This window comes from Alnus glutinosa, chromosome 4, assembly GCF_958979055.1.
Source record: "Alnus glutinosa chromosome 4, dhAlnGlut1.1, whole genome shotgun sequence".
Taxonomy (NCBI): Eukaryota; Viridiplantae; Streptophyta; class Magnoliopsida; order Fagales; family Betulaceae; genus Alnus; species Alnus glutinosa.
In genome coordinates this window covers 18,685,992-18,746,939 of record NC_084889.1, presented here as the reverse complement: position 1 = coordinate 18,746,939, position 60,948 = coordinate 18,685,992, and the positions used below count along the sequence as shown (strand labels likewise).

Sequence of the window (60,948 nt, the reverse complement as noted above, 5' to 3'; positions counted from 1 at the left end):
GATCTTCACTGCCCGAAAAAACAGGGATATCAGGTACCTTGAATCTTACAGGTAGATCGAAGTTGGATACTTCTTCGGTGAATATCGACTCCTTGTGCTGAAAGAGGTTGTCTACGAGAGACTCCTTCCCACCACGCTTCTGATCAATCGTCTTTGAGCACGTCATATTTGGCGCCCAGGTCCTAAACCATCTTCTGCAACCTCCTTTCTGCTTCCGTCGGTGGAACCAGGTTGATGGGCTCTCCATGATCTTCGTTCCGCGGTCCTGCTTTCTCTCCTGACCCTTCGGGATTTCCCTCAGGGTTTGTCCCATCGACTACATCATGATTGTATGGCGGCAGAGTTTGAGCGGCCAGGAGCACAGCATTCTGAGCCAGCAAGTCCTCCACATTCTTTTGCGCTTGGGCCAACTGTTGACTCAGTTGGGTTATCCGGGCCTCTAGTCCAGCAGACTCTGCTTCTCCACGAACATCGTCTCGACTGGTAGGCGGTGCATCGTTTTGAATCGACTTGGAACGTCTCTTAGTCACCATCGCGGATTTGTTTTTCGTAAGAACAATTTATCGTTCCCACAGACGGCGCCAAACTGTTGGTACAGTTTCCGGTATGGTGACGTGTTGCCTGGTGATTCGCTACTGGATCCTGATCAACCACTCCAATCCTGCAAAAATAACAAACAACTCGTCGAGGGTGCCGACTACGCCCACTCCGAGGCCTAAGTCAGTTCAAATCAATTTTCTGAAGAATATCTCAATCTCAAGAACTCAGAGAATGCGTAATCTCATACCTGGTGCAGTGGTCTTTATTTATAGGCCGGGCTTGTGGTCTTACCAGACTTGCTACCTTACTAGAATTCTTGGCGCCTAGTCGGATTAGGAGTTTGAATCCTAGCTTAGTTGAATCTTATCTTCAGAGAATTTGAATGAGATTGTAGAATCCGCAGTTTGATTGCGCTTGTATCTCTTTAAATTTGATTCCAGATAAATAACTACCTTATCCCATTAATCATGGAATTGCGGTTTTTTCCCTGATCTTATGGAATTCTATCCTTATCGTATTCTGAGACATCTGCGGCAAACTTTCAACCAATCTCCGAGGTGATGATATCCGAGATATGTTCGCTCCGCCTTGGAGATCTCGGGATATCGCCGCACCATAACAGGGTTGTGAAAGGCCGAGACGTTATTATTCCGAGACGTTACTATACCGACTTGATGTCACCTCCGAGGCGTTATTACTCCGAGACCCAAATACCCGAGATATATTCGCTCCATTCAGACTAGGAGATCTCGGGATGTTTTATATACCGTAACCTGGAATGTTAAGATCGAGACGTCGTTATACCTCCGAGATGTATTTATACCTAGACAATCTTTTCTTTGCTGGTCAGAATGAATGTCCGAGGCATAACTCCGAGATGTTTCTGAATCCACGTGTCTCTAGGGTTAATTTTATCCCCAACAATCAAAAACTATAAAACAATCAAATGGTCGACTACAATAAAAACTTGTTAAAGACTATTGGGAATAATCCTACTCGGCCCGGCCTATTCTGAAGCTTACGAGCCCCTGAGTCCACATTGGCTCATTGGCGATTGCTGGCTCATAATCTGCTAGGTACAAACCCGCGGGTATGAATTTTGATATCCTTGCCCAGGAATCGACATAGCTAACCAAGGGCGGCGATATGTGATCCCAGATTTCTAGTTCCTAAAAATCTGAGACCAAAATTAATCTCGGATTTGCCGCCTGGAATCTTGCTTTGAGATAAGGAAAGAGTCCCAGTTTGAGAAGGTAGATTATTTCGAGTCCAGGCCAGACTCTAACGACTCTCCTAGGTCAAGAGAGGAGCACATAACTGTAATGCAGTTTGGCCTCCACCATTCAGCCTATAAATAAGTCCTTACACCAGGTATAAACTTAAAGACTAAATTATCATGTTTGAGCATTATTTTCCCTCATAAACTTACTTAGGGATCAAAGTGAGACCCGCCAGCACCTCCGGTGCATTCTCTAGATGGTGTTGGTTCTTTTTGCAGTAAAACGAAAATTCTGGGGATGTGAAGAATATCAGTGATCGCAAGCTCATGCCATACTGAAAACTGTACCAAAAAATACTAACCGTCAAAATGGTAAAAATCAATTAAACTGAATTGATTTTTCCTCATAAAACTCACGAACAAGCTTTAATGTACAAGGGTAAAAAAACGTTTGAAGAATAGTAAACCAACGGGTTAAAAAATAAGAGCATGTTCGTAACATTACAACTGACTTCACATCAAACTTGTTGGTTTTTACACATGACCATGAAGTTGGGTTTATAATAAATAGAAAAATGCTAGAGAGAGATTACACAGTTTAGACTAGCACAAGTATTGACATGACCAGTTTGCTGACCATACACTAGTTAAATCTGATTTGACCCAGGAGCAGATAGTCACTCTTATGGCTTTGCTATATTCAGATTTAAGATTTTGATGAATAAAATCCACCGGCAGTGAAAACATAATTTGTTTCAACGCTGACTCTCTTGGAGAGGTTATCGGTTAATTCTTAGAAATCCAAGGCTTCCTTCCTTGGTTTCAATCGAGAGAAAACCCTGACATGACTAGTCATCAGGTTCTTCTATCAGAGGAAACTTGATAGGTCCTCATCTCCACTTACAAAAACAGATGTCACAATACTCTTGTCCCCCTTTCTCGATGAGCAAGGCTTCAGTATAAATAATGCTACAAGGAGGACTCTTGTCCACCCCTCAAAAAAAAAAATGTAATGACTTTTAAAACAACTATTAGATCAAAATCCAATAATAATTATCTCAAATTCAATGAACATGACATTTGGTAAGACACACCAAAAAACATAGAACACGAACACAACTAACAGTTACTAACTTCCACTTCCACAAGCAGTAATACATCTTTCATAACAAGCCACGTTGTGCCGATCAGGCCAGGCATCAAGACGTGCTTCCACAATATCTGAATTTTCACAATCTGTCGCACTCAAATAGGGAAAATAAGCATCTACTAATCTATCATGGCAGCAACTTCATTAAAACATTTAACTCTGCACCAAATTAAGTAAGTGGCAAAAAGAATATATGAAACTTCGTTTAGATTTCCACTTTTAGACATTATTTAGGAATCTTTTCACCCGGAATATCATTCAGAGTAGATCTGTTGATTTTGAACCACCAAAAATGAAAATAAAGTGCAGTACGTAAGCTCTCATTGAATATCACTCATTCACTATAATCTATTTTACTACAATTTGTGGGATAAAAAGAGTTCTCATAACCTAGGATTTTGGTCAAGTTGAGCAAACTGCTGCCGCAAAACCCTTCTTATAACTTTATTTGTTGCTGTCCGTGGAAGAGATGCAAGAGGGACAACCTGAGAAACCTGCGCAATTGAGTATACAAGTTAGCATGTCTGTGCAAAAAGTGGCCTATGTTTTAACAGAAAGGGTATTTGTGCGTAAAGCAAACATCAATACCCTGAATAAAGGATTTAGTTTTTTTTGCACAGCTGAATTGAAAGATATCTTCAATTGATTTATGTCGCCCTTCATGTTATCTGAGTCCTTGAATACAACAGCAACTACCAACTGCTCAGGTCCTCCTCCAGGAGGTGGCACCCCAATAGCAGCTGTCTCAAGGACAATGTTATCGACTCCATTACAGATGCGTTCAATTTCAACAGAACTCACCTGCCCAAACAGGAGAGGATCGGTTAGAGCAAACTACATGTATGATTGCATTAATGAAGATTTAAGTCTGAAATGCATCCAACTAGTGTATTTCTCCATGTATAAGGCAAGGGTTCGAAAGAAACATGAAGTACAACAGTAACAAAAAAAAAAAAAAAAACAGGATCATCGCACTATTATTGCACTCCATCTCAACTTTTCCCCACCCTTCCCAACAAACAAAAGGTGAACACATTACAAGTCAATAAGGGAGCGTGTGTACAATAAGGGGGAATTGATTTGGTCTGAGAATTTTGCAACTCAGTGGGAATTTGCTATGTGTTTTAAGTTATTCAGAAAGATGAGCTGCTAAAGGAAGAAAGGCACTCCCTCCTCTTTAAAAGATGAAACAAATGTAATTCTAATTGTAACTTTTTCATCATTCAACCAGCTGAATGTCATGACGGTGAATGTTGAGGCCCAACCTTTGTTTGACAGGTTGAAAGCATGAGATCCGTTTTGGGCTGACAAAGGAGAGAAAAACGAAAGATGTTTTCTGGTCCCCCCTAAACCGGGGAGGGGGGGTGGTTGTGCCACGAAGAAACAAGGGAATGAAAGGCCGCTTTGCACTGGAAGCTCTTTACCCTCCCCACAATGATGGCTATGTTGTCTTGGGGAGGTTGAAGTTTGCTTCTTCTTCTTCCATTATTCCAGTCCTTACGACATAAAGGAAAGATAGATCTAAAAGTAAGACGTCTCAGGCAATCCAATCTCTCTTAAAGTACATCTTACAACCACTTTAATAGTTAAGGCCTGCATATCCTCGAGTCTAAGGAAAGATAGATCTAAAAGTAAGACGTCTCAGGCAATCCAATCTCTCTTAAAGTACATCTTACAACCACTTTAATAGTTAAGGCCTGCATATCCTCGAGTCTATGGTATATAGCTAGGGGCGAAACTAAGATTTTAGATGTAGGGGAAAAAATTAAAAAATAGAAAAACGAAGGGAGTAAAAATTAATTTTATTTTAAAATAATTATTTTCTTAAAAAAAATTAGGAAATATTTTCGGGCTTAGAAGAATCTTATGAGTTCTGCACCTGAATATAGCATTACTCAAAAGCACAAAGATAACTGGGGAGAGGACAAGGATGCCAAAGATAATAAGAACATATTCTTATCGAGGCAAATCGGATAACAGGGTATTCGAGAATCAAATCATTTGAACACCATAATAAGAATGGATTTTCAATGAACACGTTAATAAGATTGGATTTTCTTTTCTAAATAATGAACAAGCTCAAAGCAAGTCTTCATATTAGATTATCCAAAACTACTTGGATCATATGGAAGTGAGTCTTTGTAGGTACTGAACAAGCAACATGTGCCAAAAATATAGCTCTGCCGACAAACATAATGTAAAGGTTCAGCTGCAACTCACTCCCTTGCTATATATTACATCAACATTAACATAAATGACAGATCCACCTGGGACAAGGTATCACATATGACAAGGTACCAGTATATCAAACTTTTCTCTACACTTGTAGAGAAAATGTAGAAGAATCTCGAGAACAAAACAGTGAAGAAAGCAGTTAACTTTTAGAAGTTTCTCTAACATAGGCATGGTGCAGTTGTCCCGCACACTTCCTGTGTTAATCAATGTGTATTCGTTTTCCCAAATACGTGTCGAATTAGATTTGACAATGGAATTGCATGCGTAAGTAGATCATATTCCACTAGGCACAACGCATACCTTGATACCTCCAAGATTCATTGTATCATCTGCACGACCATGTGCATGATAATATCCTCTAGAATTACGCTCAAAAACATCCCCATGCCTCCGCAGAACCTGCATTAGGAAACTGAACAGTAAAATTCAAGAGGCCTAAAAACCAAACGATTATAAAGATGGATAAGAATTCACTTACCCTTCCTTCCCAAAAGGGCATTCCCTTAAAGTAGACATCATGGTGGTCAGCATTCAGCAGTGTACTAGAAGCCCCAAACATGAGGGGATAAAGTGCCAATTCACCAATACCCGGTACATTCTGTGGCTATAACAGAAGAAGATGAAAAGATCATTATAAGTACCTTGCATAAAAATATGTTAAAAAAGAGGGTCCAATTACCATAAAAATTAGTCATGTTAATTTTGAAATGTTGATTGGCGAATTTCAATGAGAAGCCACTTCAAGAGTTGAAAGTCAATGCAAAGTAACATTAGCTTGCATATGCATAACTTATTATAGAAATTCATCAAGACAACTATAGCCAGATTAACCTTTCTTTCCCTCAAAAGTAAAGTTATTTGGTTCTTACAATGGGGTAACCAGCGTTGCCAAGGATAAACAAACGGCAACCCATGGCTGGTGTACTAAAAGCAGCCAATGATTGAGCCTGCAACAAGGAGCCAGTAATAAAACCACCGCCAATCTCTGTGCCACCACAATATTCGATGATAGGCTTGTAGTGAGCTCTCCCCATCAGCCATAGGTATTCATCAACATTAGATGCCTCACCAGTGGATCCAAAGCAACTAACAGATTTCAAAATAACAAATACCGATTGAAACAGCCAAAATTGGTGAAAAGTCCATTTTTGACATACATCCTGCTTTCAATCAGATGAAAGAACACACACACAAACACATATTACTTTAACAGGATCAAAGATAAGAATTGTGACTTGCACCTACCGGACGGCAGACCAATCATACCCAGCTGTAAAATTTGTACTTCTCCATGCGCGGACGATACTTGGGATCACACCAAGCATAGTAACTTTAGCATCCTGGACATAATAAGAGTATTTCCAATGAAAAACATTGGAAAAAATAAAATCCTGAATACTCTAGTAATAAAACATGTCACAAAAATGTTAGGAATCTCCAAACATGTTACAATAAATGCTGCTTCAACATCCTGCACGTAACTCAAATTTCTTTTCAAATTTCTCATGCAATTAGTTTTTTTTTTTTTTGGGATAACTTCACAAAAGGGTATCGAATTATACCGCGTTTTGACAGAAGGGTAATGAATTATCATTTCTCTCGAACCCGGGGTTTTAACTATCAAAATGAGTCCCAAAAGGACATTCTGTCTAGTTTCGGTGTTAAATCCTCATGGAAGTGGAGTCACGTGACTTTTTTAATGCCATTTGTCCATTTTGCCCCTCACTTTAATGCATGTAAACACAACTCTTCAAGCTGGACCCACTACTCACACATGCAGATTGTAGTCGTCATCATCAACCCGGAGAGAAACTCTGAACGGTCCTTTGAGGAGTGGAAGAACCGACATGCATGACAACGTTAGAGAGACGAATCGGCCAGGAGGAGACCGGCAGACGAAATTGGTTTAGTGAACGGAAAATGCTGCGTGGTGCTGATGACAAGCTGCACCCTCCTCTGGAGGGAGCTCTCGGACCACTTCTTGTCCTTGGAGCAAAACATCCTTAAGAAATCCGAGGCCCTCAGGAACAAAATCCAGACCCTAGACCACCAGACCAAGGCCTCCCTCAACAACCTCGACAAGCGCGAGGTCACCATCCAAGGTAGCGTCGAGATCGTACTGGAGAAAGTGGAGGCCAAAACAGAGGCTGCACTCACGACTCTCTGTAGGGCATCCCAAGAGGATGAGAACAGAGAGGTCAACAACGACGAGGGCTTACTGCTGAGTCTGAAGTCGTTTTGCTTGAAAATGGACGCTCTTGGGTTTTGGAGGTTCATCACTGGGAAGAAGAAAGAGTTAGACGTGTTGACAGCTTAGATGCCTCTGGCTCTGGCCGAGTGCGTGGATCCACTGAGGTTTGTGCTGGAATCGATATTGGACGTGTTTCCGGTGGACAAGAGGATAGAGAAGAGCGATAGAGTGAATGATTTAGGCTGGGCCTGCGTTCTGGTGCTGAAGTTGCTGATACCGGTGGTGGTGGATCCGATGATCGGGAAGTCAAGGCTGTTGGCCGGTGACGCCGAGTGTGAAGGAGCGAGCCAAGGAAATAGGCGAGACGTGGAAGGCGAGCCTGGAGGAGCGCCATGGGATCGAGAACATGAAGACAGGCCTTCAAGCTTGCTAAGACGGGCCTTCAAGCTTGTTAGAGGTCTCCTAGTCAATCTCACAGTCAAATCCAAAATACCTCTTGCAAGAAACATCGTAAATCTTCTTCTTCCCTGAATGCGAAGCCCATGCCTTTGATTAAGTGGCTTTTTCATGAGCCGAATCCCATTGGCTTAAACACTCTGTTTTGTGAAGCTAAAACAGAGGAAATTGTTTCATGAGTCACGTGACTTCCACTTTGCATATGACCCACTCAAACAAAAAAGAGAGAGAAATGAGAGAACAAGCACACCAAGTTGTCCCCGCTTTGTTTCTCCTACTCTTTCTTAATGTTGGGTTCTCAAACGGGTCTTTGGTGCCACTTGTAGATCACGTAGGGAGTATGTTGGTTGATTTCTGGGCAGACCCGTTCCGAGTGTTGGAAAATATCCCATTTTCACTCCACAGGGGTGACAAGTTCGACTGGAAGGAGACACCAAAAGGTCACGTTATCATGCTGGACGTGTCGGGGTTGAAGGTGGAGGAGCTAAAGATCGAAGTGGAGAACCGAGTGCCGAGAGTAAGCGGAGAGAGGAAGAGGAAGAGGAGAAGAAAGGGGATCATTGGCATCGGGTGGAGATATTGCATGGCAAGTTTACATGCATGAAAGCGAGGGGCAAAACAGACAAATGGTATTAAAAAAGTCACGTGGAAGTCATGTGACTCCACTTCCGTGAGGATTTAACACCGAAATCAGACGGAATGCCCTTCTGGGACTCATTTTGATAGTTAAAACCCCGGGTTCGAGAGAAATGATAATTCAGTACCCTTCTGTCAAAACGCGGTATAGTTCGATACCCTTTTGTAAAGTTATCCCTTTTTTTTTTCTGGTATAAGAACTACTACACCAGGAGATTTACTCACACATTTCATGGCAATGAGAAGCAGAATTTAACATAAAAGAATTAGTAAAGGCGCACACAAAAGGAAAAAGTTCTCCAAACAAACTGACCTACAACAAAAGAACAAGTAGTAGAAGATTAACAATAAAGCTCCAATGATTCATTAAATGGAGATTTATTTGTTTGATCTAGTAAGGGGGGAGTAGGCTACATTCAGACTTTTTCTTCTACCTATAAGTTAATGTAATTATATATTTCAAAGTTATGATCAGAGGCATTCATTTCTAGACAGTTGTTTTATTATGAGTTGATCGACGTATTATAACAGTTGATATACATAATGTTTTTGGTAACGCGGTCAGAACTAAAACAAGAACGAAAAAAGGACATGAAATAGCCTATTAACTACAAATAATTCAAAATGTTCACCTGAACAAACTTGGCAAATCCAGAACCAAGAGGAGATCCATTATACAAAGCAATTGAAGCCCCATTCAACAATGAAGCATATACTAGCCAAGGACCCATCATCCACCCAAGATTAGTGGGCCAAGCGACAATATCACCTTTATGGATGTCCATATGGCACCATGCATCTGCAGCCGCTTTGAAAGGAGTTGCATTGGTCCATGGAATTGCCTTTGGCTCCCCTACACCAGGAAAGAAGTTCAGTTAAGCATTTCAGCCAACATTATCTGACCGGTTGCCAATTCTGAAGCAGATAAAATATAGTATGGTTTGGAACTGAATCAACCCTTTTCCCAAATTGTGCTTGACTGGTACCATTTCGCTCCCTCTTGCCATAAGGAAGAGGGTTGGGGGGGGGGGGGGGGGGCGGGGGGTGTTACTGAACTTTACATCCATTCTAGATTTATTACTAGGCAAATAGGATATTCAAAGGGCAGGTGCAATTGAAATTTCAATTGTAAAAGATTCATTAGCAATAGTTCTTTGGACTAGAAGCATATTCACTTGCATGCTAATTTTCCCAATTGGAATTATCGATGGCAAACATGAGTTCTTCAGGCCATAATGTTCTGTGTTGGATGCTTGCATCCATTCCATAATGAAGGTGTAAAGTAATAAGCAGAAAAAAAATAAATGGTAGGTTAATTTATATGTACTTACTGAGACTTTTTTTTTTAATAAGTAATCATGTATTAAAAAACATTAGGCGCCCCTAAATACACAGGCAGTATACAAAAGAGGCTACAAATGAGCAGAAAGCACAAGCCTTCAAACCCAAAACCCACAAACAGCAAAGCCCAAAACCCCGAGGCACTCAATGTAAAGGGCGTGGGACTTGCCTTTCCCCCGCCTAGATGAAGCACCCTTAGCATTGTAGTTGATGGAGCAGGCTAAATTTAGAAGCTCCCTTCTACCCTAAACCTTCAGGGGTGTAGCCTCTAAAATGACATCGATCTCCTCATAAGGCTCCCCTATCTCCTCATAAGACTTCTTATTCATTAGATAGAGCAAAAACACAGTGACCTGATTACACCAAACATATTCAACAGAAGATAGACTTGGAATCCAAAAAGATGACCTCGTTTGGTGCACTTAAGTGGAGGGAATCCAGATACCCAAAGGAATGTGGATTTCCTCCCAAGTGTCTTTTGCTGGATATGTAGATTCCCTTCTAGAGGTGAGAATCCACATTCCCTTGCCATTTTTTTGATAGGTAAGAAAAGAAATATCATTAAAAAAGTGTAAAGGCGCCCCTAAGCATACGGGGAGTATACAAGGACACCAAAACAAAAGAAAAACAAAAAACAAAGGAAAAACACTCGAAAAAACCCAAAAGATAGAAGAAACCCCCAACCCAACCATGAAAAGTGCTGAATATTACACATTCAAGCCCCTTAATTCACATATGTTAATCTCTTACTTTTGTTATAGTTTGATGTTTTGTGTTTTCTTGCATTTTACAGTTTTTGGAAGAAAATCACTCAAAATCCATCAAATTTCAAGCTTAGAACAAGTCTGCAAGAATATTAAAGTTGGCAAACTCAATTTTGGAAAGATCCAACTCCAAATCAATTTTGAATTTGTTTGCTGCAGAAAAGAGAAATCGGCAAAAATCTGTTATTTTTGGAAAGATTTCAGAATGAGCACGTCCCTGTATTTTAACCATAACTTTCGGCTCAAGTATTGGATTGCTGTGAAATTAGCGACATTGGACAGCTAATAAAAAAAAAAACAAATATGTCTGAAATAGGTTTTTTCTAATTCAGACGTTTACTATGCCAAAATCGCACTGCAATATAGGACCAAAAATCTGGATGAAGTTTGAATCTTTTTCCTTCTTGGATTGGATTTTCAATCTCCTACTAGGACTAGGAGACTGACTTCCGATTTTTCTGCGACTTCTATGGCTTCTAGGATTCTCGTGATCCCTATAAATAGGCTTCTAAACATTGAAGACAAACACACAAGCTTTGGGAAGGATCAAAGGCTACTTCAAGAAGGGTTTTCTCTAGTTTTCTTTAGTTCTTCTCTTTTTCTTTGTTATTTTCTTATGAGGATGATTTTCATCCAAATTATATGCAGTTAATACTTTACTTAGGGCTCGATTGAAGTCATAATCATGTCTCTTTAAGTTTTCAATTTGCCTTGCTACAATTCATATATTGATGTTTAACCTGATTACTTCCGGTTTTATTGAATTCCTCGCATGTATGTGCTTGATCATCATATGCATGTGATATGAATTTGTCATTTATGTCAATTTAGATAGCCGAGTCCTGGGCATAATAGAGTAATGAAAAAACCCCACCATAGGTTCTTGGATTAATCAACATGGAGAACCGGATGTTGATGTCATATTCTAGGCTTCATGTGTTTGTCGATCTCTATACTTTTATGCTTTCTTAAATAACAACTGGGTGGTAGATAATGTCTATGGTAAATGGAGTTGCACATTGGAGTGTTGTTTTTACGCGCCTTGCACAAGATTGGGAAGTGGAGATTGTCATTTCCTTATATGAGCAGTTGTATTCTCATCGGATTCAGCATGGAGCGGTTGACAGGTTAGTGTGGAGTCTATCTAAGAGGGGAAATTTTGAAGTGAAGTTTTTCTATAAAGCCTTAGCTAGTCAAGAGGTTGTCTCTTTTCGTTTGAAGAGTATTTGGCGTGTTAAGGCCCCGTCGTAGGTGTCGTTTTTTGTGTGGACAGCAGCATTAGGAAAGATCTTGACGCATGACAATTTGCGTAGGCGTCATATAGTGGTGGTTGAGTGGTGCTGTATGTGCAAGAAGAGTGGGAAATCTATTGAACACCTATTACTTCACTGTGATGTTGCAAGGGATATTTGGAGTTTTTTCTATAATTTGTTTGGAGTGGAGTGGGTCATGCTGCGACGGGTGCTGGATTGGTTGAGTAGTTGGGGAAATTCACTGGGTTGTGGTCAAGTTCAGAAAATTTGGAAGCAAGTTCATTTATGTGTCATGTGGGGTCTTTGGCGTGAGTGGAATGCTCGGCATTTTGAAGATGTAGAAATGCCGGTATTGGAGTTGTGTCGAAATGTGCTTAATACGTTATTTGTTTGGGTTTCGGCTCATCATAGCCCGAGTCATGTTATGTTTACAAGAGTTTTTAAGTTCCTGCTCTTTTATTTCCTCTTTTTAGGGGCACTTTTGTATACTTCTTGTGTACTAGGATTTCGCTTCTCTGTGCTTTTTAATGATATGACATTATTTATCAAAAAAAAGAACTTAATAGATGCCATGCTAAATCCTTTGAGAAAGAAAAGAATTAGAGTAGATGCCATGCCTAATTCGTTGCTTAGGGAGATCAATAGCCTAAGGAGTAGATGCCATTCCCTTAAGTTGGCAAACATTAAATATCATGTTATGATTGTAGTATTGTGCATGTTGTGATTCTTAATTGAGTATGATTAGCGGTAGATATCGAAGCCCTACCCTTTCTTCTTATTATTTCAAATCAATATTTTATCTTATCTCAATCAAGATATTTATTTAGGAAATTCTCCTTAAGCATAATTTATATCAATCCTCGTGGGAATGATCTCATACTTGCTTTCAATACTATTGTTTTAATCTTGTACACTTGCAAGTAAAACGTACAATTATTTACCTATTTATTTAGATAGATATTTGCACAACAAACCACAAAAACCCAGAGCCCTCAAAGAATCTGAACTACTTTAAACCCTCAACCTCTTACCTCTAACCCGGCTAGAACCAACACCCGTAGATCGAAATTGATCGAACATTCTAAATTCTTGACCTCTCTTTTCCCTTTTTGCTTAGGAGCAGAGACAGAGCGCTGCCCCTCATCAACTAAAGTCAAAATCTGGAAAACCCCTCTCAGTCCCATTGAAAGAAATACCCATCGTACAAAAACATGATCTAGCATCTTGCACTAACCTAGGGACAACAACCCGTCTCTCAGGATCATCCCCCATCGAAGATTCACCTACCTCAAAGACCCAAGAAGACTGCTGGTCCCTCCAAGACATACCATGTAAAAATTGGGGAGAACACCCATACACCAAGGAGAATAGCCTCAGTGGAAACAAAATCCATTGAAAAGAGGGAGGGGACCCCCCCACGCCAAACGGATATGAAAAAGCACGTCCAACACCACCAGACGAGGGCTGGGCAAACGAAACCCCTTCCCCACCGAGCACCGTCGAGCACTGGTCCACGACCCCGATAGGGGGCTGAGAAGGAACACCCAAAGACTTGGCTATCTAAACATTGATCGCTGCCACAGCCTCAGCAATTAGAGAAGCGTCCACCTGTGCTACACTGCCTTTCTTCGCTTTCCGATAATATCTCTGGGCCTGCTTGGAATCGGATGGGTAGATGGGAGCCTCGCACTCCGACATCACTAAACAAGACAAGCGAAGCCTTTCACCCAAGATAGCCGCCCCTGAAAAAGTGGCTCCGAAAGATTCAGACCCACAACCAATGCCTATTGGCTTCGGAGAAAACCCCTCAAACATAAAAGACAACTCCTCCGAGGAGAGAAAGGAGTTCTAGTGCACAAAAGGCGCCAAACCTACGCCTGATGAGCACCCCATCGAGAAACCCACGTCTACTGGTAGCGGATAGAGGAGCTTAGCTGCAGAAAACGACAGAACAGCAACTTAAGAGCAACCCAAGGCTACCTGCTACGGAACAGCCGCAAAAAACTTCTCCAATACGGCCGCTGGAGATGAAACCTTCGGTCGAGAAGAAGAGGCATGCACAAAAGACACCAGGAAATCAACTGATGAACAGCCCAAAGCTTCCGGCGCCGGAGAAGAAGAACCAACGGCTGCCGCCGAAGACGCCGAGCCTGAAGTCATACCAGGACCCGAGCTCAAACCCACAGAAAATGCATTGAAACCTTGAACCAGAACAAGACCCAACTTAGTGGTCTTCTTAAAATAGGGCTTACAGCCCACCCTATTGGACCCAACCCTTCAACGCATCCAGTCCAACCCAAAACAACTCTTAAACAACCGGCCCAACCCATTCCTGCCCAATATCCACTTCAGCCCAAAAGAGGAATACAAGCCCAATTTTGCCCTACTCCCACAAGCCCAAACTAGCCATGCTTCAAAAATATCGAGAAGCTTCCTGAAAACCCCAAACTCCTGCACTGATGCATCAACTTCAAGCTCGACGTCATCCATTACAACCCTCTTCTTGAAGCATGCCAGACTGCACCCTCTGGAATCTAGAAGCCTGGAGCCATCAATATGAAGGCCTTTACCTAGAGGACCAAAAGAAGACCTCTCCATTGCGAAGCAATCCACCGCCTGCCGAATTGTCTCTTGCTCCCGACCCAGCGGAATGATCTTTTCCACCTTGCACCAGACCACCGCCATCATCTGAACCAGAGGCCTGCCATCTAAGATAGTAGCTAGCAAGCGCACCACCTCCGTGAACAACAGAAAGCCCGCTACCTTACCCAATCTCCTCCCCACCGGAGCGCCACTAGGAGAAGAAGACACCACAATGGTTTCAAAAAAAGCCAAAGCTTTGCTCAGCTCCTAGAAACACAGCCCCAACCCTGCCCATCACGGCCTTCAGGAAACAAAATCATCCCTCCGGCCACCCACAACGTACACCGCCACCTCTAAGAGGCCAGAACTATTCCCACCTCTCCGAACGATGGTCACCTTCGAGCCCTCTCTGAAGGAGTTAGCGAAATCCTTAGAACCAGGATTTTGCAATGTCAATGAACAGCATAGCTGTCCATAATTGTTTCCTTATTGCCCACGATTGTTTCCTTATTTCTCCATCTCTTATTTTGTATAGTTAGCATATATATTTGACAGAATATAGTTTACATGTATAGGGCTAGAATCATGCGGTACCTTATTTCCTTTCCATGTATAGCATCCTTGTAAAGTCTATATAATATACAGAACTCAAGGCTAAAGGCAGAAATTCAGATAATATTTTGTCATGGTATCAAAGCCCAATTGCTAAATTTTTTTTCCTTGCGATTTTTTTTTCTCTCGGTTCTCGGTTTCTGGTTTGGGTATTCACCGCACAGTGGTCTGTCACTCTCGGCCCAATTCTCTTGGCTCAAGTCTCTCGGATCGGTTTTCTGCAGGTTGTGTTGGTGTTTTCGGCAGCCTCTGTTTGAGGTCTCGGTGGTTTTTCTCGGCACTTCTCTGGGCAACAGTGCAGTTTGTCACTCTCGGTAGGTTTCTCGGCAATCTTCCTCCTCTCGGGTTCTCTTTATTCTCTATGGATTCTGCTCCTGTGTGTGTTAAGTTTACAGGCACCAATTATGCTACCTGGGCATTTCAGTTTGAATTTTTTTCTCAAGGGCAAAGCCCTTTGGGGTCATATTGATGGCACGGATGTTGAATCATCGTCCACTTCTGAGAAATCTAAGGTTGACGAGTCTTCTCCGTCCTGGGCTGTGCTGGATGCACGTATCATGTCCTGGTTTCTTGGTTCAGTGGAGTCTCATATTGTCACTCACTTGAGGCCTCATCGCTCTGCTCAAGCTATGTGGGCTTACTTGAAGAAGGTTTATCATCAAGATAATGATGCTCGTCACTTTCAGCTAGAACATGCAATTGCCATGTTTCAGCATAATAGTCTTTCCATTCAAGACTATTACTCAGCTTTTTTGACTCTTTGGCACGAATATGCTGCTTTGGTTACCGCGGAAGTTCCTGTTGCTGCCCTTTCCACTATTCAAACTCTTCACACTACTACCCAGCGTGATCAGTTTCTTATGTAACTTCGTCTAGAATATGAATCTGTTCGCTCCTCTTCACTGAACCGATCTCCTATTCCGTCTCTTGATGTTTGTTTTGGTGAGTTACTTCGTGAAGAACAACGTCTTAGTACTCAAGCTATTTTGGAGCAATCTCATGGCAGTTCTGGGGCTGCCGCTGTCACCTTTTCTGCCCAAGGCCGTGGACCACCTGTGCATTCTCGAAACTTGCAGTGTTTCTGCTGCAAGGAATCTGGACATATTGCTGCTAATTGTCCTAAAAAATTCTGCTCTTATTGCAAGAAGAAGGGTCACATTATCAAAGAATGTCGTATTCGTCCCTCGAATCGTCCAGCCCAAGCATTTCAGACTTCGGTTCTTGCCATGCCTCCTACTGCTCTTGCTACTCCTCCTGCACCAGATTATTGCACTCCCGCAATAGTGCAACAGATTCTCATTTCGGCCTTATCAGCAATGGGGTTTCAAGGTAATCCTTCCCCTAAACTCTAGTACGTGGACTCGGCAGCTTCTAATCACATGACTCCTACTCACACCGCTTTGAGTCGTGTGCGGTCCTATGATGGTCACTCGGTTATTCAGACTGCCAATGGCAGTTCTTTGCCAATAGCTGCTGTCGGAGATGCCTCTTCTACGCTCACTGATGTGTTTCTTGCTCCTCAGCTTTCTACGAATCTTATTTCTGTTGGCCAATTAGTTGAACATAATTGTGATGTTAAATTTTCTGGTGATGGTTGTGTTGTGCAGGACCAGATAACGGGGGAGCAGATCGCGAAGGGACCTAAAGTGGGGCGCTTGTTTCCACTATTTTTGCCTGTTCCAGTTTCTTCTATTAAGTCTTTTGCTTGTAATAATATTTCCGATCTTAGTATGGTGTGGCATCGTCGCTTGGGCCATCCTAATACTCAGATCTTATCTCATGTATTAAACTCTGGTTTACTTGGTAATAAAAATAGTTATTCTCTCTCTCTTGAGTGTGCTTCTTGCAAACTTGGTAAAAGCAAAATTCTTCCCTTCCCTTCCCTTTGCATGCTAGTCGGGCATCTCACTGCTTTGATCTTATCCATAGTGATGTTTGGGGTCCTTCCCCAGTGAGTTCACATGAAAAATTTAAATACTATGTGACTTTCATTGATGATCATAGCAGATTTACTTGGGTCTACTTTCTTCGCTCTAAATCTGAGGTCTTTCGTATTTTCACTGAGTTTTTTGCGTATGTTGCCAATCAGTTTTCCTCTTCTATTAAGACATTACGCACCGATTCCGGTGGTGAATATTTGTCTACTGAGTTTCAGGCTTTCTTGGCATCTAAGGGTATTCTTCATCAACGTTCATGTCCTTCTACTCCTCAACAAAATGGAGTAGCCGAACGCAAAAATCGTCATCTCCTCGATGTGGTACGTACTCTCTTGTTAGAATCTTCTGTTCCGTCCATGTTTTTGGTAGAGGCTATGAAAACTGCTACTCACTTGATTAATCGTTTACCTTCTCAAGTCCTACATTTGGAGTCTCCCTATTTCCGCTTATTTGCTAAGCATCCTAGTTATGATAATCTTCGTACTTTTGGTTGTGTATGCTTTGTTCATTTACCTCCTCGTGAGCGACATAAATTATCTGCTCAATCTGTCCGTTGTGCTTTCTTGGGATATAATGTGTGTCAAAAGGGATTTGTTTGCTATGATCCTACCTTACATCGTACTCGCATTTCTAGGAATGTTATTTTCTTTGAAAACCAACATTTCTTTCCTGTGTCCTCTCTGCCAACATCTTCTACTGTGGTTCTTCCCTCCTTTGAGGAGTGGCTCTCAAATCTTCCTCCTGTCAGTTCACGATTTAAACCAGGTATTGTGTATACAAGACGCTCCCGCTCACAGTCTCTTCCGGTAGCTCACCCGGTATCTGATCCTACCACGCTCCAGATTCAGTCAATGGCAGCACCTCCTGTGCCTTTGGTTCGTCACTCTTCTCGAGTGTCTGTCCCTCCAGATAGGTATGGATTTTCTTCTTCCAGTGGTGGCAATTCTATTTCAACTCTTACTGCTACATTGGCCAATTTTGATATTCCCAACTGTTACTCACATGCTGCCAAGCATGAGTGTTGGCGACATGCTATGCAGGAAGAGATTGCCGCTCTAGAGGCCAATCACACCTGGGACATTGAGCCCTGTCCTCCTACTATTGCGCCTATAGGATGCAGATGGGTTTACTCGGTCAAAGTTCGATCTGATGGAAGTTTAGATCGTTACAAAGCTCGGCTTGTTGCTCTTGGGAATAATCAGGAGTATGGTGTCAATTATGAAGAGACCTTTGCTCCAGTGGCTAAAATGACTACTGTTCATACAATTCTCACCCTTGCTGCTTCCAGTGATTGGCCCCTACATCAGATGGATGTTAAAAATGCTTTTCTTCATGGGGATCTTAAAGAGTGTATTTATATGAAGCCACCTCCAGGATTGTTTCCTTCTCCGACTTCACATGTGTGTAAGCTTCGTCGCTCCCTTTATGGTCTCAAACAGGCTCCGAGGGCCTAGTTTGATAAATTCCGCACCACTTTATTACAATTTTCATTCAAGCAGAGCAAGTATGACACTTCCTTGTTTCTTCGGAAATCCGACATGGGTATTGTTCTTCTATTGGTTTATGTTGATGACATTGTGATCACTGGTTCCGATTCAATTTTACTTGACCAGCTCAAAACTCATCTCTCGAAGTCCTTTCATATGAAAGATCTTGGGTCTCTCACATATTTTCTTGGTCTTGAGGTGCATCGTGGTCCCTCCGGCATTTCTCTTAATCAACATAAGTATGCTAGTGACTTGGTAGCTACAGCTGGTCTTCAAGAGGCTCTTTCTGTCGATACTCCCATGGAATTAAATGTCAAGCTTCGCAAAGAGGAGGGCGACTAACTTGCTGATCCCAGTTTATACCGGAAGTTGGTGGGTAGCCTCGTTTATCTCACCATTACTAGACTAGACATTTCTTTTGCTGTCCAGCAAGTCAGCCAGTTCCTTCAGACTCCCCGTCATCTACATTTGACTGCTGTCCGAAGGATCATACGCTATGTTCACGGTACTTCTGCTCGTGGCTTATTCTTCCCTACCAGCAATTCTACTCGTCTTGCTGCTTATAGTGATGCTGATTGGGCTGGGTGTGCAGATACACGTCGCTCCATCACTGGCTGGTGTGTATTCTTAGGTGATGCCTTGATCTCCTGGAAAAGTAAGAAGCAAGACAGAGTCTCTAAGTCATCTACGGAATCTGAATACCGTGCTATGTCCCTTGCTTGTTCGGAAATTATTTGGCTTCGTGGTTTGCTTGCTGAGTTAGATTTTTCTTTGACCGACCCTACACCTCTACATGCCGATAATACCAGTGCTATTCAGATCACGGCCAATCCTGTCTATCATGAGCGCACCAAGCATATCGAAGTGGATTGTCACTCTATCCGGGAAGCCTTTGAAGCTAGGATTATCACTCTTCCTCATATTTCTACTGATCTACAAATTACGGATATCTTTACCAAGGCTCTCACTCGTCCTCGACATTGCTTCCTAAGTCGCAAATTGATGTTAGTTGATCACCCTGCATCAATTTGAGGGGGGCTGTCAATGGACAGCACAGCTGTCCATAATTGTTTCCTTATTGCCCACGATTGTTTCCTTATTTCTCCATCTCTTATTTTGTATAGTTAGCATATATATTTGACAGAATATAGTTTACATGTATAGGGCTAGAATCATGCGTTACCTTATTTCCTTTCCATGTATAGCATCCTTGTAAAGTCTATATAATATACAGAACTCAAGGCTAAAGGCAGAAATTCAGATAATATTTTGTCATGCAATACCTCTTCCACCATCTATAGCAACCAAGCAACGCAACCTACACCCAACAGAACCACCCCTGAGAAACCATTCCTCTTTTCCACCACCCTCAACTCAACAGACCCTTTCACCACCGAGAAGATGAAAGATTTAGCCTCCACAAAGAACCTTGCCCTTAAGAAAGTTTTATTTCTTTTAAATGACAAAAATGGCCACATTCCCTTTTAACACAGAAAATGAATCAATAAAACCTAACCCATTAAAAAAAATATTGGTCTTTATTATTACGCTTTGAATATCATGTTGTTTGTAATTAATCATGTTTGCTAGACAATATATGCTTAGGGGATTATATGGAAATATAAAATAAAAATTGATGAAAGAAAAAAAGAAAATAGAGCCCACCTTGAGGACATGAGGTGACTACTGCACCCTCCAAGACATTCCAGGCAAAAATTGAGGGGAGCACCTAATTACTGAGTAGAGCAACAGCCTAGGCGGCAACAGCGAAAAACCCTAAAACTGATCACCCATAAGACCACCATCCCATTGAGATGAGAGAGGGAACCCACCCACGCCGAACAGAGAAAGAAGAGCACACCCAACGCCACCAAACTAGGGTTGGGTAACCGAGGGACTCTAGACCATGGCCTCGACCAAAAGCTGAGAAGGGCCACCCAAAACGGAACCATCGAAACACCAAGTGCCACCACAGCCTCGGCCAACAAAGAAGTGTCCACCTAAGCTCTTTTGCTTGCCTTCGATCTCTGATGGAATCTCAACACCGACTTAGACTCAGAGGGGTAAATGGGAGCCCCACACTCCGACATCATAGGACGAGGAAAACAAAGCCTCTCACCCAAAGCAGTCGCCCCTGAAGTATTGGCACCACAGGCAACTAGCCCAGCTCCAATAAAGTCCGGCATCAAAAAAAACCCCTCAGTTCAGGTGACTTCCTTATCAACCACAGACACTAAAGAAGAGGCACCGAACGAGGACCCTGTACCATCACCGAAGAACACAAAAAACGACGGAGCAACACCAAATGCGCAGCCCACGACCGCCATCGAAGGCCCATGCCCCTGTAGCTGGAAAAAACCACCCATAGACATCGAAGATGTCACCTCTGAATAGAAGGAAGACGCATGCACAAAAGAAGACGGGACAGAGCACCCCAAACCTACCGGTGAAGGAGATTGGCCAAATGAAGGAGACGTAAGAGAACCCCCTGCCGTACCAATCTACCCAAGCCCCATCGACACCGGCCTAGACTCGACCGGAATAACAACCAAAGAAGCTTCAACCTCTTCAACCTTCTCTGACTTGGTCAAAACCATCAAAATCGTCTCTGGCCGATGAAGACCCCCTAGGCAACCACCGACATAGTCTCCAACCATTCAAAATCCTTCACAGACACGGAACCCGCTTCAAGATCCAAAATAGGACCCATAACCGGAGAGACCTCTATCGCCTCCTTAGATTTGGGTTTAGGTATGAACCGGCCCAAATGAAAGCCTTTAAGATTTTGGCTCGACGCGAAACCAACAAATTCCCAACAACCTGGCCCACTAGTGACTTGATCCTGACGAGAAGCTTCCTCCACGTACGCAAATTCAAACAAGCCTTTGTCTTCCTCGCAAAGCTTGTCGTGCCTCTATCATAGAGATCACGTTCAAGATACTTCTTACCCAGCGGGCGCAACAGCTTCTTGTTCAGCATTGGACCAAGCGGAAACTTCGCCAACATACCGCAGTCCACCGTCGATCTCAAAACGTCATATTCTCCAGACCTCACTGTCGGGAGGAGATCAAGAACACACAACTTTGCCAACGGAACCCATAACCTGGCAGGACGGATTGACTCCAACCACACCACCTCCGCGAACAACAAAAGAACACCACCCATGATGGGCCAAGCCCCATCCGAGAGCCTTGAAAGGGAATCCCTCGAAAATCATGGAGACGCGACACCTTCTTCCTAGGTCTCTTTGCGGCCGTTGGGTTTTCATGGTGGGTTTTCTGGGGGTTTTTCTATCTTCGGGTTTTTGAGGGTGTTTTCCCTTGTTTTTTGCTTTCTTTCTGTTTTAGTGTCTTTTTTGTATACTCTCTGTATGCTTGGGGCGCTTGACGGTTTTTAATGCAATTTCTTTGATTACTTATAAAAAAATAAAAAAAATAAAAATTACACTTACATACAAGGCTTTCTTGTGCTGCCATTGTATACCTTTTGAAGGGGAAATAAAACCATGGAGTTGAATTGCATGTCGTTACAATAAAAATAAATAAAATTTTATTAAAATTAATGTAGCTTGATTATAGCAAGCCCAATGAAAGGTTTGTATGGGTATAACATGAAAATACCAAACATAAAGAGAATAATATATTATGACAAAGCTTCTTTTTTTTTTCTTTGAATTGTTTCACTGCTCTCTCCAGCTCGATTTATGCCCCATTTTTTAATATGCTTAATTTGATACAAATTAACATGCAAATATGAATTGAAGGTTTCATGATTTCCACCATCAAGTAAAAAATGTAACATTTACAAAACAATCACAAAGAAAAAAGACTTATAAGGCCGAGATAGAAGTTTCATGCACAAAACTATTGATTCAACGTTCCAAAGTTTAGGTCATAGACTTGCATTGTTGATCTTAGAAAAGCATAATTAAAAAAATATCATGGCCAACATCACACTCATTGTCAACCCATGAAATTTCAGCAATGTTTATTATATCAAAAACATAAGGATATTTTTTAGTAGACAATGTTTTGTAGTAATTACGAGTCTTCATTTGTGTAAAGTTTGGAAAAATCTTATTTGTGTCAGGCACAATAGCATCTTTTCGTTGACCCCTCTCTCTTGTCTCCCTTTCAACAAAAACCCCTTAGGTCTCTTCTCTGATAACGTCTAGTGCGGAAAGGAGAGAGGCTCCCTCCCTCCTCATCCGGTTCCCATCCAATCTAGGTCCTCTAGTGTTTTTTCATCTTCTTTTTGGTCTTTTAGTTTTGGGTTTCTCTACATCTTGGGAGTAGATCTACGGTGGTTGGGTCATCTTCTGCGCACACACGCCCCGTCCAAGGCCTCACCGGCTTGTTCCGGTCTTAACCGTTGACGTCGATTTTGTGGATGGCCGTCGCACCGGTGTGTGTGGCTGATTGGTTTTTTTGCATCTTGGGATGTAGATCTATGGTGTTTGGGATCTCCTCCCCATGCATGTGCCTCACCCACTCTTCATTGTGTTCCGACTCTACCCCGCCGTTGGCGCAGCAACGGGTGGCCACTACACGTCGTGGCCGAGGGAGTTTCTGAAGCTTGGGAGTTAGATCTACGGTGTTTGGGACATTTTCACCGCACACGCGCCTCTCCAATGAGCATGGCGCCATCCGCCACAGCCATTGAAGTGGCTTTTCCTTCGTAATTTGGGTTTGCATTTTATGTCAGCTTCCATCGGCTCGGGTTTTGGGTGTCTCACGTGGGTTTTGGGTCTACAAGTTTTTTTGGGAGGGTTGTTCCGGGTTTCTGATTGGTTTTAGGAGGTTTGTTGGGTTGTGGTGCTTTCGGAGCAGGTTTGGGTGTTTGACGAGGGCTTCAACTGTTTTTTTGGGTTTGGGTTTCACGTGGGTTTTGGGTGTTGTAGGTGCTTTCTGGTCAGGAGGGTTTGATAGGTCGTTTTGCTGCTTTCGGGTTCTGGGTTTGTAAGAACTCTATTGTATATTGCCTGTGTACGTAGAGGCGCCTTACACTTTTTCAATAAAGTTGCATTATTACTTATAAAAAAAAAAATAATAATAATAATAATAAGGATAGTTTGGAAAGAATAAATAATCCCTATAGGATGCCTAGAAGTAAACCAAACACGGGGAATCTCATATTCCTATGAATCTTATTAGATTCCTAGTCATTCCCAAACGTAGGTTTAGTCACATTCCTTAGAATCCAGATTCCCAAACATTACATTCTTGAGAATGTGGATACTGGGGGGAATGTTAAATTCCGCGAACCAAATGCCACGTAAGAGTTTTCCTTCCAATTCATAATCGTCTTGAATAACTTGAAAAGAAATGCTACGGAACCTTCAATCCAGACCATTGATGTAACGTTCCAGCTTTCAAAACAAGCCGTAAGTGGAATTATCTAAATTCACACATGACACTACTACATGTAAGTAGCTTTCACAGAGGTTTTTTTTTTTTTTTTCCTATGATCAGAGTTATCCTCAAAGTATAAAAGTACTTCATTTTACCTCTACTATATATATATATATATCTCAACAACTACAAACCTAGTCTCCCAAAAACTGTCACAGGTGGCATGTTACATTACTTACATGGTTATTAACAACACATTGTACATCACAAGTTGCCATAAGTAGCATACTAAAATACAAACGTCAAAAACTACTAATATTTCTACAACTGACTTAAAGTAAGTTAGTCTTCCCAAAAATTGAGGCTCCCAGTCAGTCTCACTTCTCATAGATTGGACACTCATACAAGCCCGCATCTTCTTCTTCCTCCTCTTCAACCACATCTATAAAAATTATAGGTTGAAAGGTGAGTCCATGACTCCATGCGATGCAACATGACGTCGTGGGTCACAAAGATAAACAACAAGATTCACAACACTTCTCGAAACCTAGATTCTATCTACAGTTTGAGGCAACATAAAAGAAAAACTCAACTCTGAGTAGTTCTTATTGATAAACAGATCAAAAAAAAAAAAAAAAAAATTATGAGCAAGACAAATTTCATTAAAAGCGCAAAGTGTGATCAAGTACACAGGGAGAATATAAGAACGACAATTAAGAAGAAGAGGAAAACAATATAAGAAAATCATTATAACTAATCACTAAAGGGGCAAGGAATGCAGCCGTCCAAGAGTACAAAGAAATAAACTGATCAAAACAAAATTCAACTCCCTAATTACAACGCAAGCTACGCATTTATAGTAACAGGATTACTTGGGGACAAAGGAAAAGGACAATTAAAACAAATCATAGTTATATTTGGAAAAATCGCTAGCTAATTAGATTCTCCAATTTGCTATTAAAAGGAAAGTCCACTCTTCTAGAAGCTTCATCATTAATGCACTAGATTCTCGGATCGCTTATTGATTCCAAGATCGCTGATCTCGACCTCGATTCCCAATCGCCTATTTATTCAAGGATCGCTTCTCCCGACTTCGATCAAGATCGCTTCTTTCCCAGTCGCTTCTCTCAATCTCGATCCCCGATCACCTATTGATTCAAGGATCGCTTCTCCCGACTTCGATTCTGATCACTTCTTCCCCGTTCGCATCTCATCCGATCACTTTTCAGAAAGATTATTCGAGACAACACTTACATCTGCTCTTATCTTCTTAAGGAATTTACAAGCATCCCCGATCTACATCACCATGACTTAGCAAGTTCAAGTAAACTGAACATTTATAAACTGAGCGTTCAGTTGTTTAGAAAATATCTCATCATCAGTGTTTACTAAACAGCCACGTATGCAGGGTTTTCACAAATGATTTTTTAATAAAAGTATTCTTAAATTGTAAACCATGTAATAGACAATTTGATACAGTCATAAAACATAAATATCTTTCTTTGCATTTTCTTACTACATAATTAACTCCAAATTTCATAATATGAAGCAATAAAACAGTTCAGAACATGATGCGTAAAACATCACTTAAAATCAACATGTTTAAAGTACATAACATTGCAGATCATAATATATCATCATAACTATAAGTGATTTTATACTCCCACTTATCCTAAGGAGTTTGCTAAGTGTTACTCCACTTAACTGTAAGGTTGCTAATAATTTATCCATTTTATAGTTTTGAGGTGTTAAGCGTGTGACCCTGCTTAACCGCTAGGCTATTAAGCAACTTTGTTTCCCCCTTCCCACCTAACTGCTGGGCATTTGCATGCATTCATACATAACTTCATATTTTTTATAATATTATCATTTTCGCAAATTACGTTTTCCTTCCAAAAACTCAACTTCTTTTCATAAATCATTTCCATTGGAAACACATTTTCATTTAACACGTGTAAAATATCTCAAAATATATTCATACATGTAATCAAAATAACAAGGCTCAAGAAAACATATAAAACATGCTTTTGTAATAAGTTTGAACTTACAGTTTAGGCTTATACTCCTTAAATGAATTCCCACACCTTCGACAATCTCAATGTTAATATGATTTTCAAGTTATGGTACCAATTTTGGCTTTATTTTAAGCAGGATGAAGATTGGCACTCAAATTAAGTTTGAAACCTTAGAATTTTCAAAAGTAAACTATTGGTCCTTCCAGAAAAGTTCATTTTGCAATGTTAAAAATGAAATGACAAGACAAAGAAAGCTTTGCGAGGATTAGCTCGAATTTTAAATTACCTGTAGTTCCAGATGAGAAAAGGATGTTTGTAAATGCTTCTACTGATTGTTCTACCGCAGCAAATTCATGTTCCCTGCATATTTTGATGTGAAAAAAATAAAGTAATAACATAAATAAAAAATCAATGGTATTACAGTGTCAGTAATGAGTTGGCAAAGACGATGTGAAACACATCAAGTACATTAATATCAAAAAATTAAACTGGTTGCTTAAACAATTAATGGAGAAGGGAACAAGAAATTACTGCTACCAACTCTTCTACATATTAAATAAACTTATAACATCTTTTTTTTTTATAGGTAATAAACAGAATATTATTAAAAAGCGTAAAAGGCGCCCCTAAGCATACAGGGAGTATACAAAAAGGACACAAAAAAAAAAAAAAAAAAAAAAAAAAAAAAAAGGGAAAGGAAACACCCGAAAAACCCAAAAAAAGAAATTTACATCAAACCCCCATCTTCTTGCCCCTGTCTCGACTAAATCCCATACCCCTAGCATCGAAATTGATAGAACATTCTAGATTCTTGACCTCTCTTTTCCCCTTTTTCCTTTTTCTCTCCTTATCCTTCTTAGGAGGGGATTCAAAGTCAAAGCGCTCATCCTCGATCAAAGCCAAAAAATCTAGAAATCCCTTCTGATCAGATCCCACGAACGAAACCCCCATCGTGCGAAAACACGACTTGCTATCTTCCACAACCCTGGGGTAAACAACAACACTATCCTTTGGAACAACCCCTTTAGAAGAATCCTCCACCTCAACGCTACCAGACGGCAAACCAGGATCCAGGGGGCACCCAACAACACTTCCTTTAGAATCAACCCCCTTTGAAGATTCCCCCACCTCAACGACCCTAGACGATAAACCAGTAAACTGGGGGTACCCAACCACAAAGGGGACTGGACTTGGCCAATGAGAAAACAAAACCCACTGACCACAGGGAAAGGAAGCCGAAACCCCAGGAAGACCCGAGAGATCAATCCCACCAAAACTCCTTCCCAAGGCAGAAACATCCGCAAGCATCCCTGCCTGCCGACAGAGAGACGAAGTACGATACAAAGAATTACCAGAAGGCACACTAAGAGCAACGCCTACGTGGTCACGCCCAGCACCGACAGACGAGTCACCAATCTCCCCAAGCTGAAGAACCTCAACACCCGACCTCACCCCAGCTGACGGAAGAACCCCTGCCTGCCGAAAGACGAGCCCAGATTCGAAAGAGCTTGAAACTGAAGAAGGCCGCACCCCAGAAGGAATAACACTCAGAAACACCGGCGGACGCAACACCAGCGCCGAAAGAGAGGAAAGGACGGCATCCTCAATGACAGTCTCGACCACAGGACCGAGCACCCGAACACTGGATCTAGCCCCGAAAAGAGACAGAACCAGATCCACCCCAGGATCTGCCGCCGACGTCATGACCGGCCGAAGGGCGCTCCAATGGATCTCCATCGGACGCTGAAGACACCCCTGACCCGAGCCCCGCCCCGAAATTGCACCATCAGCTGGAGACAGCTTACGGCCCGAAACATCGACCGAATTGGCAAATGGCTTAAACTTTGCCCCGGCCCGAAACCCTTTAACAACAGACTTTGCCCTCTTAAGCACCCGACCCGCCACAAAACCCACCCTACGTTTAAGCCCAAGAGCAGACTTATAACCCAACTTTTTCGGCAAGCCACAGGCCCAAACCAGCGCCTTGGAGAACTGACCCAGGATTTCAAACACCTTCTCGAACACTCCAACCATTCCTTCCCCTTGCAGAGAAACGTCACCCTCAACGGCTGAAATCCTGGACACGCCAGCCTGCCTACAGACACAACCTCGAAATCTGGACTGGTCTTCTGCACGAAGGTTCAATCCTGAAACGTTGACCGGTTGCTCCTCCTGAACGGAGCAATCACTCACCTGACAGACCGCCCCCATCTCCATTCCCCGCAGCTGCGTTTTCTCCACTTCGCGCCCGCCCGGCAGAGGCCAATCACCATTCATCTTTGTCTCAACCTTAGATCCTGAGACGGTAGCTGCTGAACTCACCACCGCCGCAAACGACGGACGTCCTGATCCTATCCCCAATCTACCGCCCGACGGCAAAACACCAGAATAAGAACGACCGCCATAAGACGAAGGCCCACACGTGATTTCCAGAAAATCCAACATTTTGCTCAGCTCCCCAGAAACACGGCTCCACCCTCTCCCGTCCCGCCCTTTTGGAAAAAGGATGCGCCCTCTCCGACCTCCGTCGAAAACTTCCACCTCCAAGAACCGCCCAGACCTGTTTTCACCTCTCCGAGTGATGGTCGCCTTTGATCCCTCCCTAAAGGATCTAACGAAATCCTCGATCCCAGAATTACCCAAAACCTCTTCCACCCTCGACAATAACCAAGCAGTGCAACTCAACCCGAGAACAGCATAACCTGAAAACCCTTTTCTTTTTTCCTCCACCCGAAGCTCGGCAGACCCTGCTTCCACCGAGAACCGGAAGGACTTTGCCTCCACATAGAACCGGCTCTCCATAAGGCTGAAGCCGACACCCCTACAGGGGCGACATCCCTACCAAACAGCCAGTACAATGTAATACCTTTTAACCGCGCGAGCGAGAGAGAGGAATCGTTGTCACCTGTTCTGTTTGATACTGAATTCCCAGTACGGAGTTGCAAGCTGGTCCCAAATTTTCCCGGAAAAAGCACGAAAATTTTGGTAAAGAAAGGGAGAGCAAGAGAGAGAGAGAGAGAGAGTGAGAGAGAGAGGACCTCCCCTACTTCCTTCAAAGGCCTTGCTTACCTCCACTAATTGTAAAACCACACAAGCTTCACCCAAAAATCTCAGTTTTGGCATACATGATTTGTACAATGCTTAGACTGACCCGGAAATCAAAGAAAATACATGACCTGTTTTATAACATCTTACAATTATATGCCCAGAGTTTGTGTTACTACTGAGTCATGTAGTTTCAAGAAAGCTACTTGAAAGGGCAACTGTTCAAGGTTGCTTTTAGTATCTCAATGTATAGGATGAGTTCTCCATCGTCGCCTTCTATAGTAAGTAGAAAGGGATGAGAACCCAGAACTCAAAATGGCTTTATTACCCACAATGCCCCTATTTGGAGCCTTACTATCGTTGCCAGTCTTCTTTCCTTACACCACCACCACATACGAGCATCCTTCCTGAGGCACCCTCGTCACCGCCGATAATTCCACAGTTGCTTCCCAATCTTTTTCACACCTTCTCGTTGTCTCTCGTAATTCAACTTCAACCGCTGCATCTGAACACAACAATCACCCCATCCCTTCCCGTCTCTACCCTCAGGTATGATAACGAAGCTTCGCCGCCCTCCCCCTCCATATTCCGACAACTCACTGAATCTTCCATACTTGTTGCCTCAATGCTGCACCACATACGCAGTGTTCCCTTGGTGAAAAGTCCTCCAATTCTCGCGTAAGTCTTTGCCTTTGGTAAAAACTTTCAATAGCCAGATCACACTCGGCCATCCCAGGACCACCACTCGAAAAACTCCTTTGCTCCTCTCGGCCAAACGAACACCCTCACTAACCTCAGACCGAAACACAAGATTTCACTTTCACGTAGCAAAAACCCAAGTACACCCCATCAAAGAATGTTTAAGAAAGGGCTACTTTCTCATTCTATTGTTGCATGCTTTGTAATGTTAACCCAAATTCATACAAGTGTTCTGTGTTGTCCTTCAAGTGTTAAAATATTATGCCATTGTTTCTTGAATGATGTATACATATCAAATTTGCTTTACCAAATATTAAGGTAAGGAGTTACACAATACTTCAAGACAAAAGAACTTATGCTGAAATACAAGCTATACGTGGACCACGTGGTTCATATTTATACTTGAAAGAAGTTAGGGGATCATGGATATTGTTAAATCACTACTTATCCCAAAAATTTAAGCTCATAAGAAATTGTGAATTTCCTCATTTAATTAATATTCTAACATTCCTCTCACGTGGACTCAAATTCACCCACAATAAATGAGGCCTAATATGTCAATCTTTAATTGAAATAGGAAATAAACTACAAAGTCAATTGTCGAACTCAAGACCACCACTCTAATGCTATGTTGAATCAACAGTTATCCCAAAAACTTAAGCTATAGGAAATAGTGCATTTAATCATTTATTAATTTTCTAACAAATATAAAATTATAAGTTAAAAAGATAACATACTTGAAATCTTTTGCTCTATCTAGAAAATCATGCCAAGAAATGTCACCATCCCGCAAGTTCATACTAAAGCTAGAACCTCTTGTGGGGATAACAATTGCCGTAGGTGACTGAGCCTCCACAATTCTACTGCAGGACTGAAAATACAATGTTAGGTAGATTGTCATAGTAAAGCAATAGAAAAGCAGCAGTTCGCCCATTTATTAAGGATAAACAAAACTTCACCTGTACAATGGTAGACTTTTGTCACCACGAATAATCAAATCCTGACAAAATGAAAAACAATTTGAAGAAAGAAGATGACTAAGCAATTAAAATGTATTTAATGGGGGCAGGATACAATAACCTAAATTCCAGTGTCATAAAAACTAATTTTGACATGTTGAACTAAGAACAAGCTTCTAGAAGCAATAAATCTTACAGATTAAATTTCAAAAAAAAAATAAAATTAATAGCAAGCAGCTCAACAAGAGGCTCATTCTTTATCGTGTACTGATGAGTGGAATAATCCTAAACATATCATCTCACTCAACTATGCCATATCTTTATGCAAAATTAATAAATAGTGTCTTGAGTTGCAGAGAGACCCTTCAAGTGAAATTATGCATTTGAAAATGCAATAAGAGCATAAAGTTCCATAATTGCAAGAAGTTTGTTATTTTTACATCATGCAGCATAGATAGATGAACAAAACCAAAAAAATAAAGATAAAATGTGTGATGTCCCCAACAAGCGGAAAAGAAAAAAGGGTAATAACCTGAGTAAATATGGCTTTTGCTTCTGATATTTTCAGTCTTGTTGATATTTCAATTGGAGCAAAACTATCAGCTATGGACACAACTATGTAGCCTGCCAGAACAATAGCCAGGTAGATAACCACAGAATTGACATTCATCGGCATATCAATTGCAACTGCAGACCCTTTGTCCAATCCTAGTGTCTTGATTGCGTGGGCAACTAACCTAGAAATTATAGAGCCAACAGAACATTTGACTTACAAATATTCAAGGATAGAAAGGCTGAAAGCAAATAACATAAAAATAAAAAATTACATAACATGACAAACATTTATTCACTCATTAACTAGAAGAACATACATTTACATAACTTTACAAACTTCATAACTACGAAAATAAGCTTTCAGATACACCTAATTAAAGCATGCTTAAAGCTATCATGCCACAAGAAGATCGAGTTGTGTTTGGTGATGTTGAAATATCATCCAAGTTCGCAAAAAAGCAACATGGCATTATTTGATAGAACACCTACCGATGAAATTAAATTAACCTACACATACTTTTCAACACTAGAGTTTTTAACAGAACCCTGATAGCATCTTCATGAGTATTATTTGTTTTTATAAGTAATAATCAAGTCTTATTAAAAGCGTAATGTGGCCCTAAGTACACCGGAAGTATACAAAATGAATCACCTAACTAGAAAGAGAAAAACAAACAAGAAAATCAACATAACTAAGTGACAGTGGGTGCACAAAAGCCACCATCCAAAGATACAAAGTATGAAAAAACGAAGTTAAAATATCCTCCAATGACCTCTCCAAGTCCTCGAAAAACCTATTATTTCTTTCCTTCCATACACACCAAAAAAGGCAAATCAGCACCATCTTCCAAATTGCAGCACTCCTCAGCTTTCAGACATCCTCCAACAAGCAAACAAGTTTGATAACTCTTCTAGGCATAACCCAAGACATACCAAAGCAAGTAAAGAGAGCACTCCACAGAGCGGAAGCCACATCGTAGTGAAGAAGAAGGTGATCCACTGATTCACTATTTCTCTTGCATATGCAGCATCTATCCACCATAATAACATGCATGTTCCTAAGATTATCCACTGTAAGGATCTTGCCTAGAGTCGCCGACTACGCAAAAAAAGCCACCCTCAAAGGAGCCTGAGTCCGCCACACACTCTCCCATGGGAAGCGACTACCTTGAGAGCAAGCCAAGGAGCTAAAGAAGAACTTGACCTTAAACAAGCCTCTTTTGGAAGAGACCCACCAAAGCCTATCTTCACTACCTCTTCTCGCAATGACCGAGTGCAACACCTAAAAAAAGGAAGTAAAGACATCCACTTCCCAATCATGCGCCTCTCTAGAAAAGCTCACGTTCCACTAATTTAAACTACCCAAAAGCTCCAAATTATCCACAATAGAGACATCCTTCACACGAGCAATACCAAATAAAATATGAAAAGCTTCCTTAAGAACCGTATCCCCGCACCACAGTTTTTGCCAAAATTTGGTCCTAGCCCCATCCCCCACCTCAAATCTAGAAAAGCCTGAGAATGTCTCTCACCCTTTCTTGATGTTCTTCCACAACCTCACCCCAAACACACCTACAGGCTTAAGGGAGCACCACCCACCCCATAAATTACCAAACTTAGAATCCACCGCAACTCTCCACCAAGCTTCTCTCTCAATCCCATAACACCATAGCCATTGACCTAACATAGCGCGGTTGAACATCACCAAATTCCTGATACCCAGGCCTCCCTTTGAAATTGGGGTACAAACCTTAGACCAACTCACCAAATGATATTTGAACTCTTCACCAATCTCACCCCATAAAAATTCCCGTTGTAGCTTCTCAATGCAAACAGCAACACTCGCTGGGAGAGGTAATAGAGACAAATAATACGTAGGTAAATTGGCGAGGATACTCTTGATAAGGGTGACTCTACCGCCTTTTGAAAGGTATGACCTTTTCCAGCTGGCCAGCCGATGTTCTATCTCGTCGATAACACCATCCCATATATGAATAGACTTATAGGAAGCCCCCAATGGAAGATCAAGATACTTCACCGGCAAAGTGGCAACCCCACACCCTAAGATTCCAGCTAAACTTCTCACTTGACCTACAATCCCCACATAAATTAAATCTAACTTAGCCAAATTAACCTTCAAGCCCGAAGCAACTTCAAACAGAAGGAAAAGTCTCCGCAAATGGCACAACTGAGAAGGACGAGCACTGAAGAAAATCAAAGTATCATCAACAAACAGATGAGAGAATTAAGCATTGCCAACTTTGAAGTCTTCTAGCAGACCCCGACTGACCGCAGCAGAAATCATACGACTCAAAGCCTCCATCAAAAAAACAAACAAGTAGGGTGAAAGAGGATCCCCTTGTCTCAACCCACGGGAGCTACTGAAAAAAATATTAGGAGAGCCATTGACTAACACCAAGAACCGCACAAAGGAAATACAATGTGCTATCCACGAGCACCATATTCCCCCAAAGCCACACCTCGGCAGCATATACAAAAGGAAATATGATCATATGTTTTTTCCAAATCCATTTTACAAATGACACCTGGCTCCCAAGTTCTTAATCTACTATCAAGGCATTCATTGGCAATAAGGATTGGATCGATGATTTTTCTACCCTCGATGAAGGCACTTTGTGATTTGGAGATGACCTTCTACATAACTGTCTTCATTCTATTTGCTAGAACTGTAGCAATAATTTTGTATATTCCTCCCACTAATAGGTCAGAAATCTTTGAGAGCAATAGCACCTGGAATCTTCAGAATAAGCGAAATGAACGAAGCATTCAGGCACTTTTCAAACAAACCTCCAGCATGAAAGTCACTAAACACCTCCATAATGTACACACTCAACATCCCAACACACTTGGAAGAAAGGCATAGAAAAGCCATCAGGACCCGACGCCTTATCACCATTCATAGCTGACACTACCTTCCTAACCACCTCCTCGAAAGCTCTCTCCAACCAACTAGCCTCGGACTCCAAAATAGAATCAAAGGAAATACCATCCACCACAGGCCACCACCTACATTGCTTGGTAAAAAGCTTTCGATAGAACTTGACAATATGCTCGCTCATTTCTGTCTGATTAAAAGATGGAGTATCGCCAATCAATAAGGAGTTCATAGAATTGTACCTTCTACTTGAGATTGCTATGGAGTAGAAGAATTTAGTGTAGTTATCGCCTTCCTTTAACCACAACACCCTAGATTTCTACCTCCAACTCACCTCCTCCATAGGAGAACACCTCTCTAACTCTCTGACAACCTCTGCCTTCTTCAATAGCTCCTCCTCACCTAAAGCCCTACTTTCTTCATCGAAAACTTCAATAAGCTTCCTCTTGTTCCTCTCTACATTGCCAAAAACACCTCTTGATTCCATTTCTTCAAATCTAGTTTCAATGCCTTGGAACGAATAAGAATCCCACCATTGTTTCACCAGTCCCACAAAACCTTCCACCTTAAGCCACATGTTTTCAAAGTGGTCCGAATAAAGGCGAGAAAGCCTCTTTTAAGAAACCACAAGAAACTAAGCTTCCCAATCTGGGGAGACAAGAAATCCATCAATCCTAGACCACACGGGACAATCATGAGAAATCAACCAAGTGAAAGAGCCACTAGCGAGACGAAGATCCATGAGACCTTGATCAGAAATATAGTCAAAGAACTTCGTCATAGCATAACAAAGACAAGCCTCGCCAGATCTTTCACTAGAAAAACAAGTTACATTGAAATCACCCCCTATGCACCACAGCAGGTTCCACCAACTGATAATGCCAGCTAACTCATCCCAAAGAAGTCTCTATCACTACCAGAATTTGGATCATATACACCTGCAAAGGCCCAGACGAATTGATCCACAATGTTCCTGAACGAGACTGCAAGGGTGTAATCCCCCACACACTCATCTACCTTCTCCACCACCTTTTTGTCCCACATGATCAGGATACCCCTTGAGGCCCCAGTGGAATCCAAGCAACATCAGTCCACATGATTGCATCCCTATAAGCTGCGCACAAAGTTGCGAGACAAACCATGAAGCTTGGTTTCTTGAAAGCAAATAATATCCACCTTTCAATCTCTGAGCAAGTTACTAACCCTTAAATGCTTACCCCTCTTGTTCAACCCCCTCACATTCCAAGAGAGAATCCTTGGCTTCATAACACAACTGGATGACCCCTCGCCTTCCTTATAACACGGCTCGAGCAAGAACCTCTAGCATCGTATTTGACTGAACTATCCAAATCATGAGCTCCCCTTTACCCTTCATACCACAACTCGAAAGGGCAACCATCGCTTCTTTACAACATTCCTCTTCAAGAAAAGTCAAGAGGGCCAACAATTGCAACTTATGACCCACATATGAGATCCCCGCAATGGGACAAATCTCATTCACACACTAAATAACCCAATCAGAATACCTCGATAGATCCCCCGAGGTTGAGGAATAGGTATTTAGAGGAGGCAGCCTACCAATACCAGCTTCTCCTTCCACCTCAACCGCAATGCACAAGTCCCCCCTATTGTCTGCTTCTCCATTAAGCTGTACACCCTTCTGAAACATAACGAATTCTGAACACCCGAGAGGCATGCTGGTGGAAGCATCGACATCATCCCATGACTAAAGAGTATTAACTAGCAGAAGGTGGAGCACCGGTAACCACAACCCAATCATCCGAGAAACAACCGAGTCCACTACTAAAATACCCCACCAATCAGAAGTCCCATCACTGGCACTCCCAGAATAAGGACCACGACACCAAATCTTTAACCTCAACCACCGGAGGTTGCATAGGCTCAATCATTGGTGGCAAATGAGGAAATACTGCAAGATCAGCGGCTTGACTCGCACTCACTAGCTGATTCTGCTTCTGCTGGACCCTCTCAGGCGAAATAACGACCACCAAAAGCTCGCTGAAAGACCCACCAAAAGAGGACAACCGAGAGCCCACCGGAACACTCACCAAGAGAGAACAACCCGTGGACACCGGCGTTCGCAGCACGGCGGGAAACCCAACAGCAAATGACGTCGCGCCTAGGTCACCGACCTAACCAGCATCCAAACTCACCCACGAACAGGCCGAATCCTTAAACCTCGGAAGGAAGAAAAAGAGGGCCGCTCTCCAGAGACAAGGGCCTTACCTTTTGGGTAGGGCTTATGACCAGCTTGACCCACGCCTGAGCCCACTGTAGGCGTCTCTATAAAAAACGCAGCTTTAATCTTGGGCTTAAAACCACCATTAGGCCTCGAAGTTTCTCTATAAAACAGAGCCTTATATATGGGTTCAAAACCACCATTGGGCCATGGTGTCTCTTCTCGTAGCTATTCAAACTAGACAGTGATGGAGCGTTGCTTCTCAGTAGAAGCTAAAGGGTTCTCCTTTTCGGTGAAGATAGAAGCATCATAACTTTGCTTGGAGGAGAGGAGGAAGGGGTTGTGGGTTCATCTCTTTGGGTCTCCAATGCTCAGCATGGTTGATGGCCACTGTTGAGGAGGCATTGAAGGCTACAGTGAAGGAGGACTTCGTCAAGTATTTCCGGGAGGATGTGAAAGCATTGATGGTCCGAGGGAGTGGTAACAAGGTCAGCCGTTACCTAGAGGTGGTATCCTATGCTGAGGGTGGTCGAAAAGGGACTATATGGCTCCCTGAAGGTCGTGAAGGTTGGGGTTGGTTTCGGGTTGTGGGTGAGTTGCGGCAGCTACTGGATTTCCTCGAAGCAAATGAGTGGCCACTAGTATCAAAAGAGCTTATCTCGAAGGGGAAACAGAGGGGGGGTTTTTTCCCGGTCGCTCTTACGTGACAGTGCTTCACTCGGTAGACAGAGACAATGAGAAGTCTGTGGGGTTGAAACCGGTGTTCGTGACCCTCTTGATCTGCTTCCTTCGGTGTTGGAAGAAGGTGGTGAAGAGGTGCGATTGGCGGTGAACTGCTACGAGTATGACGTAAGAGTCTCTGGGTCGCCAGCGGTTCCATCCAGCGTCGCAGCGAAGAAGATGAAAGAGTCGAAGGGCAGCTGCGCTTTTTTCTGGTTGAAGAAACTTCTAGGGTTTTCTCGCTCAGTGATGATTCAGGTCAGAGGTTATCTAGGTCGGTTAGCTAGATTGGGTTTCAAGCCCAATGGCTTCAGGCCTAAGAAGGTCAGCAAGAAGCCCATTATCCACCTCAAACTGGTTATCAAGCCTGTGGGTCAGAGTTGTAAGCTCTCGCTCAGGTCTTCTCTTCCGGCCAAAGAAGATGGGTGTGGTCATTCGGCTTTGGTAGGTCCTTGCAGAGCTTCCGTTGACATATCTTCGTCGGAGACCTTGACAAAGGCAGGTTTGGGGTCTGATTCGGTGGCAGGCTCGATGCTGGGGTTGCTGGAGGTAGGGTCTGAGATGGTTGTAAGCTCTGGTCGTACCCCTACGGCATCTCTGTGTGCGCAAGAATCATCTATGACTTCTTCGGAAGCTTCTCTCAAGCTTGAGGGGTCCTCTCTGGCTCCGCTCCACTTCTCCGATGGTTCTCCCTCAGAGGCTGCTGATTTGGGAGAGAGACTTTTCGATTCTGTGGAGGCGTTGAGGTTAGATGTTGCTGGTGGGATACCTTCTCCTCTCTTGGATGCCACTCTTAGCCAGTTCCGGGGGTTCCAATGCTCCTTAAGGAGTCTAAGCTAATGCATAGCTCTCGGGTGCTACCACTTGTTGAGAAGGTAGCTTCTGTGAAGTTTGCTATTAAGTAAACTCCTCCGACAAGGGATTTCTTGCAGAGGGGTTTTCTCAACTCGTGTTTGGCAGGGCAAGTTTCGCCTAAAATGTCGGTCGTGTCGCCGACAACCCTAGATGCCAAAGAAGACAAGGTGGTAAGGGTTCCCCCTCTTTTGGGTCGTTGTGTTTCTCCAAAAGTTGATAAGGGTGAGGACCTACGGGTGAACAGCCTAATCGAGTCTAAGAAATGGCCAGTAGGTTTTGGTCCGTCTGGGGAGGTTGTTGTGCGGGATCAAGGAGTTGAAGTCTGGGATGGGGAGGATGGTGCATCGCCTTCCCCTTTGGGTGTTTATCCACCCGATAAGTATTTGGATTGGGCAGGGGATTGTGAAGAGGATGAGGCTCAGCATTTGGAGATCTTGGATGCCAGCGTTAGCGAAGAGGAGTTTCTTCGGGAGTCTATGGTTGTGCGCCAAAAGACTAAAGAAAATGCTAGTGGAGATTTCCCGAATGCCATTGAAGAGGACCTCCTTCGGATTGTTAAACTTGGGCGTCCAAAGATCAATGGTAGGAGGGAGTTGTTGAATCTAAACAGCTCTATTAACTACAGCAATGTAAGCGTGTCTTCTCGGCGAGGGAAATGCAAGGCTCACGTTCTGTAGGGTGTATGATTCTTGTGAGCTCTGGGTTTAAGGGTCTTAGGGTTGAGGGTTTATTTGGGTCTTTTTAGGTTCCTTCTTATGGGCAGTTTTTTTTTTTTTGTGGGTTGTTTGTTCATGTGTATACTTCATGTATACGTAGGGGCCCCTTACACTTTTTTCTATAAAATTTATTACTTATCAAAAAAAAAAAAAAAAAAAGACTCTTTAACAACTTGAACCTTGGATGTGGATTTAACTCCACAATTAGGCCGAGAGACCAAAAGATCCTTCAACAATTGCTTAGGACCCATCCCTGAATGTGGGCTTGTTTTGAATCCACAAACTTCAGCTTAGGCCCACTACCCAGTGGCCCATCCACAGCCAAGACTAGCCTCTCCAGACAAACGTCTACTTCCTCTTTTAGCTTCAACATCTCTCTCAGATTTGTAAACTGGAGACTTTCACCAAAATGGACAAGTGTGTCAATAGCCTCCCATCCCTTCGCAGCTTGCTTTTCAAAGACCTCAGGACCACAATTCGATGCGAAAGGCTTCACCGGAGGTTGGGTAATCTTCACTGGAGCCGTAGCTGCTTTCGCCAGAATATGGGAAATCTTTGCCAGAGCTTGGATCTTCTTCTTGATTATCACCGGAACTTGGACAAACTTGTCCGTAGAAACTCCGACAGAGCTCTCTCACCCACCTAGGCACCCTAGCTACCGGCCTTGAAGATACACCAAAGCGCTCCTCCAACGGTGGCAACGTCTTCACCAGGACCTCTGCATAGCTCCTCCTGCTTCCCCTCACCGCCTGGACCTCTGTTTCTACCGCCCCATCTCTGACCCCAGCTCTAAACTGCTCATTAACCAAGCGTAGTACCGAGCCGAAAAGATCCCAACCTTTTCTGTATCTTCCTTCTAGTATTAGGACCAAGCCACCTGTTCTACCACCGTCAAATTCATCAACCACCAAGAAACCACCGTGGTTGTGGAAACAACACTGAGCAAGAATCCTTGGAAACCTAGGTTGAGATTGATTCCAGAAAACCCGTGAATCTTCCCCTACCACCAGCTCCTCAAAGATACGCACCAACCAAGCTATCCCGTCTCTATCCATAAGAATAGACCTCATCGATCCTTTGCAACTTTTACGGATACATACCCCTGTTTCACCTCCCACCACCAACAATTCAAAATCCTTGGATTCGACCACCTTCTCGAGAACGTCATGATTCCACTTGTGTGATAAAAGTTGAACACTTTTTTTTCATCATGAGTATCATTATCTGATAGAACACCTACTGATGAAATTAAATTAACCTACACATACTTTTCAACACTAAAGTTTTTAACAAAACCCATATAGCACCATGAGTATTATTATCAAGCAGGGCTTCTGGGAACTCAATTTTTTGAAATTTCCTCATGCAAATTAAAACATAAACTATGATTGAACATTACATATAAGCCATACATGATCCGAACTGCAACACTTAGAGAAGATAACTTCCTACTCTGATGGTGTTAACACCAAACTTTTCTATATTCTTTTGTTAAAAACCTCCAAGCAAATATCATCACAAAATAAAGTTTGACAATAGTATACCGGTATCATGACAGCTTATAAAATTACATATGACACCTTAGATAGAAATAAAACCCCAAAACCACCTACATACACAAATTGCATGCCACCAGGCTATAAGAAGAGGCTGTTACGATTAAATCCAATGACGCCATATGATATTTAATAAGTTTATCTGAACAAATCTGAAAACTTATTTTTATGCACTGGAAAATAGTATCAACAAGCTATTTGGAGCACATATTCATCAGTTTATGTCTATATCCATGATTGTGTGACGTTACAAAAACCATAGCATCACATACATGTTCTAGAGAATCTAATTAGCATTGTACAACTAATTATAAGATACTACAAGTGACTTCAAGTAGACAAACTGAATTGGATGAAAAGTAGCATACCAAACCTCTGCACGAAACTCCCAGAGTGTCATCCTGTGTACAGGAAGATCATCGTTCCCTTCACCACGCCATATTACCACTATATCATCCAAACTTCTCTTGCAATTTAAACTCAAGCAATTCTTAGCCGGATTCACAAATGCTCCGGGAAGCCACTGACCACCTGGGTATGACGAATTGCTTTCCTCAAATGTACTCTCACGTAAGATACATTGGGGAGGCACAGAAAAAGATAAGCCCATTTCATCCAATACAGTTTTCCAATAAACCTAGCAAACAAAGGACAGGAAGCCAGATATATGAAAAAGCTCACCATCCAAATTCATGCAAAATTCAAAATTTATATAGAAAGACAACCTTTCCTGTGTACTGGATTGCGCTTTGCGCTTTTAATGATATGTAGATTACTTCTCAAAATATACATATACATATATATATATATATATATATATATATATATATATATATATATATATATAGAGAGAGAGAGAGAGAGAGAGAGAGAGAGAGAGAGAGAGAACGTTGATGTGACATTCGTACTACCTCAGGGTTTGAGACTGAAAATTCCTGAAAGTCAGAGAAGCTTGATATTGGATCCTTATATTTTGGACCCAAAAACTCTTTTCCCTGCCTCTCTAAGAGCTGGCCAACATTTGTTGAGATCACATTTTCCCTAGTGATGCAATAACCAGCAGTGGGATATAAGGACTTGTAATTCCATAACATTTTTTTTCACTAGGAATATCAATAGCAATGTGCACACACACGCATGCACAACAACATTTTAAACACATTAGATATAAAGATCTGCATACACACGCATATTCATATATAAACACATATTGCAGGAGCTTTTAATATTGCTTGGATGATAAAATTTAGTGTAAGATATGAGAATTATACAATTTCATTGGTTGCCAATCCGTGAAATTTATTCATATACATAACTTACTGTACTAAATTGCCTAAATCGTCAGTACATTCAATATGAACATCAGCATGCAAAAACAGCAAAGGTATATAATAAACATCTGGAGGCGGTACCATTTCGTTTCCTTTTCCAAAATAACTTTTCACTTTTGCATAAACAATTTTCGTCAGAAACAAATAGAGGTTTTAAAGAATAATGAGTAAGGGTATCAGGATAGCATACGGGTCGGGTATCCAAGCGGGCGGGTCGGGGCCGTAGTCCCTGTAGCAACCGTAGTACATCATCTGGTGGAAGGAGAAGGGTAGGTCCGGGTTGAGCACGCGCTTGGAGATATTCCGCCACGTGTCGGGAGTGGCAGGTCCGTAAATTCGGATGATCTCTGTGAGCCTTTCATGGAGTCCCTCTGCGAGCTCCAGTGAAATCCCCAGCGCTTCGATGTCCGACCTCGTGATACAGTCTAGTGCCTTGAAAGCCATTGCTCTCTCTCTCTCTCTCTCAGCTTTCGCGAATTGGGTGAGAGTTAAAATTGCAGCGTCATTAGGTGGTTCGAGCTTAGCACCTACAGTCGGTTGTTGGAAGGAATGACATGAACAACGGACAAAAAGAATAAAGAAATATATATATATATATATATATAATAACAATAATAAGGCCTCGTTTGGTTCGCGAAATGGCCATTCCATTAGGGAAAGGAATAGTTATTCCTAGGAATAAAAGGTGGCGGAATGGAATGACTTTCCTATTCTTTTGTTTGGTAATAACTCACACATTTAATCGGAATTCAAAGACAATTACTAAAAAAATCCTACATTAATTTTTTTTTTTTTAAATCAAACTAAAAAAATAAAAACAAAAAAAAAATTGAAATAAATTGGTGGGTGGCCGACCACCCACCGTTGAACCGGAGACCACCCCCGAGTGGCCTCCGGGGGTGGCCGGCCACCCCTGCGGCCACCCCCGACGAGAACTCGGAGTGGCCTGTGCCACCCCCAGTTGCTCCGGGGGTGGTTGCACCACCCCCCCCACCCGAATGCCTGGGGGGTGGTGCGACCACCCATGGCCCTCCATAGTGGCTGGCCGACCACCCCAATGGGTGGTCGGCCAACCACTTTGGGGTTTAGTTTTTCTCATTTCTTTTCTTCTTCTTTTTTTCTTTTTTTCTTTTTTTTTTTAAAACAAAAGATTTGAAAGAAAATAAAAAATGATTTTTTTTTTTTTTGAAAATTGTATTCTTTACCCCAAGGAGTAGTTATTCCTCTCAAAAATAGAAGGAATATGTATTCCTCTTCATAAGGGAATAGCTATTCCCATTAGAATGGCTATTCCCATTAGAATAACTATTCCATAGAAAAGACTCCTACAAAACAAAAGAATGACTATTCCATTGGAATAGTCATTCCATTCCATGGGTCTATTCTGCAAACCAAACAAGGCCTAAAGATAACTTCACTCGAATTGCGGTCGTTTTTACTCCTAACCTTCAAAAACTTTATAAAGGAAAACGGATTGGACCGCATCTTAACGGCCAAATAGATATTTTTGTGCAAACCAAAGATAAGTTATTCTTATTTTTTAATAAAATAATTTTTTTAACAACATTATTGGGTGCTTGACAAACACACGCAAGTCGTATCATTCATATAAGTGAAATTCTCATGTTAAACGCAATCATTCATAAAGTGAAATTCACATTTTAAACGCAATTTACCAATACTATGCAGTTAGTGGTGAAATCTATCCCATATATCTTCTCAAACTATCTTACTTTTACTTTTTACATTTTCCTTTAGTTTCAATTGCAAACACAAAATCAAACTTATTTTCTAAATTAGATTAGAGTTAATTTCAGTAATTTAACAACAACCAACCGTCCTTAAAGTTCGACACTTCCTCATAGATCTATCTTACAAATATTTGTTCAATTGCGAGTGGTAGTTTTATTATTGATACACTCAAGACCACATCAATTTTTGACGCCGTTGCCAAGAACTGTTACGGTTGCGTATTTAAGTTTTTGAGATTAAATCTAATTTGATTCGTAGTTTAGGACAATATATATAGATTTTTCATTGCCTTTTCTAGTTTTTCAGGTTCAGGATTCAGCACTGTTTGGAGTGGATCAAGCGCACATTAAAAGCGCTCGAGCCCAGGAAATCTGCGGAATGAGCCACTAGGGAGGCCTATGTGTTTAAAAGGTTTGTGGCATACGCTAAATGCAATTGTGTTCCCCACAAAATAGGAAGTAGTGTAGTTTTGCATTTTCTCTCATTTTTTTTTTAAATTTTGTATTGCTAAGAGACTACGAATATATAAGTTTTGGGTGTGATAAGTATTAAATGTTGCATATCCAAACCCCTTAACTCGCATATGTTAGCCCTTAGTTTCTTTGTAATATAATATTTTTGTGTTTTAAGCATTTTCAAGTGTCTAAGGAAAAATACAAGCAAATACATTACTTTTATGCTTCAAAAGCAAATTCAGCATTTTGCATGGCAAATGGGCTCGAACACATCTGAAAATGGCACAAGTGCATTTGAATAGGACTCGAGAGAATTCGTGCAGTGGAACCGACATCAAGGCAAAAACCATAAAAGAAAAGAAGTTTTTCTTCCCCTACTTGGACTAGATGTTCTGAAAGGCCACGGATAGAACTACGATTTCTCTTGTACTCTATAAATACACTTTATATTCGTGCATTAGAGGCATGTCATGTTACATAATAAAAATGGATAATTGCATCATCGGTTCATAGGATTGGCCTAAATTACAAATCACCCCTTATGGTACAACATGTTCATAGAGAGTCCTTGTGGTAAACTAAAATTACGAATCACGCCCTGAACCTGTTTTCCGTCCACCAAGTTAACAGATTCTGTTAGTTTGCCACGTCATACCCAATAGGAAATCGATACGTGTCCTTACAATAAAAAATATAAATATATTAAAAATATAAATAAATAAAACTTAAAAATTATTTTTGTTTTTTTTAAAAAAATAAAAATAGTTAAAGGGTGGCTGCCGCTATTTTCCTTTTTAAAAAATAAAAAAAAATTAAGTTTTATTTATTTATATTTTTAATATATTTATATTTTTTTTATTGTAATGGTCACGTATCGATTTTATATTGGATATGGCGTAACAAGCTAATGGATTTATAGGACTTGGTGGACGGAAAACAGATTCAGGGAGTGATTCGTAATTATAGTTGACCACAAGAACCCTCCATAAACTTTTTGTACCACAATGAGTGATTTGTAATTTAGGCCAACCCCAGTGACCAATAGTGCAATTATTCCTAATAGAAATCAATGTGATTAATGAATAGGTTTTGGGTGAAAAGTGTAGAAATTCTAGTTGCTTCTTGGGTTGGATTTCTGATAAATACTGAATGTTACACATTTAAGCCCCTTAATTCACATATGTTAATCTCTTAGTTTTGTTATAGTTTAATGTTTTGTACTGTTTTGTGTTTTCTTGTATTTTATAGATTTTGAAAGAAAATCACTCAAAATCCATCAAATTCCAATATTATAACGAAGTCTGCAAGAATATTGAAGTCAACAAACTCACTTTTGATAAGGTCCAACTCCAAATCAATTTTGAATTTAATAAAAGAGAAGTCGGCAAAATTTGTTATTTTTGGAAATAATCCAGAATAAGCACATCTCTATATTTTAATCATAACTTTATGTTCAAGTGTCAAATTACGATAAAATTAGCATCGTTGGAAATCTAATAAAAGAAGCAACAAATATGTATGATATATGTTTTTCCTAATTCGGATGTTTATTATGCCAAAATTGTCCCGCAATAAAGGACCGCAAATCTGGACGAATTTGGAATCATTTTCTTCATTGGATTGGATTTTCAGTTTCCTCCTAGGACTAGGAGACTGACCTCCGATTTTTCTAGGATTTATAGGACTTATAGGGTTCTCCTAATCCCTATAAAAAGGCTTCTTAACATTGAAGAAAGACACACTGCTACCTAGAGCAAATTCAGTAAAATAATTTTAGAAGGCTTGAAGAGTTGAAGAGAGGTAAGCATGGCAGGAGGCGATCGCACCAGCATCATGAGCGGTTAAAACCCTTCGTAGGGTATTGATGTAGCCCTGTCCAAGCGCAATGGTTTGATTGTATCTTAATTTAGAGAGTTTTAGTTTATGCATGTTGGTTGTATAATTATGAGAATTGCTACAATTTAATATTGTTCTTAATATTTTAATGCAATTGTTCTTAAATTCAAAATCAGTATTCGTGAGATTATTCTCTTGTCTTAGAAAGCATTTTACCTTTATTGAACCTAAATCATTATTATTTTTTCTGTGATTATGGGAATGATGATTATACAACAGGTTTAATTTGTTAGTTTGTGACTAGCTGCATTCTGTTTGACAAAATTACTTGTATGTAATGTTGCTACATATTCAGGGATACTGTTTATTTCAAAGTCTTCATTTCATAAATGTGCTTCTCAAAGTTCAAAGAAGATTCTGTGAGGTTTTCAAGTCAGAAGAATTCGGATCCTAAGCTTCCGTCCGAACGGCCCAGTCATGCATTCGGACGCCCATCAGTGTCTACTATTCAAGCTTGCATCCTTTCAAACGTCTTAACAACATGTCCGGACGCTCTTCAAAGTTCTAGAAGAATCCAGCGTTCAAGTGCATCCGTCCGGATGACGTGACAATACTGTCCAGACGCTAGTCAGTGTTCGACAAGTAAAATGATTTTCTTCGCAGACACAGATATAGGAAGATAGTTACAACCGTCCGGACAATAGGTCTACACCGTCCAGACGCCAATCCTTATTATGAAAATTGCGTGCAGCTGAAGTGCAACCGTCTGGACGCTAGGACAACACCGTTCTGACGCGGCCTTATTTAGGAAAAAAAACAGTGCTTTTTGGAAAGCCAGTTGCACAGATAACCATTCGGACGGCCTCAACTTGAGTCTGAACGACCTAAACTGTAACAGACTCGATTTAGGTCTGCTGTAGCCTATATATAGAGGCATCTAGGCATGTATTATTTACAAATTTTGGTATTGAATTCTTTAGAGCTTAGAGAGTATATTTTAGGAGTTGTTATACTGATTCGTTTGCTCTCAAATCGTTGCAGTTGTGCTATTGTTGTGCTCGTCAATTAAAGTATATGGATCCTATGGTAAATGGATCCATAGAAGACCCCTTCATCTAGGAGATTTGGTTGGTAGGCGTTCACGTTAAGTTACGTGTCAAAGTGTTAGATACGATCGCTGCATTAGGTATATGAGTGTTAATGTCTATGTACTAGTTTTGTCTTCTAATAGTGGATTTCTTAGGTTTGGCTGCCCCGGAGTGGTTTTTCCATTAACTGAGTTTCCACTTCGTTAACAAAATAATTATGTTATTTAAATTCCGCATTTATATTATTTTGTTACACGTTGCGCACGCAAACGGTTAAATTAGAAGTCATCTTTATTTTTCAATTGGTATTAGAGCTTAGTACACTCTGTTTAGATTTATTTATTAAGTGCTTATCCGTTTGACTTCTATTTTATCTTGCCATGTCTCAAAATCTTATGACTGTTCCTGCCTTTGATCGCACAAACTATGGCTATTAGAAAGCTCGTATGCCTTTCTTTTTAAAATCCATTGATTGTTGAAAAACTGTTGAAACTGGTTGGACTCAGCCAGATGATACAAATATTGATCTTGTTACTGAAAAAAAACGCATGACTTGCCAATGATAAAATCCTCTATGCTCTATGTTAAGCTCTTTCACCGTCCAAATTTACAAAAATTTCAAACTGTGGAACTGCTCTAGAAGCGTGGCAAATCTTAAAAACAACATATGAAGGCACAAAACTTGTTAAATTTGCCAAATTTCAAATGTTGATTTCTAGATTTAAAGAGATTAAGATGCTTGAAGATGAGACTTTTGAAGAGTTTTACTCTAAGATGAGTGACCTAAGAAACTCGACGGTGAGTCTTGGGAAGTCCGTCTAGGATGTAAAGCCCATCCGAAAAATTATAAGATCTTTGCCTGAGCGTTTCAGAATCAAGGTGACTATTATTGAAAAAAACAAATATTTGAAAGAGATGAAGATTGAATAGTTGGTGGGATCTTTTCAAACCTATGAGCTTTCCCTACCTCCAGTCAAGAAGATCAAGATTATTGCCCTCAAGGCATCCAAGGAAAATGCCAGAGTCTCATCTGAAGAAGACTCTAATAATGAAGAAGATGCTGTGGCAATGTTGGCCAAAAATTTCAGAAGATTAATGAAGAATGATAAATTCAAGGGGAAATTCTCAAAAAGACTGAAGAAGGTCCCCAGAGAGTCTGAACCTGAAGAAGCTGAGAATAAAGACACAAGAGGCCTAAGATGTTTTGAATGCTTTGGCTTTGGGCATATCCGAGCCAACTGTGGGAATCTCAAGTAGGGAAAAGGGAAGGCCTACAATGCGACTCTCAGTAATGAGTTTGAAGAAGAAGAAACTCCTGCTCAATAGCAATTTCTAGCCTTTGTAGCTCCACATGAAGACGAGGAGGATTCTTACTTCTCTGAGCACAGTGATGAAGACATGGAAGAACTCAAAGAGGCCTATAAAATCCTCTATGTAGAGTTTGAGAAGTCGAGGGAGACTCGTAAGCAGCACATCCACAAACTAAACAGTTTACAGACTAAGAAGAGTTCGTTGCTACTTGTTAGTATTTTATACTGGCAACATTCTGGTTGACAAAAACACTTTATGTAACGGTTGCTTTTTAACAGGATTATCGGTTCTATTCAGAATCTTCAAGTAATATGAACAGTGTATCATTTCATGCCATGTGTATGGTCATAAGCTTCTAGAAGATGTCCATTAAGATTCATTACAAATTCCAAGCCAAATCAACCAGTTCTTGTGCAACCGTCCGGACGAGCCTTTGAAGGCGTCTGGACGTCCTGCAGTGTCTATCAGATTACGTTGAAGTCGTCCGGACGACAGAGCAACACCGTCCGGATGCTAGGTCAATCATTATTTTACACTGAGTTGGATTTCAAACGTCGACACTGTTAGGAAAGTCTCTGCAAGTCGTCCGGACGATGTGGCAACATGTCCGGACGCTGTTCAGCATTTAATAATATTCCAGTGTTTCGTTCGAACGCAAAAAATGAGTTATAGCGAAGACCGTCCGGACGCTCGGCCAAGCCATCCGGACGTGGACTTGATAAGGAAAGAATTGCGCTGTTTCTGAAAGGCGGTCACAGAAGACCGTCCGTATGTGGCTATCTTCCGTTCGGACGCTCGACAACCAAAGTCTGAATTTCAGCAGATTTAGGTTTTCTGTAAGCCTATAAATAGAGGGCCCTAGGCTTGTAAATTGTATGAATTCTGTATCGAATTCCATAGTGCTTAAAGAGAGTGTTTAGGGAGAATCAAAGATCCGCTAGCTCTCAAGTTGTTGCCACTGTGTGCTCAGCAGTTCGTGTAAAGTCTATCTTAGGGATCGACCCTAATGTAAATGAATCCATTGAAAACCCCTTCAAGTAGGAGACTTGGTTGAGAAGCATTCACGATGGGCTTCGTGTTAGAGTTAAATGTATGACTACTGCATAAGGGTATGTGAGTAAGAGTGTCTTGTAACTAGCTTTGTTTTCCTAGGTTTGGCTGCCCTGGAGTGATTTTTCTCTTCACAGAGTTTCCACTTCGTTAACAAATATCTTGTCTTCTTTATATTCCGCATTTAAGATATTTTGTTGCACACAAACACACACTTGGTTGTTAGAAGTCAATATTTAATTTTCACTACTTAAGATACAAGATCTATAGGAGAAGCTACTGGAGACACAGTTATAGTTGGATAGGGTCACCGATGAGAAGCTAACCAATATGCTGTCAATCCATAAGGGCCCAACAGACAAGACCGGACTCGGGTATGTAGCTTTTTACTTTGATATCCCCTATACTTCTATGACTATTTTTGTCAAGCCCACGGTCCCCGAGCCTCCAACCATCGTGAGGGATAAACAAAAGGAAGTTATTGGTGGAGATATTTCGGCTATTGCAGAAGCTACTAAGAAGCTCCCCACAATTAGACGGCCTCCTATATGCCACCACTATGGGTTAAGTGGGCACATTCGACCTCAGTGCTCCATTCTCAAAGCTCAGATATTAAAGGTCAAGAAAGAGGTGCCAAGACAAGCTACATTCGACACTAGACCTCTAGCCCAGCTTCAGGCTCCGCTCCTTAGCATCAAGCTCCATGGCATCAGGCCCCGCGGCATCAGGCCACATGGCATTAGGCTCCTCAGCATCAGCAGCATCAACAATAATTTGTACCTGCAAATTAGAATGGCAAACCCAAGACTAACAAATCAAGACACTTCATGAAGAAGCCGTAGAAGCTTGAGGATGATCAATTCTATAGGGAGTTGCTTATATGGATGTAGAGTATGATATGGTGAATGGATCACCAGATGAAGTCTTGTCAATAACCACCACAAGGAAGGCAGGCATGAGCCAGAAAGGAGGAAGACAATCACCACTTGAGGGGGAATGGACTTACCTAGTTGGCGATGGTATACATGCCTAGAATTTAGTTCCTAATCCTAGAGCATAAAGTTTGATTGCATTGCTTTATTCTCTACCTGACATATTCATGTTTGCTTTGCAATTTAGGAACTATTGTTATTTTCCCCCCTATTTCTATTGTTGTTTTTGAGAGAATTTTGCAAGTACTAGTTGGGGATGACAGAAAATGCATGTCAAGCGGCTGCTTTTCTGGATTGGTAATTTTGAGAAAGAGTAGTAGTTTGGGGCTAAAATATATTTAACCCATATGTTAAAGTGTACCGAGTGTTCCAACCAGTTGAGCCGGCCGGTTCACTTCGGTTTCCAAACAACTGCTTAAAAACGCAAATCCCCCCAATCTCTATTTCCTCTTGACCTCTCGGGCCATCCATGGCGTCCTCAAATTAGGGTTTCTCTCAGCACAGTTGATCCACCGAACATGGCTTCCCTCTTGCTCTCCGACGCTACTTCTTTCTCCACTCCCTTATTTCCTGGAAAACCGTGAGTCTCTTTCTTTTTATCTCTACATTGGAAAGCCTAATTGAATCGGTAATTTCATTTTTTTTTTTTTTCCTCTTTTGGTAATTCAATTAATACTTTTAAGTTTATTTATTTTAAATCAATGTCTATAGTTTGAATTGTATATTGTTATTATGCTTTCGTTTTGTGGGTTTTGCAGTTTCTTCTGTGGAAATGCGAAGAACCGGAAAATGTGTGGCGTTACTTTTAGAAGCCTTAAATGTGCTCTGGATACGCCGTATGGAGGTATTCCCCTCCCCCCGCTTTCTAATTATTTTTTGTTTGATGTTAACGTGACTTTAATTCTCTATTGGTTTATCTGTAAAAAATGAGATAGGGATTTAAAAATTTCGGTATTTCCATGAAAATAAATATAAGAAGAATGTAGTAAACGCTATTTGTTCTGATGGAAAATAATTTCCTGTGGAATTTCTTCCAAGAAAAGATCTGGTCTTTGAGACTCAGGAATTATCTGGTAAGTGGATACGTTTAGAGTTTTGTGATTGTGATTTTAGGGGAGGATGATATTTGATGTGGGGTTTTCCTTATAATCATACAAGTGATTTTGTGTACTTCCCCGCTGATTGGTCACAAAAAATTGAATTTGGGGTTATTATTCTTTGTATCAATTTCATTTTGGAATGAAATGTTAAGCTCGAATTGAGTAGATCAGCTTCGCTTCCACTATTTAGTGTCGGAAGTAATGGTAATTGGTAAGGCTCTAAGAAAAGGGCTGCAATGGGAAGCTAAGGTGAGATACTCAGAGCCAGTATTGTAGTTGTGTCCTTCAACAACCCTTGTGTGTCAAGAAAAAGTTTGTATCTTATCTTTCAAAAAGTTTTGTTGCCTCATCTAGTCTGTTAAAATGTATCCCAATCATGGAGAATGGTCTGGGTAGGGGATGCATGATTTATTATGTTGACTGGAAACCTACTGAATAACCAAAAATATGGTGTAATTCACTTGAGAGTTCCTTTCTTATCAATTAAGAGTATATGATACTCTTATTATTCAAGATTGTTCCTGCATTTAAATTTCTTTCATTTCTTGTTGGAATGAATGAGTTTAAACCTTTGTATGCTCAAAAGAATCACACTGAAAATTGTACTTACTCAGGCATGTTTAATAGATGGTGTGAATCATTGATCGTTTTACATTGAAATTCACAGCCCTTAGTCAAATATATCCTTATAAAATATTTATATTTTTTCCATAGGTAATGTCCAAAAATTTCCTCGATTAAGAGTGTGGGATCCTTATAAACGCCTTGGTGTTAGCCACGATGCCTCTGAGGAAGAAATTTGGGGATCACGCAATTTTCTATTGCAACAATATACTGGCCATGAGAAAAGTGAGGAATCAATAGAAGCTGCATTTGAGAAAATACTGATGGCTAGCTTCCAACATAGGAAGAAAACAAAAATTAATTTGAAAAGCAAGTTGAAGAAGAAAGTGGAAGAATCTCCACCTTGGGTTAAGAACTTGCTCGATTTTGTGGAACTTCCCCCAACTGATGTTATTTTTAGAAGATTGTTCCTCTTTGCGTTTATGGGTGGCTGGAGTATCATGAATTCTGCTGAAGGTGGACCTGCTTTTCAGGTTTGTTATATATTCGTTATCTTGGTCTTCAATGTATTTCGAAAGGAATCTTATAAGAACGAGGCATCATTTTCCTTCCAATTATATCCAGTTCTATGAATTGAAGTGTAATTTCAACTTGTTTGTTCTCTGTGATCAAGAATTTTTTCCAAATAAGCTGCTGCCTTTGTAAAATGTGGAGTATCTGGTAACTGCTGGTCTGATGCCTTGCAATCAAATGTTGTTGCAAGTTGTTGAAAATTGGAAAAGAAAAAGGTATTAAAGGGGGTTAATGGATGCTGAACTCGCATAATTACGATGATGTTTTCCCGAAATAAAGGAGTGTCAGTTAACAGCTCTTTTCTTTTCTTTTCTTTTTTCTTCAAGCAGTTAAAAAAAAAAAAACACAAGTCACTTTGCTGGAGCAACTGCAATGGAACTGATGCTTAGGCAGAGAACCATATCTTTTAAGAATTAGTATGGATAAAAACTACTTCGAAAATCAAGAATTGGGTGATGTAGGACAGCCCTTTATTTAAAATTAGTGTTTCCTACAAACAAGAATAAATTGTTTAAAGGATTTAGATTTTAGCGATCTTTGATGACAAAGGCTAATTAAAAGTTATGAGGTTTTGGAATGACTTAAGCAATAATGGGTTAAAACAGAATGGTCTGTCTGGTACTGAACAGTAGCATGAAGAGAACTTTTAGGAATTTAATGTACCTCCATGTCATGAGCCAAGATGGTTTGAATTTATGGCCGGTTCCTTCTGTAGCATGGCTTTGTTGAGATAGACCTTAAGGCATTCTGATAAACCTTCCTGCACTCAATAAATGTCTTCCCTCTCTTGTGATTCTATTATTCTACTCAATTTTCTTCAACCATTGTTTTTATTGTTTGCCTTAAGATGTTCTTGTACTCTTTTTCATGGTGGGCAGTAAGAATTGAACCTTAAAATGTGATCTTTTCCCAGTATTGTTCAGCATTTATGCTTCTGAATGTTTATACACTCTTATAGCCTTCTTTCGTCCTCCCCTCTCCCTAAGCACTATATAGATGAAGTAAAGAGAAAAGATCTTTTGATGCAGGTTGCAGTTTCTATGGCAGCTTGCATATATTTCCTCAATGAGAAAACAAAGAGCTTGGCCAGGGCCTCCATTATCGGGTATGTTTACATCCGAATCCTGACAAAAGTAGAAATTTTCAACCCATTTTCTGTTTCATATGCTTTTAGTTACATGTTTGTTTGCTTCATCACAGACTTGGTGCTCTTGTGAGTGGCTGGATATGTGGTTCTCTCCTGGTCCCCAATATTCCAGCAATGCTATTACAACCAACTTGGACGCTAGAACTCCTAACATCACTAGTTGTATATTTCTTCTTCTTTCTTGCTTGTACTTTTCTCAAGTAAAATTCCATCTACGCTATCATCACCATTCACTATTATATGTTTTCTGAAAGTTTAGGGCAACAACATTGCAACATTTTTATATTGATTGAATCATGAGTAATCTACTTTTTTTCCAGCCTCTAACTGTGTGTGCTTGTTTATGAAAGAAATGCAGTCTGGGACTAGGATTAAAAGCTCTCTCTCTCTCTCTCTCTCTCTCTCTCTCTCTCTCTCTCTCTTCAATGGGTTTTTCAAGTTGGTTTTTTGATGCGTGTTGACTTCTTCTATCGTATGTGTGTGCTTTTTGATGTTGGCGTAGGAGGAGACTTTGGTTTTGGTTGTCTTCGATGGGTTTTTCAAGCTGGTTTTATGTAGAGGTTAAAACCTTTTGAGTTCTTGGTACTAGAAGGGGGTTCAATTCTTCTTTTGGTTAAAAGGAGTCGCAGAGTTTCCCGAGCTATTTTGTGGGGTAAGCTAATTGTTGTGTGGTTGTCAAACTCGGTGGGGACTCTCTCTCTCATCCGTTGTTACGGTCTTGTGTTTGGGAATGTGTTTGGGAACGTGTTTGGGGTCGATGAAGGGGTAAGGTGGCTGGATCAATCTTCCTAAGTTTACCTATGGTGAAAATAGATTAGGGTTTTCGAGGAACCCTAGCCTCCCAATCAACAATTAAGTTGAGGAATAATAATCTTGGCATCCCTTTTATTCATGAGTACAATTCTTATATATAGAGTACATAGCATATTTCTCCATACTTGGACAACACGTCCATATTATTAGCCAAAATCATTTAATTAATTATTGCCTTATTTAGCCAAGGGAAATCACCCCTTAAATGGAAGATTACTTCCTTATTCCTCACGTTCTTCTTCCTTGCCAAATTCAGCCACTTGCCTTGGAGAAGACTTCTTGAATCTTCCTAGCTCCAGCTGGCACCCAATCAGCCCCTTGCAAGCTCCTATCTTGGCCTTCCTTCAACACGTCCATACCATGTGCCACTTCCTTGGCTGGTCCCTCATGCAACCATAACATCCGTGTTGACTTCTTCTATTGTATGTGTGTGCTTTCTGATGTTTGCGTGGGAGGAGACTTTGGTTTTGGTTGTCTTTGATGGGTTTTTCAAGCTGGTTTTGATGCGTCTTGACTTCTTCTATCGTATGTGTGTGCTTTCTGATGTTCGTGTGGGAGGAGACTTTGGTTTTGGTTGTCTTCGATGGGTTTTTCAAGCTGGTTTTATGTAGGGGTTAAAACCTTTGAGTTCTTGGTACCAGAAGGTTCAATTCTTCATTTGGTTGAAAGGAGTTGCAGAGTTTCCTGAGCTATTTTGTTGGGTAAGCTAATTGTTGTTTGGTTGTCAAACTCGGTGGAGGAGTTGGTTCGTAGGATAAAGGTGATCTACATTTTCAAATCGTTGGGGGATGGAAATAAGGTGTTCATTGCTTAGAGATGCTCTAATAGGTCCGCTCGGTTTTTTGAGGTGGTGTTTGGGAGCAGTGATCGGAGAGGCCTTATCGTAATCTCGGAGGGTCGAGAAGGGAGGGGATGGAGCAACTTCACCGCTGAGATGAGAAAGGTAGTGTCTTTCTTTAGCCTCCCACTGGTGGTTTGCAGTTAACTGCTGTGGGTGGCTCTTCCTTGGCTTCAACATGCAAGAAGATGATGAAAGGTGATGGCAAAAGGACCTTCGTGGAGGTGGTAGGTAGGGCGGGGCAGTGGCAGGGGTACCCCTCGTGCCGGGTGCAACGGTGGAGCATGCCCGTCGTATATCGGGCCATGGTATGTTTGTTGCCTTCATACCTCAAGTTCAGCATGAGGTTGCTCAAGGCAAGTTTGCAGGCACGTCCACTCCCAGCTTTTGTGTTGGAGATCGTGCGAGTGGATGTCCTAGTGGATTTTGGTGGGAACCTTCGTAAATGGAGAAGGCAACTAGAGATGTTAAAAGGAGAAGTGGTTCGGGCTCTTGAGTTAGTGGAAGAGGAATTATTTGAATCAGGCCGGTTTAGGTCTAGCAAAGCACTTTGAGAAGACCCATGCTTTGAGAACACCCAATCGGTTTTCACTAAAAAAAGCCCATCTTCGGAGGCAAAAGCTTGGCCCGCAGATAAAGGAAAACATGGCCCCCCTCTCTAGCAATTGAAACATGCGTTTCACATTAGGCCCACCGTAAGGTGGGTTAGGTTCCCTCGGGCTGGGAAGGCCTCTTCCTCGGGTTTAGACTTGATGGTGGAAGTGGGATTAGAGAGACCGGAGGTGGCTTGCGCTGCTTCGAACTCTGCCTAGATTGGAGGTTCTCTGGTGGTCTTGCTAGCAGCCTATGTTGCCATGGACATTGCACGAGTAGTGCAGTTTGCTTGGGAAGATGCAGGCGTTGAGTTTGTGATAGATGCTCTTCCTTCCATGGCGGAGCCTTTGGCGAAATTGTCGCAACGTTTCCCCCCCCCCCACCCCTCTCTCTCTCTCTCCCTTTCTCATTCTTTTAGAATCTTTTGGTAAGAAGGCTAAGTTGGGTCCCCTACCTCCTAGGCTCTCTTTTCTTTTTCTTTCTTTCTTTTCTTTTCTTTTCTTCTTCTTTCTTTGTTTTTTCGTTCTTTTTTTTTTTTTTTAAAAAAAAAAAATAATTCTGGCATTAATGTAGGTAGGTCTGATATGTGGAGGACTGCCTCTGTTGGTTCGACAGGTTAGCTTGTTCGAAGGTACGTGGATTCTCTGTTTGTGTAAAAAAATGTGGACTTGAGGGCCAACTTATTCCCTATTTTTACTAAGTAGGTGCTTTCCTCTACTTTGAGCACTCTGCTGGCAAACTCAAGTGGGCTTCTGTTGCTAAAGGGGTAAGCTGGTTCCATTGCTAGATTTTTTTCTCCTCTTCTCCTTTTTCCTTATAGGTGTTGCAAGGGGGTAGTGCTAATGTAGAGAAGGAAAAATGTATTGATTATGCTGAGTTGGTTGGGTGTGATATTGGTGGTGTAGGTAGGAGTGATGCTCTCGTAACCCGGCAAAAGATCTTTTAAGTTTCAAAATATGTAGTTAAAGGCCAAAGGCTTTGTGGACATGGTGAGGTAGTGGTGGTCTTTTTGCTTCATTTTTGCTTGTAAAATTGAGGCCTTGAAAGTTGATTTAAGAGCTTGGAATGAGAGAGCTTGAGTTGATGAAGAGAAGTTGAGGAAAATCATGGTTAGTAGTGAGTTGGAAAAAAGCTACTTTATTGGATGAGATAAGTTGGAGGCAAAAGTCAAGTGCTCTTTGGTTAAAAGATGGCAGTAGATGCATGAAGTTTTTCCATTGGATGGCCAAACTTGAATAGGAGAAGCAACTCCATTGAGTTGTTGTCAGTTAACGACTCTGTTTCTTTTTATCAACCTGCAATTAAGGATCACATTGTGTAATTCTATGATAGATTGTTTTTATAACTGTTTAGTTGGCAGCCCAAGCTGGATGGCATTGCTTTTGATTCCATTGATGCGGAGGAAGCCTCTTGGTTAGAGAGATCGTTCGAGGATAGTGAGGTCTTTGAGATCGTGAAATGTATGAACTGTGAAAAGGCACCATGTCATGATGGCTTTACTAAATCATTATTCCAAGTTTGCTAGGATGTGAGCAAGGCTGATAGTATGGGGTGTGTTTCATAATTTCAAGCTAGTAATAAGTTTGAAAAGTCTTAATGCTACTGTCATTGTTCTCATTCTGAAGAAATTCGGTGTTAATCTTAAGGACTTTCATCCTATTATTCTTGTGAGTGGAGTGTATGATTTTTTGTTAAAGTCTTAGCCAATAGGTTGAGAATGGTTTTGGAGAACATTATTTTGAAGCACTAGAATGCTTTTATTAGAGGTAGGTGAATTCTTGACTCTGTTTAAATGAATGTCTGGATAATAGTATTATATTTAGTGAGCTAAGGGTGCTTTGCAAACTGGATATTAAGAAGGCATAAGATCATATCAATTGGGAGTCCTTCCTATATTTGTTGAGGAGGTGCAATTTCGGGGAGAAATGATGCTCTTGGATAGCACATTGTATTTCTTTGTGATTTTTCATTTTGGTGTATGGCAACTTGTTCAATAGCTTCCATGGCGTGAGATAGAGAAATTCTTTTTCACATTTTCTGTTTGTTATCGTTAGAGGCTCAAGTAAAATGCTTTCTACAACTATTAATGGGGTTTTCTTTTAGGCTTTGCAGATGACACTTTGGTTTTTTGTGGGGTCAAACATAACCACCTATGCTATTTGCATTGCGTGCCTTATTTTTAAGCTTCAAAGTTACCAATTTGAAGATTAATCTAGCTAAGTCGAAATTAGTTTATGTGGGTAATGTCAATAAAGTGGATGGGTGGGGTGGCATTATGGGCTGTTGAGTTTTTTTTTTTGTTTTTTGTTTTTAATTTTTGAAGTATCTTGGTTTTTCGTTGGGTGCTTATCATAAAACCAAGTCTATTTGGGACGGTATTATTGAGAAGATAAAGCATGAGTTGACTAGTTGAAAAATTATGTATTTGTTGCGGGGAGAGAAAAGAATCATTTTTCTTAATTCTTTGACAACTCCCTTGCTTTTACATTCTCCTGAAAAATCTTGTTTTGCCTAAGTTTATTTTTATTTTTATTTTTTATTTTTTATTTTTTATTTTTTATTTTTGGGGGAAAAGGCTTCATGCTTTGAGGGAAAAAGGTTGTTTATGAGTGATACGTTCAGATTTTCCTAAGGCTAGGTGGCAATGCCGTAGCCATCAAGCAGCCTTCAGTCGGCTGGAATAAGGAGTGTAATTCTCTATATATTATTTCCCTAAGTGTTTTAGCTAATAATGAATGTATTTTCCATTAGTTTATTTCCTCCATAATTATTTTCCTGCAGATGTTATGACGGCTAGATCTAATGGTTATGTCTTTTAACCAATCGTTTTCTATATAAGTGTAACCCTTAATCAATAAAATATCATGCTGGGATATTATGAAAATGTAGAATCTTTGTTGGTATCTTGGAGGTCACATTTCCCTCGAAGTAACCATTGGAGATCACGGCTCTCTTGAAGTAGCCTATATCTTTTTTTTTTTTTTTTTTTTTTTTTTTTCTTTTTTATTGCATCAAGTGGTATCAGAGCCAGGGTTCATCTCTCTTTAATAAGAAATTGTCAAACCTTGAGGCTCGGTTTCCCTCAAAGAAACCAGAAAAAAAAAATCGAGAAGAATTCCAGTTATTCACCATAGGCCGTTCCCACAACAAGAGCAGGGCCTACCAAGATTTTTCGGTTGAAGCAAGGCCGGCTACCTGCTCCTTCACACATAAAAACCAGCAACAAGCCATGGAAGGATGCCTGGGCAAGTTGGAGCAGTTGGTGAACACCTTGACAGCTAAAAACCAACAGCTTATGGTCCGGATTACTGAAGCTTTTGAGATGATAGCTGCTCGGGACCTACGCGAAGCAGGGGAGAACGAGCAGAGGAGACCACGTTTGGGAGATGGAGAAGATTTTTCCAGGTAGGAGAAAGGCCTCGTGCTTTTGGGTATCGCCATGTCAAGCTTGATTTTCCTTTGTTCAATGGGGAAGAAGACCCAACCAGCTGGGTTTGTAGGGCCGAGAAATTTTTCAGGTTCTAAGGAACCAACGAGGAGTACAAGGTGGCTTTGGCTTCTTTCCATCTAGAGGGAGAGGCCCAACTTTGGTTCCAAATTCTGCTACGCAAAGTGAGGGAGAGAGGCTAGCTAGAATTCAAAGAAGATGTGTTTGCTCGTTTTGGGCCAAGCCAATTCTATGATCCCTTTGGAGAGCTAACCAAACTGCAGTAAGAAGGAAGTATAAGGGACTACCAAGCTAAATTCGAGTTCCTACTTTCAAAAATAGGAAATTTATCACAAAGCCAGCATGTTAGTTGTTTTGTAAGCGGCCTAAAGGAGGAAATCAAGGCGGATGTCACTGCAGGAAGACCCCTTAATCTCACTTTAGCCATCAGCTTAGCAAGAGTCTATGAGGCTCGTAACATGGCTCTTGCAAAAATCGCTCCTTCAGACATGCGGAAACCACCATTAACACCCCGAAGCACAATGGGCCAGCCACCGCTTTCCATCAAGAGGTTAACACTGGAAGAACTTAAGGAGAGGCAAGAGAAGGGTCTTTGTTTCAAGTGCAACGACAAGTATGGTCCCGGGCATCGCTGCAAGAAGCTGTTCATGATTGAGGCATACTTGAGAGAAGATGAAGATGGGGATGGGATAGCACAAGATGCATCGGAGGAGGACACTCCAGAGATTTCCTTGCTTGCCATTACCGGTAAGGACCCCACAGAAACCATGAAGACTTATTTATGGTAGGATTGGGCTGTCAAAGTTTTTAGTACTCATTGATTCGGGCAGCACTCATAATTTCATGAGTTTATCCCTTGCCCGCATGTTAAAATTACAACCTGCAGAGGAGGGAGGGATGGACGTGACCATCGCCTTAGGGGAAAAGATCCACAGCCCCCGTTAGTGTGATCAAGTTCTAGTAGAATTGCAAGGCATGACTTTTACCATAGACTTTCATATTTTGCCATTGAAAGATTATGAAGTTGTTCTAGGCACTCAATAGTTGTGAATTTTGGGACCCATCCCCTAGGATTTTGAGATTTTAGAGTTGCAATTTGTGTTGGATAAGGTGTTAATAATATTACATGGCATTAAGGGTAAGTCGTGTTGGTCAAAAGAATTCCTGCCCCTCTATCCAGAAGCAGCCGAAAACAGCAAGGAGATGCTAGAGCAGAATTTGAAGGGAAAAGAAGAAGAGAGGAAGCATGGGTTGGAAGAGCATGAAGTGACTTTTACAAAACTAAAATTGAAACCGAATAGGAAGAAGGAAGAAGAGTGGAGCCAAGGTTGGAAGGGTAGGGAGTGAATTGTACAAAACTGGAACTCTTCCTTGGAGACAAAGAAGTTGTTAGGGGGGAGGAATGATTCGTTCAAATTTTCCTAGGGCTAGGTGGCAATGCCTTATCCACCAAGCAGCCCCTAGCTGGCTAGAATAAGGAGTATAATTCTCCATATATTATTTTTTTAAGTGTTTTATATAATAATGAATGTATTTTCCATTAGTTTATTTTCTTCCTAGTTATTTTCCTGCATGATGTAATGATGGCTAGACCTAATGGTTATGTCTTATGACCTAGCCGTCTTCTATATAAGTGTAACCATAACCAATAAAATATCATGCTGAATATTATGAAAACCTAGAACCTTTGTTGGTATCTTGGAGGTCACTACTCCCTCGAAGTAGTCATTAGAGATCGCAGATCTCTCGAAGTAGCTCATATCATTTTGTTTTGTTTTTTTTTGTTTTTATTATTATTATTTGATTGCATCAAGGAGCATGTCGAATTTTCGTGGGTTTTTTGTTTCACGGATTTTTTGGAAGGTTGGATTTTTTCATGGGTTTTATCATAAAGACGAGGTTAATTCTTGAACATTTAGTTTGGTTGCATAGAAATCTTGGGAAAATGGAAAAGAAACTGCAAAATTTACATGCAATTCAACGGACAAAATTTTATACTTACATTTTTTTTTCTTTGATTTTTGTCTTGAATTTCCTTGCGTTTTTGTTTCACTTTTCTTAAAGATCGATCAGTTACAAGGGTTTTAGATCTCTTAAAACTCTATTTGATTTGAACCGTACAAAATATGCCTGAATGGGATGGGT

At 41.1% G+C, this 60,948-nt stretch overlaps 2 protein-coding genes across 2 annotated transcripts; one reads left to right on the top strand and one right to left on the bottom strand.

Annotated features, from left to right (window-relative positions):
* Positions 1–2,899: 2,899 nt before the first annotated feature.
* LOC133865853 (probable acyl-activating enzyme 17, peroxisomal) lies at positions 2,900–41,853 on the bottom strand. The gene is made up of 14 exons (XM_062302352.1): positions 41,493–41,853; positions 40,883–41,012; positions 40,340–40,608; positions 31,006–31,210; positions 30,474–30,514; positions 30,252–30,377; positions 26,057–26,130; positions 9,060–9,280; positions 6,390–6,484; positions 6,014–6,230; positions 5,623–5,748; positions 5,445–5,543; positions 3,498–3,710; positions 2,900–3,403 (listed from the first exon to the last, which is right to left on the bottom strand). Exons 1-14 carry the CDS (start codon positions 41,744–41,746, stop codon positions 3,293–3,295), a joined length of 2,181 nt encoding a protein of 726 aa, XP_062158336.1. The 5' UTR covers positions 41,747–41,853; the 3' UTR covers positions 2,900–3,292.
* Positions 41,854–50,151: 8,298 nt separating this feature from the next.
* Positions 50,152–53,437, top strand: LOC133866392 (protein CHAPERONE-LIKE PROTEIN OF POR1, chloroplastic). Its single transcript, XM_062302901.1, has 5 exons — positions 50,152–50,306; positions 50,485–50,570; positions 51,541–51,923; positions 52,992–53,068; positions 53,164–53,437. Exons 1-5 carry the CDS (start codon positions 50,245–50,247, stop codon positions 53,312–53,314), a joined length of 759 nt encoding a protein of 252 aa, XP_062158885.1. The 5' UTR covers positions 50,152–50,244; the 3' UTR covers positions 53,315–53,437.
* The last annotated feature ends 7,511 nt before the right edge of the window (positions 53,438–60,948 follow it).

Excerpts from the sequence above, each read along its gene's own strand:
- LOC133866392 (XM_062302901.1), top strand. The coding sequence starts at position 50,245 with ATGGCTTCCCTCTTGCTCTCCGACGCTACTTCTTTCTCCACTCCCTTA. Across the intron at positions 50,571-51,540 it reads TCTGGATACGCCGTATGGAG|GTAATGTCCAAAAATTTCCT; the intron begins GTATTCCCCTCC and ends TTTTTTCCATAG. Across the intron at positions 53,069-53,163 it reads GCCAGGGCCTCCATTATCGG|ACTTGGTGCTCTTGTGAGTG; the intron begins GTATGTTTACAT and ends GCTTCATCACAG.
- LOC133865853 (XM_062302352.1), bottom strand. The coding sequence starts at position 41,746 with ATGGCTTTCAAGGCACTAGACTGTATCACGAGGTCGGACATCGAAGCG. Across the intron at positions 30,515-31,005 it reads CAAAAGCCATATTTACTCAG|GATTTGATTATTCGTGGTGA; the intron begins GTTATTACCCTT and ends TCATTTTGTCAG. Across the intron at positions 3,711-5,444 it reads TGAATCTTGGAGGTATCAAG|GTGAGTTCTGTTGAAATTGA; the intron begins GTATGCGTTGTG and ends CTGTTTGGGCAG.